Raw genomic sequence first — 71,522 nt, forward strand, 5'->3', positions numbered from 1 at the left:
GTAAATGAGGAATGTCTTAACAAACAGTGTATCCTGAAAATCCTAAATTTTTTTTAAAAAAAAAAGCTGTGAAGATCTGTAACTTTCCTGAGGGGAGGAAAAAGTTAAAAATGAAATCAGATTTCCCTGTTCCTCTTGTTACACGTTTGAATTCTGCACAGGCTTGAAGTTTTCAGTGAAGTTGGAGTCAATTTCATTAAATACCATCTTTTCTGTATGCTTTTCCATTTTGTGGAATTTCCAGGGATGACTGACAGGACACTTGTGAATTACAGGAAATAGTTTTCACTGAATCTGCTTTTCAATACTAATCTAAAACTCAGAGATTATTAATGCATTTTAATCAATACAGAAGTAGGCTGCAATGGCTTTCAAGAGATTTCCCTGAACTGAGAAATCAGTCTGATAATTTTGTTCATTTTGAATCATCTAGGACATTTTATTTGAAATGTTACCCTTCCTTTTTAATATTTGAGGCTTGTCTTGCTTCTCAACCCCACTTTTACATCTCTTAAGGTCCTTACTATGCCCTGTTGTAGTGAATCTTCATCTTTGGTCATGGATTGTGTCCCCTCTTCAGGCTATGTAACAGCTTGTGCCAAAAATGTCTTGCTGCGATATTTCAGTCATGCAATGTCTCTTCTTCCTAGTAGAATTTTAACATCCACTGCAGTCTTGCAATCTTCACACTGAAGTTTTGACTGCCATGACCTCATCTTCCGCTGCCTAATTTTGTTTCCCTACTGCCCTTCACCTCCTTCGGCCAGTGTCTCATAAAGCCCAAGGTCCTTCTGTTTTCTAAGAGCAATTGCCTTGTTCCCCCCTTTGGTTAAATCTCTTTTTGAGTACTCAGTGGACAGTGAATATGTTACTCTTTAAGGAAAGTTCTTTCTCCCCTTAGTGACTGTCAGCCCTTGCACTGTCAGCTCTCTTTGTCAGAAACCAGCCCTCTGTGCTCTGCACCCGAAACATCTCGGGCTGCGCCAGAGATGCTCCTCGTTAGGCCAAAGCCCGCAGGGAGGGTGATGGGTGCCCCAAGGTGGTGGGTGCCACCAGAGCCCACGCAGTAGGGGAGCAGCAGCTCTCCCCAGGGCCCCGTCCCTCTCGCCCTACCTGCCCCCTCCATCATCCCCTCTCCTGCACTCAGCAGCCCCTGCCAGCTGGGGACAGCTTTCATCTCTTCTTGCATTTTTCCCCAAAGCAGCAGCAGCAGAAGGGGTTGTGCTATCTCAAAGCCTAGAACATCATCCTCTCTGGGGTGGGTATTCCCTGAACAGCTACTGTATGGAGGAAGGTAAAAGGATGCCAGCGCCTGTTTGGGACATCACAGGGGGTTGTTTTCCAGGCTAATGTACAGTTTCTCCTTCTCTTTACCACCCACACCTTAATTGTATTTCCATGATATTTCCCAGAAGAGAGCACACAGAGGCTTGTTTTGAAGCCAGTTGTTTGAACTTCTGCAGTTCTTTACCAGGCACAAATCCCACCAGCTCCCTCTGGAAAAGCTCCATCTTCTTCCTGTGCTACAGCTGGTTTCTTGTAACCAAGCCCCCAGGGAACCCAAACTTTTTCCCAATTAGAGCTGAACTGAAGACATAATGCTGGGTGAAAAACTGAATGTGTTTCGTGATTTTTTTTTTTTTTTGGTGCTACTTATGCTTCTTACTGTAATCTGAGCTGCCATTGTACCCTTTCTGCAAAAAATACTTTGGTGAATGGGATTTGTAAAGGGTGCTGCTTAAAAATATTTTTAAATGTCAGTACTTTGTGTGTGTGAGTGCTGCAGCTATGTCTATACCTTAGAATTTCCTCTGTGTACAAGGGCTTGCAGCACCTGGAGGGAATGGTGATGTTCTACCTGCCATTGTTGTTCAGATTCACCTTTCCTCCTCACAGGGCTCATCCAAATCTGCCCTCGGAGACCCTGGCCTCATCTAATGTAAAATAATGGCAAGCAAAAGCCAGTTAGGAAGGAGCAGGGATTTGGGTACTCCTATATCATCCTGGAAAATATCTTTGATCTTAAAGCCTGTGTTTGAATTGGTTTTGCAGGTTAGTGCACTTTTTTTCCCATCACCTAATTTGATTCTTTGCTTTCTTAGCTGAAATAAACTGTTTTAATGTAAAACATAGTATAACTATAATAGCACAGCATTTGCTAAAATAATAAAAGGATCCAGCCATGTAGGCTTTGTTCTTGCTACTGTTAATTGACTGGAGTGGATCACGCCATTTTGCAACAACTGCTGATTTCACCAGGGCTGTTCCAGCAGTGTTGCTCAGCCCTCTGTCTGGTCTGCCTGGATGCTTTTTCTTTCAAGAATTTTATATGTTTGGGGACACAGTTGGGAAATTACTGGGGAAAATATTGTTTTCATGTTGGTTGTTTTTACTCTAAGTGTTGACACATTCTGTCCCTCCAAATCTCAGTGATTAAATGAGGAGGCTTTTGACCCTGGAGATGACAAATAAATTTACTTGGTTTGCCAAACTAGAAATGGAGTGTCTTGTGACGAGAAAATGGTGATGAATTTTTTCCTGCCTCCCCTATCCTTGTTCTCCCTCTCTGTATCCATCCTGCTTCCCCACTTTTGTACGTGGCGGAGCCACTTTGTTCCCTTGATCTGTGGCCTTACATGTCAACATACAAGGCTGCAGGAGTGCTCTGCCTGGGTTTGTATACCCAGCCCCCAGTAAGCCTGGAGGTCACTGTGTGCTTTTAAGACTTGCTCCTACCTGGAGGAACAGGGTTCGAACTTTGAGCAAGACTCCAGGGTCTTGAGAGTCTCCAGCATCAAGCCCAGGGAAGGGAAACCATCAGCTTGTTTCTCCCAAACCACCAAATTGAGAAGGCGTTCACTCAGTGTCACTGCTGGTGAAAGGCAGATCTGAGCAACTCTGAAACAGCAAGGTCCTTTGGTACCTGCTCCCCTCCAATCATGCACCCTTCTGTTCTGCTTGCTCTCCTGTAGTGGGAGTAAGGCAGAAAACCCTGCCAAGCACAGCGCTTGCTCTTCAGAAACCCCAGAGGAGGAGGTAAAAGGACAGGAACCGGTCAGCCGGGACTGGCCTGCCCTCTTCCCAGAGAAATGCAGCTTGACTTCCAGCTGACCTTCAGGCTTTTACAAGCTTAAAGAGAGAGTTACAGAATTGTTAACAGCTATTTTATTACACTTACAGATTGTGTGAGTTGCGTTTTATTGGAACGCAGCACTTGGCAGGTTCTGCATTTGGCTGCAAGGGGAAGTTGAAGGTCTGTGGTTACTCCGACATGTTAACCCCCTGCTTCCAGCATCTCCCGCTGTGCTGAGCTAAGCCAAACGCTTGGGCACAGCTGCAACCTGTTTCATTACAGAGGTGCCACGCTGAAAAACGGTAATGTGAAGCCAGCAGTTTCTAACCATGGGGTTGAAGGTATTTAGGGACAGAGGAATACTTTTTGACCAGAGTGCCATATACTAAATGCTACGGCTTATTGCTCAGCTTTGAGGAGAGGTGATGCTGTTTTGGATCTTGCAGGATGAGGCTCCAAAGCTACTTTCTTCCAAATGTTTTTTGAATAAGAACTCTGCTCAGAGCAACACCCCCTTAGAAAGAAAACTTCTCCTTCCTTTTTCTTCTGTAGGCTTCATTCCACAATCTATTTCAATTTTTTTATCTGATGCTTGCAGTGATAATTCACACAGTAATTCCTTAAACAGTGGTAAAAGGGCAGTACCAAAGGCATTCGGTGGAGTAAGAATCTGAAGTCTCGGTGGCAGAGTGTGGCAGTGCTCAGCCTCTGCTGCGTGAGGCCCTGGCTCCTGCTGGCACTTGCTGGGGGTGCTTTCATGGTGCAAAGGTGGTAAGAAAGGGCTACTGCAGGCTGAGTGACTCTCAGAAAGTCATTTTCACAAGATGCTTTGACTCATGGAGGAAAGCAGTTATGTGGGGATTCCTCATTTCTTGAAGAAAGGTTAATATGTGCTTTTGAAAGCTGTTTTTTGTTTTTTGGTTTGTTTTTTTTTTTTTTTTTTATTAGTATCCATTCTGGGTATAAGGTGGGACTGTCCACTTGGACCTTGTTTTCCTGGATGTTTCTTCTCATTTAGCATGTCTTGTTGCTCCATGACACCAGCTCTCCTCTGAATTTCTGTGTTAAGTGTCCCTTACTTCCTACAGAACTACATAAGATCATTTTATTTCAGGCCTTAGCAATTTGGGAGGCAGATAATTTGGAGAACAGGATGGGAATGCTGTGACTGCCCATTCTCTTTGCTCTGCTCTCTGCCCTGATTTTGCATCTATCTGTCTCCACAAAGGAATAGGCCCTGGCAGCTCCCACAAGAGGTGGGATGCTGTGGCCTGTTTTGCTAGTCCCAGTGTAAATTGAAGGGAAAACAAAATCCGTTGACCGGCCCATCTTGGCAGCACAACCATAATGTTGCAATGAGATGATTAAGAAGCCTAATTGATTGATTTTCATACAAGAACCAAGACTTGGCTCCTGTATGTTTGACTTCCCAAATCTGCTTGGACACAGGCTGGTGTCTGTCAAAATACCTCCTCTGTACCACAAACCCATGTCTAGCATTAAGGAAACATATTCATGGGTGTGACCTGGGTGGAAATCCTGTCTGTTACTCGTTCATTCATGGGTCAAATGTAGTCATGTAATAGCAGCTGAAAGCATCACAAGGTTCTTCTGTGGCTTTGGGTTGTGCCAACAGTTGACCAGTGCTCAAGCTAAGTCAAAACTCACTTAAACTTGGGAGGAATTATGGAATAATCCTCATAATTTTAGGTGAAAATAGGAAAGAGTTGCTTCTGAGCCCCAAAAAAGATTTGGGACATTTCAGAAACTAGGAAATGGTCTTCACTCTGCACAGTCTCTTATAAAACAAGGTGCAGTGACCACCACTGAATATACTGGGAAAAGAAGGAGGAAGCTACTGTGATAAGCAGGTATCTTATCTTGATTATTATTCAGTTTGGACCTCTACCTGCAAAAATTTAGCTTCTTAGATGAATTCGCTTTTCTAAACTTCCCTCTATCATTTTCTCCTCCAAGTGAACAGCGGGAGCATGTACCCGTCATGAATTTTGGGATAGATTTCCTAATTTAAGAATGCTGATCCCACATGTCTATGTAACTTTATCTAAGTTACCCATCAGTGAAATCTCAACAAACTCCTTTCACTTTCCTATTCCACGCCTATCCCCCAGCAATCCCTCCTTCTGAGAACGCAGCACTTCTGAAGTCCCAGGTCCTGTAGCAGGGGTACCAAAGCAGCAGTGTTGGGTAGCATGGAGAAGTGAAGATGCCCATTAGAAAATATTTTCAGTTGTATGTTCAAGTCAGGAAAAAAAAAAAAAGTTTCTGGAAACATCAAAAAATGTGGGGACTTGACAGAAGTTTCTTGACTTAAATATGCAGGGGTGCTTCTTTAATGTTGATATGACACTGAGACATAAACTTGAGCTACTTATTCCTGTTTCTTCAGCAATGATTTTAAAGCATCAACTGATATTTACAGTTTGGAAATGACCCTTTTTTGGTAAGCTTGACAGTTAGCCACCTGTCCACATGTGGGCTAGGGAGGCTTTGGTCTTAATCCGGTTCTCCTGAGATTGCAGAATTTTGGTGGTCTCAAGTAGGTCAAAACATGAATTGTCTGAAGAACTGACTGTAAAGAAACAAGGGGACGTAGTTAACATCTCTTTCATAATGTTCAACACAGGAAGGACCAACCTTACTACCTTTTTCAGAGGTATTGCAAATAGTATGTGTTCAACTGAATAAGAAAAATAGCTAAAATAACAGATGAAAATGTTTACCTGCCTCCTTTTGAATGTTAGTGTTTTTACTGCCTAACACACATACTAACATCTAACAAAACCGATGGTGTGCATGCTTAGGAAAAGAACATTTCTCTGAAACATTTGGCTTCTCTTACTCATATGCAGGACCCTACTTAAAGGAGAGAGCAGCTCACCTAGGTGAATCTCAGCTCTTTTTCTGACAAGACAATATTGTAGTGAGAAGAGCTGCTCTCTAGAATTGGTGCAGTCAGCCCAATTTCTGTTGTGAGAAAAGCTGCACTGGCAGCCAGAAGCAATACACTTGTTCAGAAGTGGATGTAGGGTGTTTGTTGTGTTTGTTGTGGCTCTTGTGCTCCTCCTCCTCCTCCTCTTCACCTGCTCTAAGACTCTATCTCATTTAGCCCTTCCAGATCATGAGAAAACTGGTCCAACTGAGCTGAGTTTATAGGGAATCCCATCACAGCCGTACAATCCCTCCAGCCAGAGCCATCTGCTGCTGCTTCTCCAGCTGCATCAGTTTAATGAGAAGTAGCATCTCTGCCCTCTTTTTGCAATCTAATAAGAGAGCAGGACATAGTTGGGCTGGGAAAGGGTCTGGGAACCTTCAGCCCCAGCACCTGTGAGTGAATAGGGGCAGCCAGGGGGAGTTTCAGATGGCTAACAGATGGGACTGGGGCACGGTCTGTGGGGCAGGAATGATGAAACACTGTGCTGCTGGATCTGAGACTTTCTCTGACCTGTAGCTGTGGGGGCCAGGCCCACATGGTCACCCCAAACATGCCATGCTTCAGCCTGGGTGCTGGGCTGGGTTACCAAAGGATGAAATCCACCTTTTTCTGCTGGTGAGGGTGAGGAGAACACCATCCTCCAGTGTGGAGAGTAGTGCTGGGGAAATTTCTGTAGGAGCAGATTGTAAGAGCTGGGCAAGGAGAGGACAGATGGAGACAGGTCCATCATTCCAAAGACCCAGATAGGATGAAAGTAGAGGCCTCCAAAGGGAAAAGCTATGAAGTTGGAGGTTTGAAACAACATCACTAATGAGAGAGGAAATGCTGCTCTGCAAAGAGAAAGCAGTCACTGGTCTGGTGGTTGTACCCGCTCCTTAGTAGGGAAGATTGACTAGACTGTTTCCTGAACTCAAAATGAGCACTAAACGTCATTGTTGTGGAAGGAAACACCACACACCTCAATCTCTGTGAAATTTGTGGCTATTACACTGAAGAAGAAACAAAGGATGGGAGCCCCTCCACTGCTTTCAGAGGGGTTACTGGTTCTATCAGTGATGAAGACAGAGGGAAGGAGTGCTGTGGCTGGACATGTTTCTGCAGGCTGCCATACCAGGAAAATCAGGTGGACCAGGTTGCCTTTCAGCAATTAGCAGTGTCATCCAAAGCACAGAGCATGGTGATGATGGAGGGCTATAATCATCTGCATGTCTGCTGGGAAAGGATGAAGGAGATGCAGAGTGCCGAGAAATTCCAGTGCTTGTTGCTGTAATGAGTTTCATATATATATGCGTATATTTCTACCTGTATGAATGAGATGGAAAATGAATTATTTCCCCACTTCTTTATATATATAAAAAGTAATCAAAAAAGAAATTCTAGGTTTGAGTCTAACCAGTAGATCAAAACAGGTTGACCGTGAAGATAAAAGGTAATGTACGTACTGTTCAGGAATACAAAGTGAGAGAAGAGCAAACTAAAGACAAAAGATTTGAGTAAAATCAGAATTAGTACGTAATTTTAGGGAGGAAGCCTGAAGGAAAAAGGAGTTAAGCAGAACCAGTAATTCCTTTAAGTAATAATAATTTTTAAAGTGCTAAGAATACTAAAAGAATTGGCTCCAGCATGGACAAACAAAAGAAAAAGCAGTAAGAGATGGCACTTTCATAAGGTAGGAGTGTACAAAAAGTGAAAACTAGGTTTCTGGAAAAACATGGAATGAAACTCATCAGTGAAAAGAACAAATGTACACATTCAGTCAGGATTGCCCGATGCAGGAACACGGCTGGGGAGCAGCCTGCAGAAAGTACATTGCAGATTGTCTGAGAGTCCATCCTGTATATTACGAGCTGAATGTGGTCACTGGTGTTGTATCTGTCAAACATGGGCTGGCTAGTGATGCTGGTCTTCCTAAACTCCCTCTCTAGCTAATAGTCTCCCCTTACAAAGAAATTTGGACTGCCTTAGCTAGCCAACTATTCAGGAACATCCTTTGGAGTAGCCTGTATGCTTGCAAGAGGGAGATTAGCTTCTTCATTATGAAGAGCTTTTCAGCATATGTCCTGGTGTGTTGCTGTTGCAGAAAAGCAACAAATTCAGAGGTGTAAACCACATTCCAGTCTGCAAGATAGACAAAGTCGGTCAAAGAGGGCCTGAGGTGTGGCGTGATGCTTGTATTTGTAGACTGCAGTTTGGAAAGAGTCTGGAGGAGAACAAGGACAATGATCTCCAAAACATGACCTGCCAGAGAGACCTGGAAAAACAGGGGTAGCTTAGCCTGGGGAAGCCTAGGGGGGCGAGAGGGGAACACTCAATATGCAAATCTTCAAATATATAGAGGGCTGTTGCAAGAAGAAAAATATATTCTGTGTCCTTGGCAGATAGTACAAGGAATAAGCCGCTTAGCCTGCACCACGGAAGACTTGGGTTACTGTTTATAATAAGATACAAGAAGTGAAGGGCTGCCCTGGAAAGCTGTGGGACCCCTGCACTGGGTGCCAGTGAAGACCACGTGGGGCAAGTATCTGCTGTAGGGAGACATGATCCTGCTCTCGACAAGGAGAATAGCTTTGATGATCTTTTAAGATCCTTCCTAGCCCTATTTATTTACGTAGGTGTTTTGTTTTTTTGGTTTGTTTGTTTGTTTGTTTGTTTTAATCAGACATTACTTTTATTTTCCCTTGGTTCTGAAGTGATAATCTATGCCAGGATAGTTTAATGCTGCCTGCAGCTCTTTCCTTGTCATTCTGGATGATTATAAGTGAAATTCCAGCATCTGTAGAACTTGATGACTTCAATTTTGGATGCTGAAAAAGTCTTGCATGTTATTTTATGTACTGGAACAGGAATCCAATGTGGGGTAGGACAGCTCTTTGTGTAATTAGATGCTTTCTGAAGCTGGATTGAGAAATACAGTTAATTTCTGCTCCTTTCCTTTATTCTTAAGGGGTGAAACTAGATGGTACCTGATGATTTCCACATGGATATGCCTTGTATTTCATAATGCTTTTCGGTTAAAGGCACTGTGCAAGAGAAAACCAGAAGAAGAGAAGATCTTGAATATTGAGGTCTTCTGGACTCCTGAAGTATAACACTCCATCCACAGTACACTGCTTTCTGCTGAGGGAAAATAATCTGTTGAAGTAAGTGTGATTTTTTCCAATGGGGATACTTTCATGAGTGTTGCTGCTGGGTGTGCAAATTCACCAACTCATTCTGACTGTAGGTGTTGCATGGCTTTTACCAACAACTTGCTCTGCTTTCCACGTCTGCCACATTCAGACCTGGTTTGTAACCATCATTCTTTGGTAATACATAAGAGCATTTCTGTGGCAAATGAGAGATTAGTGCTATTAAATTCCCCTGAAGAATCTCAGTCTTAAGGTTGGAAGAAATAAGAAGCTTGAGAGCAAGTTATTGTGCTTTCTGAATCAGCTGTAGGATTGTTCTTGGTAGTGGTCCAGTGAAGTTTAATATCATGATAAGAGTCATGGGGGCTGGTGACAGAATTACATGTTTCACAATTTATAGAGAATCAATTGCCATTTATTTCACTTCCTTCAGAGTTGGCATGTGTGTTTCTATTCAGGATTGTCACCCACACCACAGCTGAGAAGACACAGGTCTTTTAATCAAATATCATGAGAATTAATCATTTTGACTGGTTTTTGTACTGAGCTTTGGGGATCTTCTGGAAGAAACATGCTTTATTGCATACCACCACATTTCTAAGCAGTCTGTGCTGAGGGATTCTGAGACAGCTGTGAGGTTTTAAGCATTAAGGTAGGACCCTGGCACAGTTTCCATTTCCAGATTTCTGACAACCCCTTCTTTCAACACAAATGAAGTAAGTAAATCTCTGACACAAATGTGGTGTAGAGGACTGCTCCAGATGTGCCAGCAAAGAGGGAAGGATCATGTTTTTTGAAAAAGCCATGTCATTTGTGCTTTCCTAATTACATCACTGAAATCAGAAAGGAAAAAAATCAATTAGCCACAGTGAGATATTTCTAATCCAAGCATTCCTGCAGGATGGTCAGGGATGGAGTAGGCCATGGGGAGATTTGTTTTCTGGGCACAGTGAAAAATCCTGAGCTTGGCATGCTGGAAATAATGATCTGTTTCTGGAGCAAGGTACCAGGTTTTAGGAATGAATGTATGAGTGATGTTGCAGAATTGCCAAAAAGGATGCAGAGGCCCCCTTTCAGCAGCGAGAGGGATCCTGACTGCACTGTCCCGCACAGGGGGTGTCCCTGAAGGCTCCTGCCCTCCCGCCAAACATCTGCTCCTCAGATTTCAAGTGTACCTCCACCTCTTTGTGCTCTCTCTGCACCTACCCCTCACCTCCAGTTCTTCCCAGCACCTCCGCAGTGCCAGCTGGACTCCTCGGCTTGTCAACTTGCAAACCAGTACAGAGGACAGCAATGACAATTTTTCACATGTGGGTGTTTGGCAGTGCCAGTGCCTGTCAGTCAGCATGTCCTTAGACTTCATTACTGCATCCCTTTTTCCTGGCACATCACACCTTGTTCCTTCACTGCGGTGCCGGGGCCAGTTTTTCTCACTGCAGGGTTTGCACTCCGATCCACTCGGTGCTTTTCGCTCTGGTGGCTCATTTCTTGTCCTTCCTCTCTGCTAGCTTTATGGGTTCCTCTACATTTTGGCCTGTTTTCATTCTACTTTTCCTTGTTCAGCTGCTTAGTACATCTTGCTGTTGCTACTTTCTAGCTTCATGTGTAAAAACAAGGGAAAATATTGTGAGCAAGAGAGGCAAAAGTAAGTTCAGGTTTTTGGGGAGACGCCTGAAGAGCACGTCAGTAGGGATGATCTTGAGCTCCCTTGGTGCTGACCGTACGTGAAGAGCAGAGATTTACATGGGAGCCCACCCGCACAGGGAAGGGCATGGGTAGATATTCTCAGGTCCTCGCTATTTGCCAGTGATGCAGTATTTTCATCGCTCCCCCTCAGACCCTCTTCTGAGGCTGGGGAGGATAACCCAGCCTCAGCCTGAGCACAAGGCTGGCACTGGGGAAAGAGCAGCCCCAGAACCACGCTAAGCCCTGGAGCCCTGCTGCCGCCCAGCATGCCCGCGCTGGCCGGGGTGTCTCACAACCCCCGTGTGACAGGGAAGCAGCACGGAACCATATCAGCTTTGCATGACAGAGCTTCACAGCCAGCACAAGATTCCCAGCATACATTTTCAGTATGTTTCTCTGGAGGCAGAGAATGAAAGGGTAGGGTGAAGGTGCAAAGGTAGCAACTTCTTCTCTAGAAGGCCAGGGGAAATGAAGTATTTGGATAATAAATCACTTAATCTAGGGGATAATATGTAGAGAGGTCTGCTAACTCCCTGCGAGTGGTGGGAGGAGGAGGCTTGCAGTGCTCCAGGGGAGGGCTCACCTGGCAGGACACCCAGCCTCCTGCTCACAGCCCCTGAGCATCTTCAGCTGGCGCTGGTGTTGTTCTCATCTTCGCGAGTGACCGTCCCTTTTCCTTCTCCCCTATTTCTGTCTCTCCCTCATTCTCCTGCTGATCTCCCCTTTTGCTTAATAGTACAAAAATGTCGTCTAGTGCATGTAAGTGTGTCTGAGTGCCATTTCTGCCGCAGCAAGGGGGGCAGGCAGAGAAATCCTGTGCCAGGCTCCTCAGGGCTGAATCGAGTGGCACCTCCTGCTACAGGAAATATAAGTGTTTCAGCCGGCATTTGCATCATGAATTAACAGATGTTGTTTTAACCTGAGGGTTTCAGGAAGGGCAAAGAGACTGGGTCAAATGAAATGATGCTGGCTTGACATGGCACACGGGGCAGAGCTGGTGGCAGCACTCCCCTCTGCCACCCCTGCTTTGAAAACAGCAGCGCACAAGGTCCTCCTTCTTTTGGCACAGAGATTGAGTCCAGCTTTATTTATGGGAATGAAATTCAGACAAATATAACCGGTATTTATTTAGAAATGCAAGTATCTAGGGCTAACAACAGGGATACTAATTAATTCAGATTGTTGTGTCTGATTATGGTTATGCTAATAGCCAGTTGCTAAGTGTTCAGCAGAAGTTTCCCTTAATTGGGCTTCTAACACTGGCCTTCTGTTATTCCCAGGATTAGGAAAGATGAGTTTAAAACCTGCAACTGGGAGGGAAAAGAAGATTCTTCTGTGCATTATCAGTCTTCCTGTCAGGCTCTCCAAGCAGAACTAGCGACACATTTAGTATGAGGCTGAATGTGTCTTTAAAGAGATTGATATAGTTTCGTTTCATTAGGACTCTGATAGTGACAATAAAAGTGAGAACTAGATTATGATTGAATCTATTGAAAAAGGAGACGGACATAGACGTGCCGCTTGGAGCACGTGGTCGTGCCGGGGCAGGGGTGTGCGGCAGACGGGGCTGCAGCAGGCGCAGGCGGCACGGTGCTACCATCAGTACCAAAGGTGATGAAGATAAGACAAAGCAGTTGGCCAGCATGTTCACAGCCTATGACAGACAGGTATATTTGCTGAAGGCCATAATTCAGCCTCTTTGTTGCTTTTGGTAAGTAGGAGCTTCATCCTCACAGCACAGCTCACTTTGGCTCTCAGACTGCAACAGAGCCATGCTCACTACCTCCTCTTTATGATTTTGTTGTGTCTATAAACAATAAGCATGAGTGTGTGACAGTGGTGAGCACAAACAAGTAGAAGAGCAGCACGTTGGAGGTATGGCAGAGGAAGGTGATGGCAGCCTGGAGGAGGCAAGCACCAGTCATGTTCTGCAGCGCAGAGGTGTGAAGCTGGAGGCTGCGGGCAAGGCTTGTCACTGGCTGTAGGGCAGCACTGGCTCCAGGGCTCTGGTCAGCACTCCCCTGCTCCCCACCTCCAGCGTGTTTAACTCTCATGTCTCTCTACTGCCTTGCAATCCTTTACCTGGGGGGGCGGCCTCAGTTTAATGTCCTGCTCTGCTATATAATATTCTGTATTACAAAGGATGCTCTGGGAATAATCAGGACTGCTTTCTTACTCTGGGGCTTCTTAATTTTCTTTTTAGCCCTGTGTAACTCACGTGTCTTGCATTCTTCCCTTTAGTGGTTATGAAATAGGGGCCATACTTCCCCTTTCCAGGATTATCCACTCTCTCAACTCATCTCCCTGGTCCCCTCACTGCCTCTCAGCCCTGGACTGTGAGGAATTTGAGTTTCTGTTCCACTTGGTATTACTTTCGCCAACACTCTGCTTCCCTCCACCCATCCTTTCCTCTGCCTGATCTGCCTTTGATCTTGCAGTGCTCCTACAGATGAATCCCAGTGACATCTTAAGATGTTACTGGTATGAGCTGTGTATCCTTCTCTGTCTGAGATTATCCTCTGGGTGGCAGGACAGTGCTTAAACCTGTTCCTGGGGTGCTTTAGTGCCAGGCTGTCTGTGGCAGAGATGGGTGATCCCTTCTGCAGTCCCTGCCACAAGGGTGAGAGCCCCCAGGGAGAGCTAGCAGAAAACTGAGGATATGACCACCTTCACCCAGAGATGGTGGGTTTGGGTCTTCAGATGCTGCCCTGCCCAGCAGCTGGGGCATTCAGCACCTCCAGCCTGTCACATATCTGCCAAAGCTCGCTGCAGCTCCTTTTGCACTGTTATTTCTGTTTCTTACAATTTTTCCAACTCCCAGTTATCAGAATTACAAGCTGTCTCTGATACAGTTACTGATCCTGCCCTAGAACCAGAGGAGGGAAGCCTCCATCCTCTCACTTCATGGCCTCCCTGGCCAGCCCCGAGCACACCACCACATGCTGCTAGAATTTAAGCTAGTCCACAGCCTTTACTGACTCATAGCTCCTCATGTTCCCTGTCTCACAAATACTCTTATCCCTTCTGCTTTTCATGGTAAGGTAAGAATGAAAGTTTTATTCTTATTGTACATCTGTGCTTAGAGGTCCTGCTGAATTCTTTTTCAAACAGCAAACAGCAGCTTTCTGGGGCTGAATTATTAAGGTCTTATTAAGATACATATCCATCTTAAAGCTGCTGGTCCTTGCTCTAAGGTCTAGCTCTGCCTTTGGCCTTTTCTATTGTATTTGCAAATGCCTGTCAGAACTGGAGCTTGGTGTAAACTGGCAGAGTGCAGCCTACTTAAGTAGCTGAGACTCCAGTCTATTATAATGTGTATAGGCTTTCCTGACTTTCATTGACTGCCTTGTCTCTGGCATTTGGCTCTGAAATATGCAGCTCAGAAAACAGAGTTTGAGCAATAAATATTGACTAATACTGAGTAACATATCACTAGAAAGTTTCTTTATCTGCATCAAAAGCTTTCAGAGCTGCCATTGTAGAGGGCCTGCTGACAATAATTATTTGCAAGAGCCGAGAACAGCCTCACGTAGCCCCCAGCCCGGCAGAGCAGCCCCTGCAGAGTGTCCTGGGGTTTGACTGCTGAGTGTAAGTCCTTCAAGGAATTGCTGTCTGTGGTCAGGCCTCATGGACAGTCTGTCTTGCATGTACAAATACAAGCCTGAGATGCTTCATTAGAAAGGCAGTAGGCTCTTTTTTTCACAAGAGGCTGTGGTTTGACAGGCCCACATGACAGTTTCACTAGATGTCCTATATCCAAATTACAGCTTTCTGTAACAAATGTTACTTGAACTGTGTGTTCTGTCCTGCTACAGTGATATTAAATTTCCAGGTCTTTTTGGCTGTGTCATGACTCCAGAGATACCTCTCCTCTCCCATGTTCATGCTATGCTGTGTCAGGACATAACTAATGGTCTCTCATGCTTGGGATCTAAAGTGAATTCCTAATAGTTGCCATCCCTTATCTCTAGACACCTGATAACTCAGATCTGATAGGTGGTGCTTGACTTCTTAGGTACAGTTTATGAATTCTGACATTTAACACCTTTACATGGATTTTTCACAAGGTGATGGCTGAATCCTGGACGTTAACTCCTGCGTGCAGGATGCGGCTAGGGGTAAGGAGTTGATGTGAGCCCCAGCGTATCACCGAGTCCTGCACCCCTCTAAGCTATTCTGGCAATGGATTCCTCACCGCCACGCCTGCAGGCAGCTGCCTCCCCCCGTTCAAAAAGCAGCTGTCCCTCTTACCTAGCGCCTTTTAGGCCTGTTTTTGCACGGGACGAGTTCCGAGGCTCCGGCGCCTCCCTGCTAGGGTTGGCTTTGCCAGCAGAGGGCAAGACGTGCCCGCGGTGAGCCCGCAGCCGCCGCCCGGAGCCGGGGCTGCCGCTGCCTCACCGGCCTCCTGGCTCCGATTCGACCCCGACTGCATTAATCCAAAAGAGGGTTCAATAAACCCGGCACGGTGCTGGCGGCTCACTGATTCCTCCCCCCGCCTCCGCCAGCTACCGAGGCTGCGAGGAGCTCTCTGTGCTTAAGGAGTCAAAGGCGAAAATGCAGTTGTGTCTCCTTTCCAGACCCTGCCAAAAGCTGGCGTGAACGCAGCTCTAGCATCAGCGGGGGTGCAAGGCCAGGCACGGTGTTAGAGATACAGCAACACCCATACCGTGCCCAGGCAGAGTGAGAAGGGAAAGTGCAGGGCAGCACAAGCTCCTCTCCAGCATCCTCTGTCCCCTCCAGCAGAGCCTGCTCCCTGCCTCCTTGCAGGCCGGGGAGGCTGTGGAGGCGAGGGGCTGGGATGGCAGAGAGCGGGTTGTGCGGAGAAGGGATGAAAGTGAAGGGGTTGGAGCTGAATTGGTTGTTCTGCCACAGGGCAGGACAACATTTGTCCTTACGTGAGTGATCTGGTGCTCAGCGTGTGACTTCCAGTGCACAGTGAGAATAAACATACCCAAGATGCTACAGACAGGGGGGGGGTCTTGTACAGAAAGGAAAAGGAGGACTCTGTGGCCCCGAGATCAGTCAGATCTGGAGTAGCTGTCCCAAACGCATCAACTCCAGTGCTGCTGAGCTACCAACACATGAGGTAGACCTAGCCTGGGAGCATCTGGGCTGCAGCCGGGAGATGCGCAGGGCTGCGGCGGGAGCTGGGCTGGGCTGCAGCGGGGCAAGCCAGGCCCTGGCTGTCTCCTTCATGTGTGTCTCACTTTGTATTGAATGATGTTAAGCAGAGCTGGAGCTGGCGCCTCGGCCTCATTACCTTCAATTACAATAATTGTTGCCTCTCTCCAGTGTTTTGCATTTCTCCCTGGGGGAATCTCTCTGCTGCTTCTTTTCCAGCCTTGCTCCAGCTTCCCCATATCGATTGGATCGTTCTGGCCCCGGTCCTAGCAGCGATGCCTCCAGGAGGATAAATGCAAATCGTCCTATTGATTGGGAGGAGCAGGAGTGCTGCTCGTTTTGGGGAGAGAGGATTAGTTTTAAATGAAAAACAGTAAACTGATAAGCATGGCAGGAAACGCTTCACTTTCTAGGCTCCTTAAAAAAGTGTCTATCACATCCTGTATCTGGGGGGGATGCAGACTGGTGCCACCTGGATGCTATATAACATGTGCATGGAGAGGCAGACACTGGCCTTGTTTCTTATTTATTTTATGTGAACAGGTACCACTGAGCACCTCTGGAACACAGCTCCCCTCCTCCAGTTTGCAGGTAACCGAGTTTCACTGGGGACTTGCTAATTGCTGCTGAAAGTGAGCAGGCATGTAGCGTGCAGGCCCCCATCCACCTATTTGAACTGCCCCAGTTGTGGGGGATAAAGCTCCTGGGAGTTATTCACCTGTGGGAACCTGCTCGGCAGCTTGTCCGTCACAGGGGAGCGGCTGGGGAACGAGCCAGGCTTTGGGCTCTGCACAGTCTTACCTGGTGAAATGGCTACTTGATTCAGTAAATCTATGGCCAGATCCTGAATAGGGAAGACAAAGAAATTGCATAGAGTTCTATTATGTTCCCTGCCCTCTTGGGCTTTATTCTAAGCATAGTTATGCTAGCTTAAGCCTTTTTATTTTATTTTTTTAAAAAGGCAATAATTGGTGTAAATAAAGATAATTCAGTAGAATTAGTTTGTGTATATCATACCTGAAATTCTAGCAAATAACTGGGAAAAGAAAGTTATTTGTTGGCTAGTGTTGAGCAATTAACAAAAAAAAATTACTATGATTAATATTGCTCCAAAGATGCTTTAAACAGTCCCAATGGTTTTAACTTCATATAATTTCCAAATGAGAAAGTCCTAGCCAAATCATAATCACATGGTGCAGAAAAGTATGGATATGGTGCACAAACATTGCTTTTGACACTGATTTGAAATGACTGCAGTGTAGCAGTACTAACCTTTCCTTGCTGGTGAAATCAGCATCTTATGTGACAGTACTGGCAAATGCCAGCATGCACATGCAAATCCAGCAGTATGCAAATCCTCAGCTCCCTGAGGAATGTGGGTTTCCCCAGGACAGGCCTGCTGTGATGCCTTGACTATAAGGTGAATGTAGGATGAGTTTCCAAATTGCAGCTGTTATGCATTTCTATTTTTGCCTACATTTTTGGGGGGGTGGGTGGGTGGGGCAGGTGTGTGTGTATTGGTGGAAATGTTCAAACAAGCGGAGAATACTGCGTTAACACGGTTGTTGTTTGATAGAGGTATGTGGAAGGGTTGCATCCAAACATTTGGGGGAAATGGTGGTGAGTTGCCAGTATGCCAGGCAAGTTTGTAGACAGGTGAGAAATTAATTATAATGTTCAAAGCTTCCAGATGAAGAAATTACTTTTCACTGCAAAGCATTTTTCTAGGGTTTAAATCAGGGGCACCTGCAGGCTGAGGTTTTAACTTAATTTAGTCAAATTTGCAGGCATGATGCTGCTGGTGGCACATAAATGGTAGGCAGGAGCAGGAGGGACAGGCATTGATGACAATTTGTGTGAAAAAGAGAAAGGGAATATATGAAAGAATAAATACAAAGGGAGGAGGTTGAATTTTCTGAAGCTGGATTCCAAGAGCCAGAGAGGAGCTTTTCTCTGGTTCAATGTTAAATACTCAGAAAGTGCTGCCAGGTTGACCTCTGTCTTGGCTTGCCTTATTTTCCTCCTTGATCTAGGAAAAATCTAAACCCCTCATGCCAGTCGTCCTATCATGCCTGTGCTGGGGCTCTCAAGCACGTGGAACTTCTGGAGAAGGTGCTGGATGCAGTTTGGGATTTCATCGGAGGGATTTCACCAGCTGACATTGGGAGGGAGACTCTTGTATGGCTGCACTGCTCACATGCTCGTGGTGGAAAACTGTGAGCCTTTTCTTGAATGTGATTGTAGGGGAAAGCAGGCCCTGCGCTGAGCAGCTGCTTGCCTGGTAGGAGAAGGCTTGTTCTGGAATAGTTCAAGACCTTGGATGCTTGTTTGAATTGGTCTTTAGGAAGGACTCATCAGTTCTTAAGTCCTCCTGGCAGAAACTTGGCACTGCGCCTATTGGCCTGTGAAATTAAGTAAAAGAACCAGACCAGCATTTGAGTGGCCTGCAAAGTCTCTTTGAACAGATCACTTGGTTGGCAATTTCATTTTCTTAAAGACAAAATTTTGCATCTGTGACACAGTTTTGAGTGATGCAGAGGGGAACGTGCTCCTGTGAGATGCTTCACAAAGCAATCCCTTTCCCTGAGGTGCCCAGAGGCTGATTTTGCAACCAGGTCCTTCATTTGTGTTGGTTTCAAAGTGCTTCCCAGTATCTGGTGGGAGGGAGCAGCCCTGTGTGCTGTGGGGCTGCATAGTCGGTTCAAGTGGAGGCTCCAGGCTGCTCTCCCATGGCTGCTGGAGACACGTCATGCAGCCTCGGGCTCCTGACGCTTTCCTTGATAGTTCCTTATAGACATTATCCCACATTCCTTCTGGTTGCAGAACATGTTGTTATTATTGCTTTGTGCTGGGTCTGTCTCCTGTCCCTTTTTTACAGCCCAATCTGGTCCTGTTTGCTCTTGCCTCTAAAACAAAAGCAAATTAGCGCTGCAGAAGCTGAATTATTTTGTTTATGTTATGGTCTGTCACAACCCCACACAATCCTTGTGCATCTCCCTGAGCAGAGAACCAGCGAGTGAGGAGACACAGTAAGTCAGTCAAACCCTCCTGACACCCTGGCTTGATCTGCAAGTTCCCCGAAGGGGTCTTTAAATTAGTTGCTCGAGGGGGGGAACTAAGGCAGGGGAGTGATCCCCGCCACCCCTTTGTCACTTGTGGTACTTCAAGCACGCCTGTAGCATACAGAATTAGCATTTTTTTACAAAATTGTACCTCACAACTCGAACTAGACAGCTATCAATTAAATTTTCTGCTCAAAATTGATCTCGAGCACATTGCCTTCTAGTTAGTCTGTCCATGCTCCCTTGGCCAGGATGTTTATAATACTCAGGGAGTCTCTCATGTTACTTAGTGCAGTAATGTGGCTCCACGAATAAAAGCCATTTCCAGTCTGTCGGTATCACATGTAACAAATGAGATCTGCTAAATGCTCTTGTCATCAGTGGTAGGAACAGGAGAAACAGAATTACACATGTTGCTCTAATGATTCTAAGTTATAATGAATTATATTTTCGTATGTTTGCAAATGAGTGTCTGATAGCCGGTGCCAGAGTGGGAGATATGGCTTGGCTGATCTCGCTGTTTTTGTAATTTCTAAACAGAAACAAGAATTAGAAAATTACTTTGTGGTGGAGTGCAAATATGTATAACATAAGTGTAAAGACTGCGGTGCAGCATACGTGTATCTCTCTTATACATATGCAAATTGCAAGACTCACAGTAAAACCATTATAACGTGTGATGGCATCAGCGCTAATTAGCTCGAGATCCAGTCTGTTCCTCTCTGCCAAAGTAAACTGGAGTTATCTCAATCTCAGATTTCATATTTCCTCCTTTCTCTTTCAGAGAAGGAATGCCTCTGTCACAAGGTATTATGTCCTGAACTGAAAATGTCTTTAAAGACCCACAAAATATTTCAAATTAAAATTCTGAAGTAATTTTTGCTATTAACTTATTATCTACACACCATCCAACAGCTTTAATACTAGCGGCGGACCCAAATATTTAAAGCATTTTGCCCATAAATGGGAAACAGTCGGTGTGCAAGTGCTGTAGAAATCAAGGCTTATAAAATGTAATGAGAACAGAAAGGATAAAACTAAGTTAGCAAAGAGAAATTTTAACTATGGGGCACATTGTTTTCAGGACCAAGACGTGAAGGAAAACTGTCCAAACTAAACATGACCCACAGGAACTGTGTCAGAGCCGGGTGGTGGAACATCATCTCCTGCTTCCATCCCCAACAGCCGTTTTTTCGGAAGGAAATGTGGGAAGAATAGCGTTACCGCGGGGGGGTGTTTGCTAACGGCTCTGACCCACGGGTCCGTGGAAGTGACAGCAGCGTGGAAGACCCCGTGGGGCTGAGCGGGAGGCGCAGAAACCCACCCGAGCCGCACGGTGCACCCCCGGCCGTGGGAGTGACGTGGGACCGGGGGGGCTGGAGCCCGCCGCCGGGTTCCAGCCGAGCTGCTGTTAGCTCCACGGCGTGCCCCAGCGTGGGTTCTTCATTACCTTGGTTAAAAAAAAAAAAAAAAAAAAAAAAAGAAACAAAAAAAAACAAACAACAAACAAAAACAAACAAAATAAACAACAACCCCCCCCCCCCCCCAAAAAAAAAAAAAAACAACCAAAACCCAACAACTCGGCTTGCAGTGAAACTTCTGGCATCCCGGGTGTTGCAACACTTTTCGCACCCTCGCCCAGCCCTGAGCGTCAGGACCCGGCGGCGAGGGGCTGGCAGCGGCCGCGAGCCCGCGGGGGCCCGGGGGGGCGGCAGGGCCCGGGGCAGCGGCGGGGCTCGGCCGCGCTTCGGTTTGCCGCTGCCTTTCATCGCGCAGCGAGGGGTTTGTAACGCTCTTTATTCACCAACCGCGGCTCCGCCGAGCTTGCAGCCAGAGCCGCTCCGTTTGCTTAGGAAACTCGGCGCCGCTGCCTCCGTCAGGGGATGGATTGTGTTGAGAGATCCCGGCGGAGCCCCGAGCAGCGAGTGAGGGAGCTCCGTGCCGCCAGCCATCGCTGTCTCGGCGGAGCCCCGGGCCGGGGACCCGCACCCGGTGCCCGTCACTGGATTAAGCGGGGCTAACGGCCCGCGGGGCTCACGGCCCGCCCCGAGCCGCCGCCGCCCGGGGGCGCCGCGGGCGGGAGCGCACGTCGCGCCGGGGGGCGGGGAGGGGGCGGGGAGACACGCCCACCCCGAGCGGAGCGGCCAATGGGGCGGGGCAGGGCAGGGGGCGGGGCGCGGCGGCCCGGCGCCGGCCGTATTTACGGGGCGGGAGGCGCCGCCGCCGTGTCAGTGGGGCAGCGCGCGCCGGGGTGCAGCCGCCGCGCCCGGGGACGGGACGGGAGGGGAAGGCGAAGGCAGGGAGCCGCGGCCGTCCCCCCTGCCCGCCGCAGCGGTGGCCGCGCAACGGCTCTGCCCGCGGGCGAGCGGCTCCTCGGCGTTCCGGCGGGGCGGGGGCGGGGGCGGTGGCTCGGCCGTGCCTGCGCTGCGGGCTGTGGCGAGCGGCGCCGCGCCGCGGGTCGGGCTGGGCGGGTAAATGGATCGCCATTCCAGCTACATCTTCATCTGGCTGCAACTGGAGCTGTGCGCCATGGCCGTCCTGCTCACCAGAGGTGAGGCCGCGGCGGGTTGGGGGGGGAGGAAGCGGGGGGCGCGGGGTGTGCGGGCAGCCGGTGCCCGAGGGGAGCGGGGCGGCCGCGGGGAGCCGGGCCCGGGGGAGCCGTCGGGGCGGCGGCGGTGTCAGCGCGGCGGGGCCGGTGCCGGGGCCGGCGCTGCCTCGGTAGCCCCCTCGCCGACCCCTTTGTTGGCGGGAGCCGCCGGGGCTGCGCCCCCCGCCCCGTCCCTCCCCTCCCACCGGTCGCCGGTGTCTGTCAGCCCGAGCGCGGCGGCCCGGCCCCGAGCGAGCCCGCGGCGCCGAGGGGCGGCCGCGCCCTGCCCTGCCCTGTCACCAGCCCGCCGGGCAGCGGGGGCTGCCCGCCCGCCCGCCCAGCGCCCTCCCGAGGCAGCGGCGACCCGCTGGCTGCGCCTCATCGCCGTGCTCCGGGGAGGAGGTTAAAGGATAGGTTAGCGCCGTGATGATGTGCGACGGTATTTATTTATTTTGGAAGGAAGGCTGTAATTAACCCTAAATAACAGCCCTTGCAGCGTGCAGGGGGGAGCCTGCTGGCCCCATCAAAGCGGGCAGAACAGGGAGTGACTGAGTGATGTGAAGTCGCAGATACTGAAACTATGTGCCTGATAATGATATAATTAGGGGATCACAGACTTCTGGCTGCTGTTGACTTCAAAAGCTTTAAGAGAAGCCTGCAGTCTCTCCTGTAGCCATCTTGACTAAAAGCAGACATTTTTCTTTAATAGCTACATACAGTAACAAGAAAGTGGTGGGAACAGAAGGGCATTGTTCACTGTTTCAAAATACTAAATACCCTTTCTGGCCTTTTGCGTAGCACAGGAAGAAACTTTATGAATTGACAGAAATACAGTTTTAATACAAAGTCCATTCTGTTTTTCTGCAAACGTGGCTTTAATTAAAAAGCAGTTGAATTGACCTGATGACTAGCCTGTCAGATTTTTGTTTGTAAGATTTCTTAAGTCAATAAAATGTAGAATTTTGAGCGTGATTGTATAAACAGTTAAAATGGAAGTATGTGTGTTGTTTCACTTTCTTCCCGTGCTGTGCTGAGACTCATGAAAGGGCTGTCAGCTCTGGTGCTGTCCCTTGTTTGCATCTTATTTTTAACTCTCCTACAGTGAGAAAATGATGAAAATGATTTTTTCAGAGAGGGTAGGGGGAAGACCTCGCATAGAATGCTTAGGAAATGATTGAGTCTTTTTTCCACAGCACGCTGGATGACAGTGTGTGTGAATTAATGAAAAATTAGGTTACTTGGTCTAAAAGCCCAAGGGAATTGGTCTGGAGACAGTGAGACACTCCATCATTTGGCTTCTATTAAGCAGAGTTATTAAAGAGCAGCGGGAACTTCAAGGCCTGGAGCCTGCGGTAGCATTTTGAAGAAAGTCTTAAGGTAGGCTGAAGAGGGAAAGCTAACTTGGTTGGGTTGATCTTTAACATATTTCAGAATAGTTTTTAGGTATGAGGTGGTAGGAAGCGCCATAAGAAGGGATGGCAGCAAGGAAGCCTGTAGATTGATTTTTGAAGTGCAGACTATAGAAGGGAGACATCTGATAACTCAGTTGACTTTGAAAGCCTTGGTGCCACTATGACGGCAAGTACAGCAGGCGCACAAGAAGTAGTTTTGAGCCTGCTTCTCTGAGGATGGTTCCAAAATCTGTCCTCTTCCCAAACCTTGGATCGATGGCATGCCAAATTGTGTTTGAGTTGCAACTTGCCTAGAAAGAGTAACTTTTCCCTTCAGCACAGGACACACATAATTTGTACCAGAGCAGTTTGGAGAGCACAAAATGAAGAGTTTTATGAAGGGAACTGTTTTATCGCTTCCTTCAGAAATTTTTGAGGTTTCCTGAGAGATTTTTCATAGAGCTGGTAGAGGATTTTCAGTCTAAGTGTTTCCCCTTTTGACCGCATGTTGGATTGCATGCAGAATTGGGGAGGGGCAAGGGGGAGCTTTTAGCCTCGCAGTTTCACCCCATTTATTAACTTTACGTTTGAGTCGAGAGACATTGACTCTGGCAAACAGATTAATTATAAACTGCACTGTTTCTGTTTTATAATACTGATAAAAAAGCCTTCTTTCATGAACAGCTACTTAAAGAATTTTTCTCTTTCTGGAGAAATTACAAATAGTTGCCCAGTTTCACACAGTAAAAACCTTTCCTGACTGTGAGACTTAGATGGTAATGGTTTTAGCTAATAGCTTTATAAGGTGTTAGTTAAACTTTTTAAATTTTGGTACGGTATTGAGAGGTAATAAGCAATTCAGCAGTTCTGATTTTTTTTTTATTTGTCACACAAATATTTAAACCTAGTATTTTTGTTGTGCACTTATGTCCAGTTAAAAGAAGTGTTACCTTCATAAAATAGAATACTGTTCCTGTAGTAATGGCTTAAAACATAGATGTGACTTCCTTATAGGATTGAAAGTGTGTATTGCTTTTAAAACTGCAATTTCATTTTAAATGTCGTTTAATGCAACTGCTGACAGTGAGTGGAAGTAGCTATAAAATGGTCTTGTTAGTTATTTACCTTGAAAAAACAGCCACTGTGACCTTCCTCACTCCTCCTCCCTGCCCTTCCCCCAATCCCTGTTTTAGTGAAATGTTCTTGACTTAATTCAAAGGGTTATAGTACTAGTAATTAAAACAAGTGCCCCAAGGCATTTGCAAGGATTAAGGTTGCAGCAAGGTAGGCACTGTACAGTGGGAAGGAAACAACCCCTGCTCTCATGGATTTACAGTCTAGAGGAGTACCCCAAAACTGACACCGAGTTTGGTTGTGCGATACTTGTGTCTAATAAGAGCACTTAGTGAGGTGCCCTTGGAGGACCAAATTCTTACCTTTTCTGCACAATTTTTATTTTTTAGGTGAAATCAGATGCTACTGTGATGCTGCACACTGTGTTGCAACCGGCTACATGTGCAAATCTGAGCTTAGCGCCTGCTTTTCCAGACTGCTTGATCCTCAGAATACACATTCCCCACTTACTCATGGCTGCTTGGACTCTATTGCAAGCACAGCTGATATCTGCCAAGCCAAACAAGCACAAAACCACTCTGGCACCACCACCATGTCCACATTGGAATGCTGTCATGAAGATATGTGCAATTACAGAGGACTACATGATGTTTTGTCACCTTCCAGGGGCGATACTTCAGGTAGGGCAAGGAAGCTTCAGTGAAATCTCTCATCTGGTCATCAGGCTGGTGACAGTCAAAACTTTGTATGTCTGCTATTGATTTAGTTATTAATGTAAGTAGAGACATCAGAGGGAGAAGTGGGTGGCTGGATGCTGAGGAGCTTTTTTTTTTTGTCAGTGTTAGAGGTCTATCTTGCCAGCTTGACGTTGTTTCTAAAAAGCGATGGCAGTGGCATTCCTAGTTGAACCACCTATTGGGGTAAGAAATTCCATGTTATAAACAGCCTGAGAAACTCATCTTTTTCTTTATAGTGTTTTCTGTAGATGCTGCAGAGTGTGTAGCTGTGGCTCCTTAAATTTTTCAGTGTGGTGTTTAAGGGAGTTGCTTACATATAAACTAGTTGTTGATACTTGAAATAAGCTTCACATCTTTCCCCTTTGCAGGACAAGGGAGCAGATATCAACATGACAGCAGCAGGAATCTCATCACCAAGGTGCAGGAATTGACCTCTTCAAAAGAGTTATGGTTCAGGGCAGCTGTAATTGCTGTTCCTATAGCTGGTGGGCTAATCTTGGTGCTCCTTATCATGCTGGCCTTGCGGATGCTCAGGAGTGAAAATAAGAGACTTCAAGATCAACGACAGCAAATGCTCTCCCGTTTGCACTATAGTTTTCATGGACATCATTCGAAAAAAGGGCAGGTGGCAAAATTGGACTTGGAATGCATGGTGCCTGTGACTGGTCACGAGAACTGCTGCATGACCTGTGATAAAATGAGACATTCAGACCTCAGCAATGATAAAATTCTTTCACTAGTCCACTGGGGAATGTACAGCGGACATGGGAAGCTGGAATTTGTATGACCAATTATTTTTTAATCTGAGCTAAACTTACTCTCTGAACTCTTGAAGGCCTTTGGGTTCTGCTGGACAGGAGCACTTTATCTTAAAAACTCTCATAAATCATCTTTGAGAAACAAAGGATCTCTGCAAACAGAATCTTGGATATTTCTTCTGAAGGATTCCAAAAGCTGTCTTATTTGCACAGAGTAAAATACACTCAAATGTATTGTTTGCTTTAAAGTTATGAAAGCAAAAATTAGAAGTTGTAAACACTGTCACCAGGGTTATCTGAACTGTAGGGAGCTGAGAACTGAGTTATAATAAACTGTATGCAAGCTCCTATGTTTCCTGACTTATTGTAAAGATTTTTTTAAAATATATATATTTTGTCTGAAACTTGCTTGTGACTTTTGTTTTGGAAAAATTTTTTGGGGGGTGGTGGTGGGAAACGAATCAAGGTAGTATGCATGGTAATGCTGTGCATAACAATTGGATTCTGAAGACAGTCTGAGGGAAATTAGGTGGTTATTTCAGAACGAAGGTGGCAGCTTTACTGTTTAATACTTCAGGTAGCAGTGAAGCCACATCCTCAATTCTTGGCTATTGCAATTTTGCTCATAACCTCAGTGAATTCTTCTGCAGCTTTGTGTGATAACTATTTCTTTCTCTCTCTTAATAAAGTGCTGCTTCTCTCTGTGCAAAACATGTCAGAAAGTGCCTGCTAATCCCTTATAGCTGGTTTTCCTCCCATGCCTCAGTTCCTGTTTTCTGTGATCCATTTTTGTACCTTTTACTCTCAATTATTTTTTCGAGGTGGGGGGAAAGGGGAGGGAAACCCCAAAACCACAGTGCCTATTCTGCTGTGTATATATTTTTTTTTCCTGCTGATAACCCCTCCAGGCACAGTGAAAAACATCTGCCTTGCTCTTTTATAGTGTAACTCAGTATCACATGCTGCTACTTTTGTGTGGGACTGAAGAATCAACAGTGTACTCCCTTTTAATCTCTGGCTCCTCCTTTATGCTGTTCTTGCATAGATGGCTTTTCTTCCTTGACAGTATTTGTGGTGTACTTAGTTGTTTCTTACTCCTTCAGCTAGTTGGATTTACTTGATCATTTAATTTATTCAATGCCCAGCTGCTAAAAAAAAAAACACCACCACCACCATCCCCCCCCAAAAAAAAACCAAACCTCTTGATTATCCAAGGAGTTTATTGTATTTATTTTTCTTGGTTTATTAGGCTTTGTGGCAGTAATTAAAGTAGACTTGCTTAAAAGGTAGATGCCACATCATGGTGAAAGAAGGGTCCAAAATACTGCTGCAGGAGATAAAACTTGGCAAGAGTCTAGTACTCATCTGTGTTTTAGATAGCTTTAGAAATGCTTTTGCCTCCTGTTCTGGCTGTAAAGTTGAGCCCCTACTCTTGCCACCAGTGAAAAGAGGGGATGACACAAACCAGGTTGCAACAACCTTACAGCAGTGCTCTGGTATCGTATACTGGTTACTACAGGAGATTGCTTTGGGATATGCAGCCTGAAATGCAAAGGGATGCAAGCAAGGGCAACACACCCCTCTGGGTCACAAGCTGCTGTTCCTGAAAGTACATTTAAATGATGTGGTAAGCTTGTTGCAGATAGGATGGTCACTGGGCTGTGCAAACAGAGGTATTGATATTGCAAACTTACCCATACAGTTAAACACTCATACTGGCAGAGTGCAGTGAGAGCCTTGGGAATGGCAAGGTCCCACCATGCTCACGTATGCAAAATTCCAAGTGTCACTTAGAAGGATTAGTCTCATCTATATACCTCAAGCTGGTGACTGTTCTAACTTCCTCTAAGTGCCTGGAGAGTTGCTTTTAAGGCCGAGAACTATATTCTCTGATTTCTACCTTTTTCTGCCGCTAAAGTTTAAGAAACTACGTGGCTGCAACTGCTGCTGGAATCTGGCCTGTGGTCTTCTGGCTGACCTTTCGAAGTGCTGCTTTCCTATAAGAGCTCTGCCCTTCCTTTGCACTGATCTGAAAGTCTAGGGTAGTTCTCTGCTCTGCCAAGTGTATTATTTTGTGGAATGACTGGCTTGGAACTTGGTGCTAAAAGACTAAACCTGAAATACTGTCTGTCAGGCATAGCTGCACTAATAGTCATGATGACTAGACAAGTTAGAAGATCTGATGGCTAAACCTTTCAAGCGATTTCTCCAGAAATCTGAGGGAGCATGCTGTATAGTCATTTAAGCATCCTGTGACCTTCACCACTCATTTGCTGCTGATTTGAATACATAAAGGCCTATTGATGCTTGCCATTAAAAGGCTAGTAAGGACTGGGATGCTCTAATTGGCTCCTTGCTGTGGAGATGTTTCAAAGAGATTGTTTGCCTTCCCCTGCAGTCCTGGGAGCAGGGCCATGGAGTCGCTGGGGATGGCTCTTGGGTTAGCAGCTGCCATCTCCTGGGGCTGTTCTGTTACCTGGTGCAATATGTATAGTTTAGGTGTGGTAGCTGATACAGCCTAGAAGTTTCCGGTCTGTGAGTCTTCGAAGGATGAAATCTGGATTTCCAATTTATTTTTGAAGCCCATATATTCAGGAAACTGTGTTATGTGTCTTGTCTGGCAGCAGCTATGTGAGTTATGGAACAAGCCCCAAATCTTTTCACTGAAACTGCTGACTGCAGAGTCTGAAGGGTGTTGGAGCAAGCAGTTGCCATCTGCATTGATAGTATTTCTGTAGTGGCTGCTTCTGTTACCTGCAGACCTCAGCAACACCGGCTGTCCATTACACTTTTTTACAAAACCTGTATTCATGTGACAAAGAGGGACCTTAGTGATGTTCCATGGGCTTCCCAGCTGCTGGGTGCGGTACTGGCATGGAACAAGGCAGTCCTAGACACCCATAGCATGCGACCTAGCGAGGCAGGGAGTGAACATCAATAGCTGAAGAGCCTGGCTGGAGGCTGAAGAGGTGAGACGGTAAGGGATGGCTATCCTTTTAAAATGCATTTGACTTAAGAGCCTGGATTTGTCATTGTGCTACTCACTCTCAGATTTCCCCTGCAGACAATAACAAACACTCCTTTCTTTGAAACCCCTGCAAGCCCTGGGGTGTAAGAAGGACAACCCTCTCTATTTCTAACTGAAAAAGTCTCTCGGATTGGAATAAATGAAATCAAGCATCCGAGATGTAATTTAGCATCCCCTGTGCCTCTCTCCCTGATTCTTTCCTCAAAACAATAATGGCTGTGGCTTTTCTTATGTCTCTGCTTCTCCTGGCTTTGAGAGCTGCTGGGTTGGTATGTCTCCCCTTAACTCCTGCTGAACTGATTCTATTAAAACCCCCTTACTCCACAGGGGGCTTGACCTTTTTCTGAAATACCAAACGCGTCTGCTTTGGAAATCACAAACTTCTCCTCCTCTAAAGAGCTTGTAAATCTGGTTTCAATATTGGGTGATTACAGGCTGTGCAGAGAGCTTGAAAGTAAGCAGCCACTTCTGGTAGCAAAGTGCTGGAGCTGGGCTGCCTCAGCTGAGCTGTGACTCTCATTTTTCACCCCAGTGTGTGTTTAGTGTAAAGCCACTGACGCCAGCAGATTCACCCCGGATTAGTGGTTGGGTGACTGGCCAGGCTCTGGTCTCAGGACGGCTTACCTTCTCTTATCAAGATCCTGGAATCCAGTTTTTGTTGTTGTACAACCACTTGCTCTGCTGTAAATCCAGCGATCTCATTGCAAGTGGGTGCTGCCCTGGAGCGCAAACACCCAGGAAAGCCTGGGGAAAGAGCAAGGATTTTCCTCAGGTGTAATGGATGCATCTGCACCTTACCTTGCTTCTGTCATGATTGTTAAGGTATGAACAGGGAAAACATACTGCCAGGCTCCCTGGGTGGGATGGTATATGACTGTTAGCTACTGGTCAGTGGGGTTCCACAGCGAATAAATGAAAGCAAAATTTGGCCTTCTCATTGAAAAGGAGGGGGATAAGAAGATTATCTCCCAAGTAAAAAAGATCTATGGTCAAAATAGACCTCTATAATAAGGCACAAATTGAGTGAATAAAAGAAGAAGGTCTCTGAAAGAGGCAAAGTTGTCTTTATTTCTTTTTTCAGATGGTTTCCCATGTGAAGATCAATGCAAGCATGTTTGGGTTTTTTCCAGTGGTTGGTCCCTTTGCAGGAAAAAGCCTCTTTTCTTGTTTTGGTTCTAGGAGTTACTCGGGGAAATGGTATTTTGGATCAGTCACTGTATTTTATTTCTGAAAAAAGAAAAAAAAAAAAAAAAAGGTTGTGGAGAGGTGCTGTAAAATTATGGTTATCTCTTGGGAGGGGCCCAGTGTCTCCAACATTATGAATTCTGGCTCCCTCTAAATAAACAACCAACCTTGTTTTCTTTGCTTCACCTCTAACCCTTGTCTGCAGCCTTTGCAATCCCAGGGAGTGAATCCTGAAGTAAAACAAACTGCAAGGGAAGGAAGCCAGGAGGGAGCCGCAGTGCCTGCAGATTAACAGAGCCTTCTGCTCTCCATCCAACCTTGACAAAAGGATTCAATCCTGAACTGACCTTCAGGGGGAAAAGCAAAACAAAACCCACCTTGACTTGAACTTTCAAGACCGTAGGAGTAACGCTTGGTTTGATGCATCCTAAAGAAAACAGGGAGTTAGAAATGCCAAACACCTGTCTCACAAACCCAAATCTTAGTAAGTTATCAGTAAACCTGAGCCCCAAATCAAATGGCTTTGAAAAATTCAGGATTTGCTCATCATTGTTTCCAAGTCATCCATTGCTTCTAAAAGGGCCTAAAAATGTGCTTTTTCTTCCCCAGTGTGATTCTCTAAGCAAATATATAACATCCAGTTAAGCAAATAGTGACTTCTGTTGAAACATCAATATTTAGATGCAACTTTTCACTGAATATTTTGTTTTAGAAGCAGGTCCTGTCCCACAGCCCAGCTCTGCTCTGTTCCCTGCAGGCAGGAGGGAAAAGACCAAGTTAGCTCTGACGTCGCAAAAAAAGACACTGGTGTGAATTTAGGGTGAGACTTTTTTTTTTAAGAAGTTTCTATTAAAACTGGAATGTTAAAGTATTTTTCTCTTTCTAGTTATCACACTATTATAATACATCAATGGCTGTGCAGCTGGGAAAAGCCAGTGAAAGGTATTATTTCCCTTCCCTCGTCTATCGGCTGCATTTAAAAAACATTGACTTGTGACAGCTTGTTAAGAACAGAGCCTTTTCTTTAATTGTTTTTTTACCTATTAGATTAAATTTTCAGGATAGTGTCTGTGGAGCAGTGGAGGGATGAGTGCTTGCCTTTCATTTAATTACAATTTAACTTTTAAAAGGAGGGCCACCAAAAAAAGGTAAAAGTGGCATCATGATGAACTTCTAGTGTCTGTCTGCGACAGAGGCTCCAGATGGTGGGGGACCATCAGCCAGGCAGTGTCGGTGGGGGTAGCCAGTGTGGCCGCCATGTGCTGGGCTGGTCTCTGCTTTTGGGGTGGTTTCATCCTAACAGCCTGTGAGCTGCAGAGGTAAATCCCCTTCCTGTCACTTGGGAGGAAAATATTGGTGCAGTAAATCTCCCCCTGTCACTTGGCTGTGACAAGGGATGAACAGTGCAGGCTCAGGGTCCTGCCCAGTCTGGGTGGTGGGGATGCATGTATTAGTGTGCAAATCAGGGCTTGTGTCAAGCAGGTTGCTTTGAAATGCTCAATTTGTTTAGTTCTGCCTGTGAAGTAGCTATTCCATCAGTGGAAGAAGATTTATTAACCAATTTTTTATGGTTATCAACAATGGCTCAGCTCCAGCAGGGTCCCTAGCATTTTTATGAAGTGCAGTGGGTTCCAGAGGCAAAGGTGTTTTATATTGTTCTGGTATTTTAACCCAGTGAACTAAGGCCTCTATCCTGCAAATACTTAAGGATGTGCATAATTCACTCTGGTCCCAGGGTGGGTGTTTTGTCACGGTGGCTGGCAAGGTTTTGCTGAGCTCCGTGCTGGGCACCTGCAGTCACAGTGGGCCCATTGCCAGGGGGGGCTGCAGCAGGTTCCGGGGGGGGGTCCCTCCTGCCATGGCATTTGCTTTGTTAAAGCCTGGTGGGATGTGTTGAGACTTAATGCCTCCCGCGAAGCCAGCATTCAATCACACTGCTGGTTGGTGCTCTCCCTGCAGTGCTGGCCCGGCTGTCCTGGCTGGGGGTGGCGATGGGGGACCGAAGGCCCAGGCTGGGCATAATTCAGTGTGCAAATTAGTGTAGACGTGTTCATCATGGGCAGCCTCCCACCCGGCCCAGGAGCTTTGTCCTGGGCTACAGCTGGTTGTTCCTGCAAATGGTGTGGGGAGGAGCACCCTGACAGCGGGAAGGAAAGGAGGACCATGCTCACCGGGTGCTGGGCTGGGGAGAGAGAGGGCACGTTTTAAAGGTTTTGAAGTCATACCTGGTTTAGCTTCTCAAACCCAAAGCAATGCCTCCCAGCAAGTCCACATCATCCCTGCCCTGTGCTTATGGGCACCTCACTAGCACTTGAGCCCCAGGCCAAGCCATGGCTTTACGTGACTGATTTCCAGCTGTGGGGTGATTCATTTCCATCCTCCCATCCTTCCAGGCAGGAGCCTGTGCTGTCTTCCAGGTGTGTTCACAGCACAAGCAAGAGCAACATAAAGCAGCAAATGCAGAAGCACGGATGCGTCTGCAGCAATTTTGCTGCTGCCAGGATTGCCTTTTTCCATTTCTCTCTGCATAAAGTTTCCATCACCCCCGGCCTTTTATTACTTTGCACACAAGAAGTCACAATATGATTGCTAAGCCTGCAGAAGACCAGCTTCTGAAGGATACCATGTGCCCAAAGCTGCGCTGTTCAGCTGTAATTCACCTCCTTCACACACACGCGTGATGATGAAGGTTTTAATTACATGAAAGTGTGCAGCGGTTTTCCCACAAAACCCTCTCCTCAGATCTCACTCTCTGACCACCTGGGCCCCCGCTCAGGCTGGCTGTGATCTCTCCTCAGCTCCTCATCTAGCAGCAGTGCTCCTCTTCGGCTCCCTCCCTCCCCTGGATGCCTTTCCCCGACCTCTCCCCGCAGGGCCGGAGGCGCAGGGGGCCCTGCCTGCGCTGGAGCAAACTCCCTGGCAACAGGTACCATTCCCAGCCTCCCTAGCTGTTATCTGTTATCAGTCTGCAATAACCTTTCCCTTATTTGTTTGGTTTTTTTTTTTTTTTTTTTTTCCCCTACAGGGACTGTAAAGGACAGCCACAACTATGTTTCTTCCAACCCAATTCCACCTGCCATCTCATCGGTGGGCGAGTGAACAGGAGCAAGGTTCCCCCACGATGGGCTCCCAGGTGGGCGAGGGGAGCTGGCCTCTGCTAGCCTCCACAGGTGAGCAGCCTCACGTTGGGACAGGACAGGTCCAAATGCCAGGGTCTTCCTGTTCATAAATAAAAAGTATAAAACCAACCCTCTTGAAAGTGATTTTTGTGTAGTTTTTCCATTAGAATCTGACAACTCTTTTCTGCATCCATGGATTACAAAAATAAATTATTCTTCTTTTTATTTTTAAGAAACGCCCCAAAGTTGGGACCTGCTTGGACTTTGTTTTATTTATCAGAATGCCAATGAAACTTGCCATAAGTTTTTGTTCTTAAAAACATCCTATACCAAAGCATTACATTTCTAATTGTGTTTATAGGCTAGAGTTAAAACTGCATTACAACAGCTTTTTGCTGCAGTATGGATTGGTTGTGGGGTTCTGTAATCTCTGCTTTCGTTACACGCTCTGTTATCTGTGTCCCGATTACTGCTGTGCTTTACTGACTGTGGACAGTTTTGCTTGTAGAAAGGTTGTCACCCTTTACCTCTTCAAAACAAACTTTGTCCCCTTATATCTGCTGGTGCCAATCAACACTCCTGTCTTGCTCCTGCAAGAGAGAGGGACCCCCCTCGGCCCCGGGGACTTCTGTAGTCCCAGGAGGCTCCAATCCATTCCGCAGTCCCCCTCTCTCTGTCCCTACTGGGTGAAGTGAAATGCTGGTGGTTCTGCTGACATCTGGCAGGTTCCAGGAGAGCTGCCTCCAGGAGGCTTTTTATGACACGCACCTTATCATAGGTTATGGCTGAACATACATGAGCACTCCTGGTGACCAGTGTAATCCACTCTTTACTGGCATAATTTGACTTTATTTTCTATTTACACAGGGAGGTTTGGGTGGAGTGTTATGTACATGGTATCAAAAAGTCGGCTCCACCTCGAGGCTGCATGGGCCCTGAGGGCTTCAGGAGCTCTTTGTACTCACATGCAGGAGGCATTTGACTTTCTCCTATCAGCGTCTTAGCAAGTAGATTGTGATGGCCCAGTAATCTTCAGTACGTGGCCAAATATTCAATGAAATTTCCTGTTTTTAAATGGCAATCAATGAGCCTGACGTAACAGTCCTGAGCAGAGCACCAAGTGGGTGCCCATTGAACGTGGCTAATCTCTTAGCAAAACAGTGGATCTCTTCTGACACTGGACCCTATCTACATAATAATATTCGATCATTCATGAACAATTTGCAAATTTCTAATGAGTAATGAAATACCCTGAGAGCTGTTTGCTTGCAAAAAGTTTCCAGAGTATTTCATCACATATGAGAAATTTGTAAGTTGCCAGTGTTGGGATTCCTGAGTTGTCTGCTCTTGAGGAAAGCACTTCTGCAGGACAAACGTCCTTGTGTCTTCTTAATCACAGCTGGAGGTGCTTTCAGTGGATTTTTGTCCCAGCATCATTTGATAGAAACATCCAACAGCAAGATTACGGGGATCTCCTACCTATATGATTCAGTGAAAATGAATCAGAAATACAAGTATAGTTTCCAATCTTTACTTACATATCTTATCCCACTGATTTCCTCCACAACCAGCCATTTTCTTCCTTTGAGCAAAAGTTGCACACCTGGACCTACAGATATTAACTGTTTTTTCCTTGATTGGGGGGATTTTTTTTTTTTACCAAACGACTTTCTAAAAAGATGGTGTGGTTGAATAGCAGTAATTGGAGAATATTTGCTATGAAACACTAGGTTTCAGAACAAGACAGTGGAGTCCTGCCAGAAAAAGTCACTGGGAGTTTTTGCCTGGGCCAAAGTGGAAGGATTCAGTACGAAAGGGAGATCAGAGCATGCAAAACCTATTTTCTTCCCTGAAAATAGTTACAGCTGCCCCTTGTGATTTGATGTGTAATGAGTGTGATATCATTATCAGGGTGCTATACAAAATTAACAGAAAAATCACAGAATGAACCCATCTCAGCACTGAGGTACAGCATGGATGAGTTGGCTTGCAGCCTTCAGTGCCCGTGCAGAGGATGAAGGACCAGCTTTGGTCGCAGAATGCGGATGGCTATGCTGGGCAAGGGTCTGATGAGACGGCTGCAGCCAGTTAGGAAGTGTATGGGATTCAATTCAGTTGCATACAGCTTTTCGGTGATGCTGTATTATACATATGTAACATCTGTGGATTGGGTGAGTTTGGACCTCATGGTGCTTAGTGCCTCATGGTCACTGCAGCAGACATCACCCTCCAAAGCTCACAGCTCCTGGAGAGGGGTGAAGCCATCGCCAGATCAGGCTGCGTGGTGGTGGGAGCCATTGGGTCCCCACTGTGGGCAGGTTTCTTGCAGCAAGATTTCATCTCCTTCAAGAGGCCAGATTGCAGAGGAGCACAGAGGTGAGCTTAAAACTGGAATTAAATGCCTAAGTGAAGGCTGCAGAGGCTGGCAGCCTGTGCTCAGGGCCAGCCTGGGTTGGGTTGCCTTGCTGGAGCACTGTCATCGTCACTGCCATTACTGTCACTAAATAGCCCTCTGGGTTTTTTGTAAGTGAAAGCTTAACCAAAGGTCTCCTATCTCTCAGGAAAGCAGCCTACTTGCTGAGCTTTGGGTTATACATATTTTAAAATACATAAAAATATGTTTATAAAACTTATAAATAAAATTGTCTGAGTCTTCTGACTGAGGCTGGAATTATGTAATTAGTTAATATAATTTATTTTGTAATTGTGTAATGTTTTTATATAATTAATAACATATTCAATAGAACCTGAGTTATCTGAGTGCCCTGTCTGAGTGACTGCATACTCATCCTTCGCTTGTCTCCCTGCTTCCTCTGGCCAATCTATATGTTCTCCAGGTAGGGAGAAGACTTCAGCTCCCAGGACTTTACAGCTTCATTCAAGACATGAGCTGCAGATTCTCACTAAATATATCTAAATGCAATGATACCTGCATATGCACAAGTGTGTGCATGGAACTAAGGGAATGTGGATATGTACAAATGTAAGTGCTTCCCAGGCAAGGATGTGGGACCAACCTTCAAGATGCCTGATATTCCTGACAGGAGATGTTTCTAAGGGTGCTGTGTTTCTGGGCCATGTCCTTAGAGATGTCATCCTTACAGATGATCTTTCCAGACCTGATGGGGAATTTTCCAGGGCACTGGGAAGTGATCTGCTTTGCATTGTGGCAATGCCTTCTGCCCAGAGCAAATCACCCCTCTTCTGTAGACATGGTATGGAAACTTTTCTCCAGAGACTGCACCAAACCAGAAATTACTCCTCTGAGTCTTCTTCCTTCTTTTCCCACCAGCCAAGGAATATTTCTTAAGAATACGAAAAAAGAATTAAAATGTTGCTCTAAAACTCTGTGGGGGAAACCCCTACTTGGCTAAAGGAGGAAACAGTAGAGACATAGCAACAATTATTGCTAAGCTTGTTTATGTTTGTTCTCCCCCAAACACGAAGAATGGGAGTAAATACAATTAGTCACCAGTCACTGATGGGGGAGTGGTGGCTGATGATTCACAGCCACACTCAGCTCTGTCCCTGGAAAGGTCAGTGCCAGTGCTCGGTGCAGGGGTCAGACCACAGCAGCTCCTGTACCTCACCTCCTTGGAGATGGTGGTCTCAGAGTCGGGGTGCTGCAGGGGACCAGGTGGTGGTCCTACCATCCTTCCTGCCCCAGATGTGCTATGGGATGCTCACTGGTAGGAAGGGATGGGATTGCTCCTCCATGGGACCTCTCTGCTCCCTCTGGGTGATGCTGAGCTTGTGTTTCAGTTCAGGCTTCACTGCATGGAGGATTGAGCCACTTCCTCACCTCTGTCTAAAAACTTGTAGCTGCAGATGGCACGAGTCTAGAGAGGCAATCAGGCACTCCAGAGGAAGGGATCTGAAGGAATCTTGCCAGTCTGATGTGTATAAAGAGAATTTTTAAGAACTTGTCCCAGTTGGTGACTGGGATGACTCCCAAGCAGATACGTCTTACCTGAGACTTTCCTGCCTAGTGAGTGTGCAATGTTATCACGCGAGCATCTTTTGAAACCTTTCTCTGATTTCCCTGCTTTGCCCCCTCAAGGCAAACAGATGGAAGTTTAATCCTCTTCCCTTAGTGTCTCTGGATTGCAAAGCCTTTGTCAAAATGGAGCCTGAGATCTTAAAACCTAATGCTTTTTCCTAGATATTGAGATAATTGCTATGGGCCGGATGCAAGGCGAATAAAGAAGCCAGGCTAGGCAAACGGGAAATGGCAGCAAGTGAGAACTAGATAATGGAAAAAGTAATTCAAAATTATTTTCTTCATGTCTCCATATACTGATCCGTTGCTAGGACAAATGGAAATGAGTTTAATAAATTCTTCTCTGCTCTGAAGGTTTGAGACTAGGTGAATTGAATTTCTGCCAATTTAGGGAAGAGTCTGGGCATTTCCTATCCAGCAAGATGAGAGAAAAGTGAAACAAAAGAAATGTTGAGTCTTTCCCTACTCCAGATATCTAATAGGTCAGGAAGTAGTACAGATGGACGTGGCAAAACCTGGTGTGACTCTCTTCCAGCTTGCTTCTTACTGAAAATTAGTCCAGGTATAAGGTGCACACAGCCAGGTCCAGAGGGGAAGCAAAGCTTAATTGCTTTGGGTTCGATTGTCTTTCGTAGGTGATGCCGTGGCTGCCCTGGCCTGGTGTTAGCAATGGCCCTCTCTGCAAGAGTTTTCTGAAGGAGCTGACATCCCTTCCAGGGACACCCTGAGGGTGCTGAGGTCCTTCTGCAATGGCTCTTGTGCTGGGGATGGCTTTGCCCTCAGAGACTGTTTGGAAAGCAGAGGCTCTTCAGAGTGTGCCTCTGTCAGTGTGTGCTCACACCTCTGTGGGTGTATGGAAACCAGAAAAAAAATAAAAGATGTGCAAAGGATTTTACTGTAAATAATAAAATCTGATGTACAGATTTTATTATTGTAAATCTATTATTTGCGTAGCTCTTGCTATCTGAAAAAAATGGATGACTATAGATGGATGTAAACTGATGCTTTCACCCAGACAGGAAGAACAGCAGTCCTGGAGATGTTTGGTCAGATATCTGCTGCTGCAGACCAGCTTTGTGGCATTGACTTAAGCAAGACAAGACTGATCTCCACATCTCAGGCTCTATGAGTGAGCATTTCCTTATGTGTCATGGCTGTGGTTTTATTTAACTCTCACTATACATTAGTCAATAACAGGAAGGCTCTTGTGACATTTTTAATTGGCAGCAAGAGATCACATGTTTGCAGAAAATGTTCTGTGTGAAACCACCTCTTGAGAGCAGTGCCTGTTCAGAGGGAGGGCAAGGGGACGGTTCTTTCATCTCTGTGTCCCCAGACAGGAGCTGCATACCACCTGCCCTTTGGTTTGGTGATAGAAACCTGACCCAGCAAGGCTGTCTGTCCCCATCAAGAAACCACGAGAGAAGTGGGAGCAGCTAATTCAAGTGCTTGGTGGTAATATTAGCAGGGAAGGTATTTTTGTTGGATGGAAAATGTATGGTTGTCCCTTTTAAATTGGATGTACAGTGTAAAGTACTATGGTGTGTCGCAGGAACAGCTTATGCACAGCTCCCAGGTAGCTGAGTCCAAACAGTGTAAAGGCAGAGATCAAACATAACTTTTCCTGTATTGACATAATGCACAGTGCAGATTTAGTCAACCATAGCACAAAAAAAAAAAAAATTAGAAGGCAAACTACACAAACAATCAATGATGCTAATTACAGTTCTCAGTTAGGAAGATAATAGCAATGCAAGAGAGAGTAAATACTTATTAGCTCTAAGGAGCATCCTGCTATCTGCATGAAAAATAAACACATTTATCTAGGCATCACCTTAATGGCTCAGGCTACGAAGAGGCAGTGTGCTTACTTCATCCAGATGCTGGCATGATTTATCATGTCTGATGGAAAACAAAAGTAGTTCCATGATGCTAATGAATGTAAAGTTGGTCTGAATGGCCAACTGGACCTCGATATTCACCTCAGCTGGTGCCAGAACACCAGCCTGTTACCTTACAGCTATGGCAGGTGTTAAGTATTACTTAGCAATATGCTATAGATTATATATGTAATATGGTACATTATACAACCCCTCCTCCCTCTTGGCCATCTGTAACCCTTTTGAAGATCTCATTAGCCTTAATGCAAAGTCAATGGGCATTTAGCTTAAATGTAGGTAGGATGTGCCGAGGGCCTCTGGAGCCAAGATGGCACAGGATTTAAGTTTCTTCATTGAGATCCACCCAACAGTTTTGCTGAAAGCTATTGTGGTTTCATGTTTGGAGGTGCTAAAAATCCCAGTGGTTACAGAGTGGGTGGCAAGTGCTCAACTTCTCTGGACGTCAGGCCAGGCATGTCCTCCTCACTGGCCATCTCTCTTCAACCAATTCCAAACGATTCCCCAATTTATCACCACTAAAGGCTTCTGTCCTGTCTCAGAGGCTCTCCATTAATGGCATAATGAACTGATACAACGCAAAGTCAAAAGATTCAGAGCTAGTGTGCAATAAACATAAACATATGTTTAGCATTGGGTTATAAACTACTGTAGCCAAAGTGGGCAAGTGTTATAAACTTCAAACACGAAACAGATGCAAGTTAATTAGAGGCATGAAAGTGATGACAATAGAAGTGAACTGTAGCAAGGAAATGAAATGTTAGTTTAGGCAGAAGTTGCTGCAGTTCTGCCTTACGCTGAAAATGTCTTTAGTCTCTGCTGAAGATGGGAAAGCATAGACATATTTTATCGGGACAGCAAGGCATGTTACCCATATGCCAGAAATGTAAGTCACTGGTATGAGTGAATGCTCACAGGAAACTCAATCTCACAGGCTTTTGAAAGCTGGGAATTAGCTTGCCATGAGGTCAGCTGTGACTGAAGCCAGACTACAACATATGTAAAAGTCCAGTGGCCTGTGTCAGTGCACACAGTGACCAGTGTGGCCATGGGGAAGCAGATGTCCCACTAGCATGGGCATCGCCTGGGAGAGGGGGACTGGGTTCCCCAGGCACTGTTCAGATCTGCCCCAGGGCTCAGGTTTGCCCCTTCCCTCCGACTCCCCAGCTCTTGTTTCCAGCCAGGAGAGTCCTCCAGCCCTGGCCAGAGGCTGATAGGTGCCCAGTTGGTGGCATGAGCCCCAGTAAGGAGGCAGAGGTGCTTCACCAAGACTAGACAATCCCTGAGACTACAGGGCTGTCTGTGGTCCCAGGAAATGCAGTCTGTCCCTGCCTTTCTCTTGCCTTTGCTCCTCCTGGTCACTGTAGGTGGTAGATTTAGTGACTCTCTTCTTGTCAACAACTCTTCTTCCTAGATGCTTATACTCTGCCCATCTGTCCAACATCTGAATAGCCCTAAAAGTAGTGGTTTGGAGCAGTCAGTGCTATTTTATTAGGGTCTTGTGAGCTGGTGCACTCCAGGGCCATGCAGCTTTCCGCCACTTGCATGGAGATTGTACAAGAAGAGGGGCATCTGCTGTTGGAGGAAAAAGAAATACCCAGATAAATGCCTAAATAACAGGAGCTCTGAGGTAGCTACAGAAGGCTTGGGTATGTTTGTATCCTTAGTCTCAGATGAACAAGTGTGAGTGTGCCTCTTAGTCCTCTGAAAGGCTGCGCTCCAGCACAGACAGACTGTCTTTGTCCTCCTGGAGTGCTGCTCTGATGTTCTGCCCTCCAACATTTGCTACACCTCTGCCTCAGACAGACTTGGGAGCCAAAAGGGCTACCCACAAAGAAGATGATGGTTTAAAATAGCTCCCCTGACAAAAACAGCATTGCTGTTCAGCTGCTCCTCCTTTCCTACAGCCCTTACCCATCAGCACTGGTGCTGCTGGATGCCGAGCCTCTGCACCCCTGGCTCCCGGGGCCAGCAGACTGCTGGGGCACTGCACCCTGCTACTCAGCCCACCAGCATCGCCGTATACCTCTGGTGCCTTGTCCTGCCATCACACAGCCGATGGAGCAGAGAAGCTCACCCTGGCACTTGCCAGCCCTACCCAGTCCAGCTCCATGCCCTGGCAACCCCCTGTGCATGCCAGGGCCTCGGAGAGGTACTTGAGGGATTAGCAGCAGTAAAAGTCCTCCTTTAAATGAGAATTTCAGGTTGGGGCCTGAAACTGTAGCAGTTTGGAAAGCACCCAGTGGCTGTGCTGTCAGGGAGTGCTCCCAAGCAGTAAAATAAAACCGTTGCCTAATTATACTTTCACCAAGGGGCACTATAATGCTATGATATTAACTCCTTGCACATGGCTTGCCAACAGTACTTGTACCACCAGGAGATAAACAGGTAACGGTATCACGGTGCTGCCATCCAGACGATAGACAGTTGCATGGAACGAAGGTGAAATTACAGGTACATTTACTCATTCTATCCCAAATCACATGTGACCGGGGCAAGAATCATACCCAAGTGTTATCCACCTCTCCCTTCACAGGGAGAAAAATCTGTAATTGGGAGCGAAGAGACCACGGTAGAGCAAGGCAAGTAAAAAAATGGGTCTTCCCACCATTTGTGGAAACTGAAATTAAAACAAACAGAAAAAAAAAAAATAGCAGCAGCCCAGGAAAGTTTGTAATTACTCTACAATCAGCTATTCATTTAATGAAATCACACACTGTTACAGTGCTAATAGGAGGCTCTCGGCTGGTGGAGAGGTACAGATCTTAAAGTGCAGAAGCTGAGATGTTGTTGATATTTTTATTTGGGGGATGCTTTTCACCTTTAACTATTTTAGATAAGATTATTAAAAAAACAAAACAAAAAAAAACAAGAAGAAAACCAGGTTCCTGGAAATGACTGCATCATGGGGAAGGCTGGGGAGGTGTGCTGATGGGCGTTTTTGTCCACACCAAGATGTTTTTTGGGGCTGGGTACTGTGGTTCCTGTGGTGCCCTGTCAGGAGATGGGCAGGGGCATGCTGCAGCACCAGGGTTAGCTCTGCAGCATGGACACGGGCTGGCCGCCGTGACACCCTCCTCCCCACGCGGGCTTGCTCTGGGTGGACACGCCATGCCAGAGAGGGTGGAAAGGGCGTGGGTGAGTAGGGAGAGGGAGCAGGGCCTCGTCTCAAAACTCAGACTTGCAAGAATTTTTGATGCTGTGAGCAAATGATATAGGTTGGTTACATCCTTCAAATCTTGGGGAAAAAGAAGTAGTTTTGTTAGAGCTTCCAGGTCTGCATATGTTAGATAAAAGAGTGCAGCAATGTCACCTGTGATGAAGCACTGGCATGCAGATAAGTGTTAAATGAAGCTCCCTACACTAGGAAGGGTTACTCACACGGGCAAGGGAAAGGACTGGAAATATTCTGCCACAACGGTGCAAGGTCATATTTCATTTCCGTAGTGTTTTCTCTCCCCAGGAGGCAGCCGGCAACCAAAGCAAAGCTCCAGCCTCTGAAGAATTCCCTTATTAAAGATTATCCAGCTCTGTTGCTGCTCCAAGACGTCTCTTAGGAACTGCTCAATTCACACAGTAGGTATTTTGCTTTGTGTACATGTGGGGTTTTTTTATTATTTTTTTTTTAATTGAAAAATATCTTTCCCCTTCCTCCCATCCCTCCAGGTCAGGATAGATGCTTTTTGACATAAAAAGGGGTTTTTGGCATGTTGAATTAAACCTTCCTGACTTTGACGAAAAGCGACTGCAGGGCCAAGATAATTAACTGGGCTGATTTGGTGACTTATCTCCCTAGTTCATTCTCAGCAGTACTGCCTGCTACAGAGCTTTGATAACTGATGCTGGACACCCCACAAAGTAAGAGACTTTAATCACTTTTCAGGACGTTTTTCTATCAACCTCTTATCTGCAGTTTGATAGGTCCTGTTGCTTTGGAAAAATATGCAGACTTCCTGACAGGTCTGAATTTGGTCTATAAGAAGCATGGGTGGCCCCGAGGCTGCTCATCCCTCAGCTGCCCCACAAGCAGTGCCAGCACTCGTGTTGCTCGCTCAGCCCACCCTCAGCTCTCTAGAGTTGACAAAAATGCACAGGTCTATATAGAGTCTGCCCAAGCTCAGGGAGAGCAACTGTCCTCATGGAGGATGCTGTGGGACTGAACTTAAGAAAATGTATTGGGAAAGACAGTAAAATCACCTGCCCTTTAGACAGTAACATTACCTAGCCTTGATATTAGTGAATTTGCTATAATGGTGACTAAGCGGTGTGTTTTAAAAAATACAGAAGTTTTTTGATCTGGAAAAATATGAAAAGAGCAATTTTAAATCGCTTCAATTTCTTTGTATGACAATCTGAAAACATAAATTGCCAAAGTCCCCATGACTGGATTTAAAAGCAGCCTGACTATGAAGAAGCCATTTTATCTCCAGCTCATTCTTAAGAGTGTCTTTGGTAGGGAAACACTCTTCTGAGCAGCCTCTCCCTCCACGGGCATCTCTGGAGCCCCCACTGCCTCCTGCCAGGTGCTCAAAGGTGGCCCAGAGCACTTAGGGATCTTTCCCAGTCTAGTCAAGTTTATACATGCAGGGACAAGGCTCAGCAATGGGATTAAGTGACACACTGTTTAACTTTTAGTTACTTGTTCAAAGTGAAAATCTGGACTTCTGCAAAGCTTTTCAAGCTGTCCTGCATGACATCCTTGTCTCTAAATTGGAGAGATATGGATCTAATGGATGGACCACTCGGTGGATAAGGAATTGTCTGAACAGTTGCACTCAAAGGTCAATGGCTCGATGTCCAAGTGAAGAGCAGTGATGAGTGGCGTTCCTCGGGGGTCGGTATTGGGACCAGTGCTGTTTAACATCTTTGTCGGTGACATGGACAGTGGGATTGAGTGCACCCTCAGCAAGTTTGCCAATTACACCAAACTACGTGGTGCAGTCAACATGCTGGAGGGAAGGGATGTCATCCAGAGGGACCTTGACAGGCTTGAGAGGTGGGCCCCTGCAAACCTCATGAAGTTCAACAAAGCCAAGTGCAAGGTCCCGCACTTAGGTTGAGTCAATCTTATGCACAAAGACAGGCTGGATGAAGAGTGGATCGAGAGCAACTCTGCAAAGAAGGACTTGGGGGTATGAGTGGATGGAAAACTGAACATGAGCCATCACTGTGCACTCTCAGCCCAGAAAGCCAACCGTATCCTGGGCTGCACCAAGAGAAGTGTGACCAGCAGGTTGAGGGAGGGGATTCTCCCCCTCTACTCTGCACTTGTGAGACCCCCACCTCCAGTGCTGTGTCCAGCTCTGGGGTACCCCAACATAAGAAGGACAGGGACCTCTTGTAATGAGTTCAGAGGAGGCCGTGAAGATTATGAGGGGGCTGAAGCACCTCTCCTATGAGAACAGGCTGAGAGAGTTGGAGTTGTTCAGCCTGAAGAAGAGAAAAGTCTGGGGAGACCTTACAGCAGCTTTCCAGTACTTAAAGGGGGCTACAGGAAAGATGAGGAGAGACTCTTTATGAGGGAGTATAGTGGTAGGATGAGGGGTAGTGGTTTTAATCTGAAAGAGGGTAGATTTAGATTCAATATAAGGAAGAAGTTCTTCATTGTGAGGGTGGTGAGGCATTGGCACAGGTTGCCCACAGAAGCTGTGGCTGCCCCCTCCCTGGAAGTGTTCAAGACCATGTTGAACGGGGCTTTGAGCAACATGATCTAGTGGAAGGTGTCCCTGCCCATGGCAGGGGGATTTAGAACTAGATGATCTTTAAGGTCCTTTCCAACCCAAACCTTTCTATGATTTTATGAAAAGGGCTTAAAAAACCCAGTCCTTATTAGTATGAATCACTGCTGAAGGACGTTCTGGTCTAGTTGCCTTTTACATCTTGCATTTCCCCATGCCTTTGGTGCACATTTCTAAGTAATGTTTGCCTCCAAGATCTCTGTTTCTGCAAAGAAAGAACATCACAGAGTTGGATGTCATCATCTCTTGCTTGCCAGTGGGGTTTCCATGCTTACCTGGAGGGAATTGCCTCCAGGACTGCAGGACTTAGCTTATCATACAGGTTTGTGTTCCCTTCCCTTCTCCCCTTTGAGTAACAACAGGGGCATCAGCTGTATCATGACTTCTGCCACTTGGCTACTGGCCCTTCGGGCATCACATCTTTCCACAGCTACTTCTAGGCTGTCATCAAATGGATCACAGTGACTTCTGAGCCAGACTGGACTTACACAGCTAAAGCAGAAAGGCTCCACAGCTCAGTGCCATTTCTATCCAGGGGTAGACCTGCACCAACTTTGGCCTAACATGAATGCCAAGAGCTGAATTTGGATCTGCTGGCCAAGGCTTTGATGTAATGTTTACTGTGTAATAAAGCTTCTCTGGTATAAACCAAGTGAAAGTATCCTGCCTGGCTGAGTTTAACACGACATATTCTCTGCACAAGCTGTGTTAAGATTTGACTTAGAGTCCAGCAGCTCTTAATGTCTCTCCTAAGCTTTCCTGTTGAACGTTTGCATCATTTCAGGAGAACATTAGAAATGATTTAACTGAAACAGCTTTGAGAGATTCGAAGGCTCCAAAGATCAGCTGACTTTTACAGGGAAAAGAGAGTATTTAAAACCAATGTAAGGGTTACTCTGAAGGTTCATTCTTTACTTGAAGACAGCTTAGGAATGATTTAACAGTGTTAACTTCAGAAAGAAATATCCTGAAGTCCTCTAGGAGACATATTCTTGCAAGATTGCCAGCTAGTTTATAACTGAGATTCCTCATGCTCTGTGGGGGTAATTACTGCAGCTGAGTTGGAAAGGCTTTGGTATTAAAACAGCAGTCAATGAGCTACTGAACACAGGCTCAAATCCACAAGGAGATTCTCAAAGCCTGGGCTGATTAGAGCAGAATAAATCTTGGACTGGATTTCTTGTCCTTGCCTTAACGTCTCGCACTAAGGGGGATATGGTATGAAATGGGGTAGGCTGGCGTGAGTGGGTCATGTATTTTATCTGAGAAATGAGCTTTCCTTTTCCTGGGATGTTTCATGGACGAGTCACTTAAAGTGAAAGCCAGAGGCAAGGAATTCAGCACCAAGTTGTGTAATATCAGGTAGCAAGATAAAAAAAGAAAGAAAAAAAAGAAAAATCTTTCTTTCTCAGCCAGCCATGAATTTATTTAAGCAGATATAATGTCCTCAAAGCCACAGGAGCCAAGTGACTTCTTACTATCAATGCTTCTTGGGCACTTGCTTACCTTCAGCAAATCCAAAACAAAATCCACAGGCTTTAGGACCTGTCGGTGCTTCTGTTGTCTGGGTGGGTGCATGGGAAGGTGCTTTATCTCACACTCCTCTGCAGGGTGTTGCCCAGCTCCATCCTTCCTGCCCTGCAGGACAAGGGTCTGGGAGTGCTCGCAGGCTCCTGGACTGCTGGGGTGGCCATGAGTCTTGAAAGGAGCTTTGCAAGGGGCTGCGGCAACACTCTGCTCCTGCTCTCAGGTGAATCCTGCTGCAGGGACTTTGCCAGTCCTTACTGACATCAGAGCCTGGCATCCCTGCCATGGGCACAGAGGTATTTTCTCCCTCCTCTTGATTCAGAGGAGCTGCAGGGGGTGAAAAGGAAAGGGAGAAGCTGTGGCAGGAGCAAACGCTGACATCCCAGCTGTGCTCAGGGGCCACCTCTGATTCACAGGCTGGCTCCAACTCACATCATTTGGGTCACCTTCACACTGCCTCTGCCACTGACCTTGGCAGCCACTGCTGTGAGCAGCGAGGTCCCTGTGCCTCCTGTGTACCAGCTACCTGGCTCTGCACCGTGGGCAGCCCTGTGGTATGTGGATAAATAAAGCACCGTTTCATGAGCCGTGACCTGCTGGGTGGTTCTGTGGTTCTAAACATATTTTGTCTTGCACATGAAAGAAAGCGTGGTCTCTTGGGGATGTATACAGCTCCATCACTGTGGCAACTGAACACTACACCAGGTTCTTGAACTTCTTTATCCTCATTGACCTGTCGTAAGGAGAGAAGTGCTATTATCCCTCCTTTTAGGAGGGGACTATGGGGATAACACAGCAAAGCCAGGAGTTGAGCTGCAGGGTTTGGGGATCCTGGGTGTAGCTGGGTGAGTTCAATGACATTGTTTTAGTAAATGTGTTTCCATTAGAAGCTGCACCCACGAGTTATTGAGTTGCATGTTGGGATTTGAACTCAGAATGGTCCAAACATAGAGATGTGAGTCACAAGACTTTTTTTTTTTTTTTTTTTTTCAAATGCTGCTGCAGTGATGGGTGCTGGTACATGGGCAATTCAATACCTATTTAGAGAAATCAGAAAGGACACAGTTAGCACTCGTGGCCCTTTTTTTCCTCACTTCAATTTGTTCCAGTGCATTGATTAGCCCGAGTGTGTTTTGTTTATCTGGTATAGAAACGACAAAAAGATATTTTTACAGGTAATGGACAGATATATTTTAGCAAGCATATTCTGAAGGAAACAGTTAAAAGAATCAATTTCCCTCCTTTGTTTAAGTTTAGAGAGACACCTGGGAAATGGTTGTTAGGGAGGAAAGATTAAATACTATCACTGTGGGCATGGGGAAGCAGGAAGGATTTACAGCCCAATGTGTCCTTAGAGCCCATTTCAGGGTCCTCACTCCTACTTTCCATCCCTTGACTAAAGAAAAGGCACATCCCAGGTTTGAAGGTGCTGGCCATGTTGCCGGCAAAGCCCTGCAGACCCTGGCTACCTGGAGCCAGACCAGCAGGTACCAATAGCAGGGCTCTAATGGTGTTAAGAAACTTCCTTGAATTTTTGGCTGTTGAATAGCTCATTCCCTTGTTCTTACTGTGGGATCGGGAAGCAAGTCATAACAAATATGTGTGTTTGAACCACTTGTTTTCAAAAGCTGGAGCAATTATGATGACTTTAACTTGTTGGCTAGTGGATCCCAGGGCAATCCTTATAGAAAGGAAATGGATTTTTCCCTCCTAGGCTTCTGGAAAAGCTGGGAGTGCAGTGCCTGCCAGAATACCTGCCATTTTTGTTCTTCTGTTATAAGATTTGGCAAGATCTTGTAGTGTTAGGTCAGGTTTGGGACCTTACAGCTGGAGTGAGAGTCTAGTCCTTCCCTTTAACTGCAGTCAGAGCCAGTGGGGAGCATTTGGACAGAAGAGCTTTTTAATTCCTTGTATCAGAAGGTTTTGGATGGCCGTGTGCCAATTTTGACTAAATTCTACTCAGGGAAATATCTCAGATCTAGCCTGGACAAAAGTCATTCTGCAGAAATGCTGTTGATGGGGTGGGTCTGATATCTCCCTGGTGGGACGGGGCTTCAGCCCTGGTCCTTCATGCAGGGGTTGCTGGAGGTGCCTTTCTACAGCTCTGCTGTTGAAGCTGTTCCTCCCTTGATAACCAATAAAAGTTTCACAGAGAAGGAAACTTGCCCATATCATATCTCAGGGCTTACCATGATTCTGATGAAATGTCTGAGTGATAGGAGCCCTTCTATGAGCACTTTTTTACAGGCGCATGTAGAGGTTTGGGCCTTTTCCTTTTTCTTTCAAAAATATTTCCCAAGGTCTCAGTTATGCTCTGATGCTGCATGAGAACATTTTTTAACTCTTAAAATTGTTTACTGAACAGGAAAACCATTTCTTACCCAGTTCCAACTCTGCCTGGAGCTCTGTGGAGGCATTGCCTGTGCCTCCCAGGACGGCTTCACCTTCTGGAAACAGTGCCTGTGAAACTCTCTTTGTCTTTTTTGTCCTTTTTGTTCTTTTTTTTAAAAAAAAAAACAAAAAAAACTTTAGACTTGTCATCCTGCTTTGTGAGCTGCAAGCATGATGTTTCCTATCATTTTAAGAGACTGCTCATTGAAAGATATAAAAGCATAAACAAAAAGTTCATGTTTGTTGGCACAGTTTTTAAATGCAGACATCTGGGTTAGAGATGTGAGAAAATTGTAAAGAATTTGGGAAGGTTCAAAGGCTCATGTTATTAAAGTTTTAATAATCTCCTTTTCTGCCTAGCCCCAGCCCCCTGCTAGTCTTTGAATCTTGAAGGAAAATGCCGTCTGAACAAGATTATAGTTAATTAGGGTAGGATCTTCTCTTTGAAAGCCTGTAGGAAGCTGTCCTGCCTTTTTATTTTTCAGACTAGAATGAGCCGTGTGTAGGAGGAGATACATGGCAAAAAGCACTTGAGTGTAATGTTTTAATTTAAAGACTCCAGGGGCTCTGTTAAGTTTCTATAACACAGACGATGGTATTTTCACAATCACTTTGTTATGTAATCCCTGGAGAAATAATTCACCTGAGGTGAAATTCACACCTCATAGAGGGGCTGGGGAGGGCTGGCAATAAACACGCACACTTACACACTCATGTGCCTATAGACACATGAGCCTATAGACAAAAGTGCATAAAGCTCATCGCACAACTCCTCCAGGAAGCTGGGGTGAGTGGATGGGGCCGAATGAGTTCCAATCCCCACTGCCCTCCTGCAATCAGGTGACAAGGAGGAGAGGGAGAGGATGAAGCCTTTGCTTTGGTGGCTGTGCATGTCTCGCCCCAGGGCTGACTCCCTTGGGGTGCTCAGGGAGTGCAGTGGGCAAGGTCATTTGCTGTCTCCGACCAGCGGCCCCACAGCGCCGTGGTGCTGTGCACTTCTTGTTGCGTGAACTAATCTGTGACCCCACCTTACTCCTGAAGTTTTACACATGTCCTGTGTGGTGTCTGCCTGGCAGTGCCAGCAGAAAGCCCATGGCACCTGCTTGCAGCTGTTGTGCTTTCACAGTGACCATGCAGGCAGACTGCAAATATGGCCTATCTGCACCCATCTCACCCATCCCCTGCACTGCTGGCTCGTGTTGCTCAGCTGGCTCTTGTGGCACTTACTCCAAAGAGCGTAACCCTCTTCTCCTGCAAGTACATGCACAGATGCTGCTGCACAGCCCCGGCTGGTGTGCAGCAGCATGGCTTCTTCCTCTGCAAGAAGGTCCTGAGTCTCAGGAGAACAAAGATAACAGGCTGGACCCTGCATCATGTTACTCTGTCTGCAAGAACTACAGGCGAGAGTGTACAGACAACCTGTTGTTGGCCCTGTGTATGTAAGGGCTCTACGGGTCAGCATTCCCAGTCAACCCAAACTGGGCCTGGACGCTCTAAGTGGTTCTTCACGGCCTCAGCCTCAGCCATTTCCAAGTGGCAGGAGGGTTGGGGATGATGATTTGTTTTATAAAAGGAAATGTATCTTTTTTTCTAAGTTTTCTATAAAAAATAAAGCCAGTTATATTTCTGGTCTATTTTGTTTTAGTGCTTACAAGATGTCCTGAGGGAGCTATTTTTTTTTAGAAAAATGGGGCGTTAAGGATCATAATTTCCCTAACATAACAATTCTATATTTATTTCACTTTCTTTTTCTTTACACTCCTTGGTTTATAATAGCGGTGCTTTTCCCCATCTCCTCCTGTCTCTCTAGTCTGCTAACAACCCAATTAGTGAGTGCCCAGAGCATGAAGCATTCCTGGCCTTGCTGCTGTTCCAGCCAGTCATTAACTAGGTGGAGAAGGTCTAACAAACACTGGAAAAAAAAGTGAATTTGTTTTTTAGAAGTTAGTTGAGTTTTACAGCATTGAAATAGAAAAGGTAGTAAAAGAGGGGAAGGGGGGAGTAAACACATTGCCAAAATACTAAGTCAATTAGCTTAGTTGAAGGGCCAGGATTTTCTGATGTAGCCCGGAGTCTGGAACTGCTCTCACCAGTAAAACACTTCCAGAAGGTCCAAAGAGCAGTTATGCTGTTTTTTTTTTTTTCTTTTCTTTTTTTTTTTTTTTTCCCAAAGGATTTTGGTATTCAGGCCTAAAACCCTGATCTTAACAAAGATATTCTTTTGTCTTTCTTGATATCATTGTATCTGGGATGCTTTATATTCCATTATTGGGAATTTGTTCCGTGCCTTGTTTGCTCCAAAATGCTTTACTGACTATGAAAACAAAGTTCCTCAGCCTTCAGAGCCTGAAATCAAAGGCTTAAAAGTCTCACAACCAGTATCCCAGGTCAGTCTTCTGAGCCTTTATTCGGGTGCCCAAATACAGTTCTTTGATGTGAGGCCACCAACAGTACTTGACCTCTGCAGCACAGACACATCATTTAGCAGGAAACGGTGCCAGATGAGTGGCAGTCAAGTGACGGGAGAGAGCAGTCCATGACTCTCAACATCGGTAGGCAATACTGTCCCTGGAGACACATGAGCATGCAGTACTGCTGAGAACACGGCAACTGATCTGTGCAGTACCTAGCTCATTGGACATGGACAAGGGAGGCTGTTTTTAGGAACATACATTGTGGAAACACCAATCAAGCTGGTCAGGATCCCATTGCACTGGGCCTTTACAGGCTCAGCAGCAGAAGTGGACCATCATCCAGTTTTTACCTCATTATCACACAGGTCTGAAGGGAAACTTCCTAAGAAATTCAGGGTTAGAGCCAGTCATTACTTAACATACACTACCACAAAGAGTCCAGGTTTGCTAAATTCACGCTTTTCAAAGGAGATGTTGGATCACTCTCCCTAAGCATAAGCCCTCCCATCCCTGAGGTATATTCCTGCCTGAACCTCCCAAAGCAGCAAAGCCCTCAAGTGCCCTGCCTTCAGCTATCCGACCTCTGAATGAGCGATGGCATGGAGCCCAGAAGTAGAAAGACCTGTTTGCACTGATTATCCTAGGTGTCATTAGCAGGATTCTTTACAAACAACTCCCTCCTTTGAAGGGCAGACATCCCTTGCCTGTGGAGAAAGACTGCAAGCAATGGCTTCCAGATTTATCCTTCCTTTACAATGACCTCTCCAGTATGTGGCACCTCTTTGAGTTGAGTGCTCTCAGAAAAGAAAGCTGAATTTTCTGCTGGTGTGTTGGCCTGTCCCATTGTCCTTTGTGTAGTATATCTTCCACCTTTCTCCCACCTCCCCCCTCTCCACCCCCCCTCCCACACACACACCCGGTTTTCATGAGACTGTCTGTGAAATAAAACTGAAAAAAAATCCATTGTCAGAAGGATTCTGTGACCCAAAGGTGCTAATCACCTTCTAAGTGCATGCTTGGAGCCATGTGGGGTAGCTATTGGGAGAGTCTTTAGCTGAAATTTGTATTTGGAAATTCTAATATGAAGAAGCTGAAGAAATACAATGGTGGGAAGTGCATCTGCCAGGCATCGCCCTTTTGAAAAGTGCTAGTACCGGGTGGTTGCTGTTCAGAGAAACAGAGGTGGGTGTGAAGTTTTGCAGCCTTCATCTTTGCCTTTGGAATGAGATTATCCCCTGAGAAGGATACAGCATAACATTAAATTCCTCTTTGTAAATGAATAGTGTCTCTTTAAGTCTTGCTGAAGAGGCTATAGACATGGACATATATGGACATTTTTTTTTTTTATTGTCTCTTATTACCTCTTGGGTTATGTGGTGAATGCGATGAAACTTCTACAGAAGAAAGCCCAACGTTAGCACACAGTAGGGCGAGAGAAGCAAGTAAACATACGCACATCATCCTTGCTAATTTAGAGTATCTAAATTTATTTAGATAATCTAGAGTTATTTCCAAATGCAGGAAAATTCATCCCAATTTTTCCTTTTCTGTGTAACTTTTGCACTATAATGGAATGAGAAGTGTATCTTATTTTCCCATTGTGGACTGTACTTTGGTCAGTGGGTAAGAGATTGGCCTGTTATTCATACAACATAGAACAATGCTGGTGTTAAAATTTGTGTAGTAGCAATCACTTGAGTCACATCTACGCAAGTTTCTGCATTAGTTCAAGTGTGCTGTGTGCATTTCTGGGACTAATATGACCGCAGTTTTAAAAATGTGCTCTGTGCTACTAATGTTTCTTCTCTACAGCTTGGAAATGTAAGCAGGCTCTGTTGGTTTAAGGACGTTTTTGTAACACACTTTAGCTAACTAAGATGGAACAAAGCCTTAGGCATAACTGCAAAATAGGTACGCCATCTCAGTAGTTATCAATATTATTCTATTAAATTAAGGAAGGTGCTGTTGCCTTGTATCACACAGAGATAACTTAGGACAGGATTTGGTTATTTCTTTGTAATATTTGGAACTGAAGTAGAGGAAAATCTGTATATGGTAAAGAATTTTTGAAAGAGTGCTTTTTTGGGGGGAGGGGGGTAAATACAGGTTAGTTTTTAATGGCACCTGGAATGTAAAAATAATGAAATATGGACCAAAGAAGATATTAAAATTTTGCACATTTCATAGCAGTTATTTCTTTAATATATCCTGTTTGTTTCTGTCATATAACAAGAAACTCAGTCCTTTAACTTGCTAACTTGTATGTGAGAAACATAATAAACCCAAGAAAATTTACCTTCATCAAATGCATGAAAGGCAGGTGAAAAAGATAGAAAATGTTCTTAGAGTGGTCATTAAAAATTGCTAGCTGATGAAACTTTGCAGAAGAAATGTATTTGACAGAGTTCCATAATTCAATAATAAAGACTTTTCAACATTATTACTCAAAGAAAATTAAAATGGGGATGCTGAAGAGTGTTCAAGACCTAGATTACAGTTTGAAGGCAGACTATATTAAAGAAAGGAAATAATTAACCATGAAAGGCACCAAGTGGTTTAATAATTGTTATTCCAAGAAGGAAAGTATCAGTATGAATGGGACCGGAAGGGAAAGTTGGGTAAACATAACTGGGGTTTAAGCTGTGTAATGAGCTGATGGGGCTGCACACAGGAAAGATCCATTCATTAACTGATTTGCTAGGTAAAAGAGAGGTAATGTCAGCAAAAGATTGAAGTAAACCATCGCAGAACAGGAATCTGGGATTAAATGTTCCCCTTACAGCATTTTTTTTTTTGAATGTAGCATGCTTGTTCACCTCAGCCAGCTGTCCCCCACTGACAATTTGGTGTGGATGGGCCTGTCCTGCCCTGGCCCCCCACTCACCTCAGCTCTGTTCCCCAGGTGGCTGCAGGAGCTGCTGGCAGTGGTGATCTTGGTCCATGACACCTCCAAAGTAGGCTGAAACTCGGTGGCTGGAGAGTGCCCCTTTACAATTTAGGCTTACAACTGCTGTAGCAGGCAGTCATGAAAAAGGTAATCGAATTTCCTGAACTTATAATGTACCTCTGAGAAAGTAACTGTGGGGAAAAAAAAAAAAAAAAAAGAGGAATATGTGAAATGTCACTTCACAAAGCATTATGATGAGTGCAGTTTCTGACCATGAGTAGAGGATGAAAGAACAAGTGGGCTTTCATCTTTTCTGCTTGTAAATAAAATGAAAGAATGAGAACAAGAGAAAAAAGTGATTAGACTGAGTTTATAGAGAAGACCATTTGAGAGCCTTCCTTAGTTCATACCCATTTTGCTGCTTTGCATTAGACCCACAACACTCAATTAAACTAAAGGACAACAGCCATAAAATTAACAAGGGAAACACTTCACTACAAAACTGATACTCATCCTCATGGAGTTTACTGCTCTAAGGAATTGCTGAGGTGCTGAGCTTTCAGGATACATGGGCAGATTAGGTTTTCCAGGGGACACTCAAGCTATCCAGGATGGAGATATTTGGATCTGGACAGTCAGGGTGGAAATGAATAAGGAATATGAGCAGCCATGTATGAGAGGTGAAAGGAGTGACTTGTTATCAGCTGGCAGCAGAGTCTCCTGCTGCTTCCCCCTGGCTGCCCCTCCCCAGGAATCCTGCCTTCATCTGGGGGCACCTGCTCCAGATCCTGCTGAGACAAGATTTGGCACTACCTGGAGTTTTGGTTTCTCCAGCAGGAAAATTAATCTTTTCCTCTCAGTAATGAGAATGCAAAACATGAATGGGAAAAACTAACACCTGTAAGTGGAGACCTGCTTTATTTAAACCATCTCCTTCCAAGTCTGTGTCTGTTTCTTCAAACCAGATTGCATAACCAGTAGGGAAGTGGGAACCTCAGAGTCTTTGGATGCAACATGAAGCTGCTTCCTTGCAAAGAGCATTAGCTCTTTAATTCTTTTAGTCTCTGTTTATCTACATTTTTGGTATTTCACATCAGCTTTGAATTAACTCCAAGACTCAGCTGAAACTGTTATATCTGCCTAGTCTATGGTACAGGCAAGTGCTACTCTAAGGAAGGAAATTATTTTGTTCAAAGGGGGACCAAAATTAGCCATAGCTTGAAATGACTTTAGATAAATTTCTAACAAAATTTAGTAATTTAATTTTACTACCTGGAAACTGGCTGGGAAGGAACAGATTTCTCTGTGAGATTCCTGGTAATTAACCAGCTTTTTTTAGGGAGGTTTTTCTGCTTCTGAATCTGGCTAACAGGGAGGCGCAGAGCTGCATGAAAATTTAGAAAGACCATGGAGCAGATGGAATGTTTCCAAACCTCTGCAACATTTCCTATTCTATTGAATTTTCAGTTCCATTTTTCTAAATGTCTTATTTTATCTGAAGAATCTCTCATCATGGTGCTGGGCTTTCCAATAGGTCCTGAAACTGTTTGACAGATGGGCTAAATGCCAGGTCTTTAGAAAAGACTCCAGGATCTTGGCTTTGTGTAACTGAATGCTGCATAAAGTCCTTCATTGTCTTCAGCCAGCATAGCTGAGCAGTTGCACTTCACCCTGTATCTCACCTCATGCCAGCCCAGGCAGCCCCAAGGAGCCTCTGCTCACCAGCTGAGATGGTTCAGGGGTAAGGATTTACTGAAAAAGCGAAGGGGCTTAGTGATAGAGCTGCATGTCAGAGGAGTTTCTTTAGCATCGTTTGTGGGTTGTTTTCAGAAAGCAGTTCCAAGCTCTCTTATTTCAGCAGGCTTCTCTGTTCCCTTCCTTTGGCTACCTCCATTTTCCCTGTTTTACTTTTTGCTGCTCCTTTTTGTTGCTTTTAGTAAGGAACGGGTCTCCTGGTTTCAAGTTTAGGATTGGTTTAATGGTATGTTGATCAGCCGCCCATTGGTAAAACTCTAGTCCAGGGTTCAGCTGCACAAATGAGTGTGCACTCTGTTGGCTTCAGCAGCTCTACTCTGATTTCAGCAGCTGAGGACCTCCTTCAAATTCCATTGAACAAAATCTAACACATGCAAAGTTTTTTTTGTTTTGTGTTTTTTTTTTTTTTTTTTTTTTTTTTTAAATAAAACACAAAATCCCTTGCTGGCAAAGTGCATTTGTTCTAACCAGCACTGGAAAAATGCAGTTATTGTGGACTTGGTCTCATAGTAACAGCAACAATAAGGCTGTGGTAAGGGCTTTGGATTCACTGGTGATGTTGGAAACACAAGGAGCACATCCCATGCTCGAAGGAGCGCTCTATCTCCTTCAGCACCCTGATCCAGCAGCATCGCTGGCGAGGACTCGCTACCCTCAGTAGAGGTGGCTGGTAGAGCTACGAGATGCAGATGTGTATGACCAGCCCGGACGAGGGTGAGGAGCTCTGGCCTGCGAGCAGATGGAGATAGCACCAAACAATGGGACTGGCAGTGGTGGCCGCTCCTCGCAGAGGCTCTCACAATGCAGCCCTGCTGCCCCAGCGCTGCGTATTGTTCTCCTTCGGTCGAGGCCCCTATTCAATTAGCGTGCAAGAATCTTTTCCTCTGCTCCGTTGCCGACTTGACGCTATCACATTGGTCCTCGGGTAACCACAGTGGTTTGACGTAGCGCTGCTCCGGTTGCGAGCTGTGCTGCACATTTATGCGGGCTTGCTTGGAAAGGGCCTGCGGACATCTGGTCTGAATCTCCCTCCCATTCACATCCACGTCCCCTGTCACTTCCCAAGGGACCATAAATAACTCGTGGGGTTGATACTGCATGCAAGGCTGGACTTTGGGGACGGGTTTGTCCCTTCCCTCATGTGACTGGTGGGGAGGGCAGCGAGCGTGCTCCTCCGGCGAGGCGTGGGCAGTGGAGGGCAGCCAGGCGAGTGCATTGTTCCTCTCTGCAGGGCTTTGCTAGATATGTCTTCTTCCTTTCAACCCTGGTGGCAGGAGGAACAACCCATGATTTCTTGTGCAGACATGTAGTGTCAGATGTGGGGACTGCTGTTGCTGCTTCAGGCCCAGTTCACCCAGCAGGGTCCTGATTGATGTCTGTGGAAGCCAGTGCTTCTCCATACAGGTTTCAGCATGGGAGAGGCTCTGTGGGACTTAGATAGACAGAACAGATACAGGGTTTGTATTTCTTGAACCGATCCATCACAGTTCTAATTGCTTCTCAGTCAGTGACATGTTGTCACATTTGTTAAAGGAAACCTAGAGGACGAGGTGTTAACTCTTCTCCCCCTACTCTTTGTGGTTTTGTGGGAAGACTGAAGGAAAGTTAGGTCATAGAAACACGTTGTCTAACATTTGTATTAGGATACATTGTTTCTGTTGTGATGTTGTCAGCCCTGTGGCTGAAGGATCTCACATTTCCTGGATGTGAAATTGCATCTGAACACTACAAAACCTGGCTAGTCACCTCTTCCCTTTTCCTTCTGTCCCGACTCCCATGGGTCCCAGTAAAAGCTGATGAGAAAGAGATGGCATGAACCAGGAGCCCTTCTAACAAAGGAGAAAGAGGCCACTGGAGCCAGGCACAGGTGGTGTGCTGGTGACAGCAAAACCTGCACCAGCAAGGAGAAACACACTGGATGCTGGGCAGGGGGAGGATAAGAGCCAGCAGGAAGGCAGGGGAGAGAGTGGAGCACCACCTCTGATTTTGTGTTTCCCCTCCAGGAGTGGGGATTTGGTGTACCTGACAACAGCACTGAACAAGAAGGGCTACTGAAAATTATCAGATTTGTTGTCCTTTCTCCCTTCCAAAGGTGATTTCAGCCCTCCTGAGACTTCATCTTAAGTGCCAACTGCTCAAAATCATTGCTCTGCTCCATTACATAGACTACTCATGAGGTCTGCTATGGATGACGTTTTTTTGATGTTAGGGCACTTCTATCTGCTTTGCCTGTTTCTGCTGGTCAAATAATGCTTTCCTCTTCCACAGGTAAAATTGTGAGGTATAGGTCCAAATTCCACTGGTCTTGAGGGAGACCTCCCTGCTTGGCAAGGTTTGCAGTCAGGCTCACGGAACGTGAGATGTCTTCCTTATAGAGTGCTGGACACTGCGGGTGCAGGGATTCCCTCACCCCCTGTTCCCCACCAGCTTCTCTGTGGCTTGGGAATAAGGAAATGTTTGGGAAAATTCGAGGAAATATTCAGAAAGTTCTGTGCAGAGAGATGGAGGCTCAGGGCTTTATAGTGAATAAAGTGCAGTTCATCTGAGCTCCAGTTCTGGCTAAGAAGAAACTGTGCTGTTGTGAAGAGTGTGGTCAGGCTAGGTCAGATTAATGTCATTCAGAAGCAGCATGGGGATGCTATACCCTCAGTGTCTGGCATGTGGATAAATGGTGTCACCAGTTTAATCTTCATAATAAGTACACATTTGTTCTCAAAAAAGATCAGTGGCTGGCTGGAGACATGGCAACAGCCCATGACACTGCCATATAGGAGCCTTGGGTTTGGGGGAGGTGAAGGGGAATGTTGCCTCTAGGAAATTAAAAATTATAACTACAGCCTACTTAGCAAATGTCTGACTACGCCCTTGTAACTGCACCACAGTGCATCACAGGGGAAGAGTTCTTATTTAAATGTCAAATAACAACTTTTTTCCCTGATGGGTTTTATAGGTGAATGGAAAAAGTCTGGCAGCTAGAGGATTTTTTTTTTTTGTTGAATCCTTTTTGTTGTTGTTGTTGAAACCATTTTGTTTTAATGGGAATATACTGTGCTCAGTGATACTTCTGAAAAAGCAGAAGGTGTTTCAGCTCCAGGCTGGCTTTATGTACATAGTTTCTCACCACAGAATAAGTCTGAAGAGGACGACACATCCAGGATATGATGAAAGAAGGGCAAGGAGCTGCACCTGGGTTTTTCTCAGTCTCTGTAGCTGCTCTGAGCTGTAGGTGTTCCTCTACGTGTGTATGCCTGGCTGACTGGGCAGTGTGTGCTGGTTTCTTCCTCTGCCCCTGATTGAAATGACAAAAGTTTTGTTTTTCTCAGGAACCACAACACTGCTGAGACTTAAAACATGCCACCAGTCAGGAGAAAAGCTCCCTGGCTGGCTCTCCATGTGGTCTTTGACAGTGGCTTTCCAGTCAGGGTAATTATGAAGTCCTTATATTTTTCCATGTATTTTCATACATGGAATGGTTGAGCATCCCTTGGAAGTCCTGAGTCAGTTTGTCAGCTTAGCAGGGGATGATCTACAAATTTCAGCCCAGAAGAGACTTACAGCTACTTTAACTTATGATATGGGAATAACTAATGGTTATGACCTCTAGAAATGTAAGGAAAGGCTCAGTTTAGTTGATGAGTAGATTATGCAGCTGTATCTACATATAAGTGAAACAAGACAAAGCTGGAATTAATGTGTGAGCCATTAGGTACAGCTTCCCCCACTCCTGTTTATCTTTGTCTGGTTTTAGACTTACCACTGAGAGATTCATAAAAAATGTGCAGTATGCTTCCTGAAGAAGATAAGCTTCCCTAGGCCTCCTTTCTATTTAATTGCTCTTCAGTGAAAATGGACTAGCTGAGCAAAGACAACAAGGCACAACTAAAGCTTCTGTGGATCTCCTTGTTAAGATCTGTTTTCTAGTATTTCTGTTTGCAACTATCTGTGTTTAGCTAAAGAAGTGGCACAGTGTGGGTACAGCGGTGCAAACTCCGAAGCGGGCAGAATGAATATGGATTTGTTTACCTTCACTCATCTCAGCATTCTCAGAGAGACATACCAGGGTTTCTAACTGGTGACTTGTTTTGTGCACATATGAAAATTAGGAGGCAATGAGAGTTCAAATCATGGAGCAGGGCAAGACTGTAATATATTGTGACACTGCATGCATCACCTTTATATTCCTTTGGATTGCTGTGGATACCTGCCACAGAAAACTTTATAAGTTCCTTCTTAAAATTAAAATCTATCTCCTCTGGAAGACTGCTCTAGCACTCTGCTCTGCTGGATGAATGGATAAACTTGTTATGCCTCTCTTAATCTACTCATGTCAAGTGTTGTCTTTTGGTTTATAAATTTCTCCCCGAATTCTTATTTATGCCAGTCATCTATTTTCACAGCCTCTGTGTTGCTAGATTATACAACTGTTTCTCATCTCCTCTTGTGAGATGCTCTTCAGTTTTCCCCTCATCCTGGTAGCCTTCCCCTTCGGCATGAATTAATCTAGAGCAAATCTCAGGCACTCTAGGGTAGGTCTATCCCAGAAGACGAAACAGAGCAAGGGATTATGCCAGAGAAATGTGCAATGATTTACTGTCAACATGATTTTTGCCTGTATTAATTAGCACTCTCCCAGCCAAAACCTGGGCTTGGTTTTGGAGCTAACAAAGGCCAGGCATCATTTCTAAAAAACAGTTTGAGCTTAAGTCTTTTGAGAAGGTGGGAGAGTTTAGAGGTTTAGACATGCTCTGTGCCATGCTGCTTGGCCTCCAAACCAGAGAGCAGTCCCTGGCATGTTTTATTTTAATAGCACACACATAGCCTTGGTAAGAAAAACTGGGCATGGCCTTCTTGATGAGGTCCTGCCAATGCCTGTCACTTATTGATTTCATTAATATTTTCCTTCCTGTAGTGGAAATACTTTACTTCATTCTTGGTGACATTTACCTTTTCCAGTGGTCAAGCCACACTGCTGGCTTGTCATCACGTACATAGTTAGCGCAAGTTCCTACTCAGGATTTCTTAAGTGCACATCCTTTTACCTTATAAAGTAAAATTTCCCTCCATGTCTATTGTTTCTGAAGACTATTTAGCTCTTCTTAGGTAAAATTCTGCTGCTTGTCAGTATGGACAAGGCTCCCCAAACTCAGTCATCAGAAAGTTTCATTAGATACTCTTTTGTGCTGAAGTTGTTAAAGAAATATATAGGATTGATACTGACTCTTGCAAAACTCAGCTAGTGATTTTCTTCATTTCAGTTCAACCCATTGTCACCTCCCCTCTAGCCAATTCCTTAACTACTTTGCAATTCTTATCTTAATCCCCACTTTCTCTACTTGAACTAATAGTTTCCATCTGGTATGGTATCAAATGCTTTATTCTATTTCAGATAAATGACATCTTCCCATACTTCTTTTGTCTGTAAAATCAGATAAGAGTGTTCTGGTAGACAGGGAGAAGCTCCCTTTGTTAGGCTTATGTTGCATTTTGTTCCAGTTTTAGTTTGTTTCTGTGTTTTCAGTTGTTTCTTCCCTCAAAATACTTCCAAACCAGAGATTTAATCCATGGAGCCTGGAAGACATTTATAGTGCACATACTTTTTTTTGTAGCCTGCAAGGGGACAGCTTTTCAACCCAAGTTGTCTTGAATTAGAGGCAATGAAAATCTGCCACCCAAGTAACACCTCAGCACTACTAAGGCCATGATGTTGATTTCCATATACCTGAAACATATCTCATTGCTTCTATTGATCCTACAATCTCATTGCTGAATGAATGTTGGTATGTGTTTCCAGCTTGACAGTTCTTCCCGGGGACACATGAAGAGCCCGTTGTCCTGTGAGTCAACATCAAAAACTGGCGATACTAGGCCCAGAACACCACCTGCTAATCACTTCTGTATCTCATTATACTTTCTAAGTCGGGCAGTGAAAATTAGACTGTTATACCTGAATTTCCCTTGGATTGTCCATGGAGCAGACATTAGCTAATGAGAGGAGCAGGAGATGTGGAGGCACACATATGGGCCAGCAAACCACCAGCACAAACTGACCGGTGAGTTTTCTGTGCTGACTTTTCTGCTGCCACATCTTTCAGTTGACTAGTATAAATAAACATGAGTTGGCCTCTAATTTATTTCCTTGGATCAAGTTCAGTGTCATGACAAAGCACGGTGAGTATACAGGTTTGGTGCTGACTGGGATATGTCTGCCTGCACTACCATCCTAGCTTCAGGTACAATGTATGCATCTGCTTTTGGCACACAGGATGTAAAAATTATTGTGGTTCTAAATACATGATCTAACAAATGTCACTGCAAATTAAAGTAACCACAGTGGAAAATATACAAACCTATTCCATGATTATTACGTGCCTCTAACATCTATCTCCAGCAGTGAAGAGAAGATTCCCTGTGGGTAGATGAAGTTTACACTCAAGAGTTAAGAACAGTAATTAAAACTGTGTAAGTACAGTCATTATTTTCAATTTCTGAACTGAGGTGACATGTGCTGCCAGGTGACATGTGCTGCCAGTAACAAATAAACTAATACTACTTCGGTTACATCTCTGTTTTCTCTCCTCCGAACAGATCGGGGTACAAAAGGAGTGCTAAGCCAGCCTCAGTTGTACTATTTATTTTCTTTTCTGCTGTTTTGCTTCTTTTCATTTTTAATTATGAAAGTAGGACTCCTTCCAGCTGAGGGTCTGTGCACCAGGAGAGAGAGTGGGAATGTCCCCACTGCTCAATCTGCAAAAGTCAACAAAGGAAAACAAGTTTGTGGGTGTAATACAGTAATGTCCCTTTGTGAGATTTCTAAAAGGGTCCACTCCTCTTTTGAAACCTTTTAGGGGCTCTCAGGCTGAAAAGGGACTGTGAACCCGAGCTCAAGAGTAAGGCTTTGTTCAAAGTGCTTGCAGCTCCTTTCTGTGTGCTTATTTATTTATACAATCTCCCTTATCTTTTCTTGTGTGCCTTGCCATTTCCTTAAGCTCACATCTCTGCTTCTTGACCTATTCAACTTCTTTCTTTCATGACGTCAGTGCATTTTCACATTCTCTTTCATTCCATCCCAGAATAAAACCCAAGTTTTCTCCTGAACGCTTTCTGGGTTATTTGTGTGTGTGTGTGTGTGTGTGTGTGGTGTTTTGGTTTCAAGAATAAAAGAAGATCCGTGACCTGAATGGTTTTGATAGTTCATGCTGCTTCACTGGGGAGTGGGGCTGGGAACCTCCATCAAAAGACCTGCTCCCCAGAGCAGCCTCCTGCTCTGGCTAGCCCTGGGCTACCCCTCATCTGACACTGTGAGTGTTATGTGGATATCCACTGTGTGGATATATGTGGTGTTGCACACATGTGAGCACATTTGTCATACATACCTAAGTCTCAGATGTGGGGCAGGAGATGCTCTGAGCCAGCCCCTCACCTTGCAGCACCCACATCTCAGGTGTCTGTGGAGCACCAGTGACCTTCTCCAGGCTGGGGCAGTGGACCAGGAGGGATGCTGTGGTCCCATACTTCATCTGAAGTGTCTGAAAGAGCTGCAGCCTGTGCCCATTGAGTGACCACAGGCGCAGATGTACCTGTTACATGGCCCTGATGGACTGGTCGCCTGCTCCCAGGCACGCAGGCTGGTGCATGGACGCTGATGCTCTTGAGTGAGGCTTTGTTTGTAAGGCACTCAGGGGAGCCAGGACAACTGCTAGGCATTTTATTTACATGTTTTAATGTTACTGAAATCTGAAAGACATACACACATCTTGATTTTCATTATTTAAATGCACCTTGAGTGACAGCAAGATTTTGATTTCTCACCTCATACCATGTGCTTCATAGTGTGCAGCAAATTCCTGACTGTCCTTCAAGATGGCATGCAGATCCCACCCCCCAAATAAAGTACAGCAGAATGAGTATTTTAGTACTTAATTTTTCTTTTAGCAATTTAGGCCTGCCATGCAAACTGTTTGCTTTGATCTATTGGAAAAAAAATACTGATAAAATAAATTAAAGGAAAAGTCTTGACTTAAGTTTAAAAACAGCTTCCTTCTCATTAGGCTTTCCATGGGAACCATGTATCATATTTATTTAAGTGTCGAAGAAAATATTTAGCCTATCCTCAGAGGTTAAATAATCAGCTGATAAGATTTGTAGCTAAAGTATGTTTAAATGTACTCATTAAACATAGTATGTGTTAGGTAATTTTTCAAAAGCTCTGCTTCTACATGTAAACCATTAGGAAGTGGAAAGGAAAAAGTCAAAAGGAACCAAAGCATTCCTTGTGAACAAATACAGTTGTGCATTGTATAGACTGCAGCTAGCAAGAGTCAAAAAGTCAGAATAACAAGACCCAGAAGAAAGCTATAATAATACAATTTATTCTTCAGCACCAACCAAGAGAACTAACCCCAGCATTTTGCTCTAAAAAAAGGACTACATATTTTAGCTCACCTTGTAATTTATGTCTATAATAATTGGAGAGGGAAGGTTGAATGTAACTTATAAAAGGCTCAAAGCCTGTGGAAAAAAACTTGTCTTGGGGAACTGAATTTGCTTTCCAGCTCTGGCAGAAAGTATTTTTTCATCGGATTGGTTTTACTGGTACACAAAATGACTATATTAGGTTTGGGTAAAAGTAAAAAGTTATTTTTATTTAATAAATAAAAAGAGGACCTTTTAGAAACAGAATGTTTAGAGTTTGTTTTCTATAATCTTTTTTCCCTGATTTGAAGTTCCACTTTAAGCAGAAGCCAAAAATGTCAATCATTTTATCCGAAAGCATCAAACAAAAAGATGTCTTTTTGCTTAAACAAACCTTTTCCTTTGAAGACTCCTACCCCGGTCTTTGCAATGATGTGAATGACATCTCTGGGCAAACAAATTAGAGAGTGAAATTATGCCTTTTTTATACAGACTGCAAACTTGAGAACTGAACTCATGAGAGGGAGTAGGTGCCATCTGGGGCATCTCTGTTAAAGATTAGATTCTGCTGCTTTTAGTCACAAACAGTCTTGTTCTTTGGGTAATCCCACTCATTCCTTTGGTACTGTGCCTGATGGCGGATGGTAACTTGCAGTGGGACCAGTCAAGGGTTAGGATGCTGCTCCATATGTGTGCGGCAGGATTTGGTGATAGAGCATTGTAGTAAGAATTAAGGGATCAATGCTGCATAAAGGAAACAAGCCCTTGATTTGCTGTTTGTGTTCCAGTTCAGGAGTTATTGTGGAGTTGCCTCTTTCTCTATTTCAGGGTGGAAATGAGAGAGGAAGATCCAAGCTTTCTCTTTGGGAAGTACCTGAGACTTATTCCAGAGCCTTTTTCTTTCTTCCTCCTTATCTTTGTCATGCAAACAGCTGTATTTATTGTGTCACCAAAGCCCAAATGCCCTTTATCACATTATAGTGCATTTCTAGTCTTATGGTGAGAATACGCATGTGCAACAGATAATGAGTGTGAAGTCTTACTGCCGGACACACTATGTCTAACCACATGATGAGGCACGGAAGCAAATTCCTTTCTCTCACCTTTTCATGGAAGCAAATTCCTCTCGCCTCTCACCTCCCACATGCACTGCGAAATACCTACTTTTGTGTTATTGCTTTATGAATGCATGACTGTTACAGGGTCAGGGGCTTTAGGAAAAAAAGGATGATATGGAGTGAGCTGTGGGCTTGGTGCAGTGTAAATAGACAGCCCCAGGCTGCTGGCACATGGGCACTACTGGAGCAAGGCTCCTCCAATAGTATCTAGGAGGAATTAATTCTTCTCTCCTAACTAAATTGTAACTCTATCCAGAGTGGGATGGGACATGCAGGCAGTGTGGGGTGATCATTATTGGACCTCTGTAATGCCCTCTGTCTGTTTTGTTCACTTCAGGAGGGAGGAGGTAGTCATGGATCACCTTTGTCCATGAGCCTGGCAAGATATCATCCTCTAGCAAAGCACAGTTCAATGACCTCTTTTATTGCATGGCTGTGGAGGTGCATGTGGACATTTTGCTAAGAGCAAAAGCATTTCTTCTACTCTTCTGTTTTGTTTGCTTTTGAAAATCATTATCTGTCACCCTTGGTGACCTTTTTTCAACATTGCAGCACTGTTGTGATGTTACTCAGAGAATTATTTGGAAAACCTGGAGGGAGAAGTGCTGCCTGTGCCTGTGCTCCGACACAGCTGCTCCTCATGGCTTTCACCACCACTTTTAGGCCCTGTGCAGAGAAAGAGAGCTAATGGGGAGGTTTCATAATATTTTACAGCACAACAATCAATCATGGTAAACTGGCTGTTGCGTGAACCGCTTCCTCACCCAGCCTTTAATTGACCTTCAGACCTACTCTGAATTGCAGGTCATAAATGCTTAAGTACCCTGGCAGCTCTTGGGCATGTGGAGGGCCCTCAACATACCCAAGACAGAATAACATGGAAATATATATACACAACATGCATACATATGCATAAATAAATAACATTTTAAATGCCAAGCGTAGATCACAGGTTTGCAAAACTGTGGTTAAAACTGGGTCAGTTGATGTGAAAGGGGCTATGCCTTTCTAATACTAATCTGATTGGCATGTGTTGCCCAAGGAAATGTGCTCAGCTCAGTAGTTGAATAACTGGGATTTGTCTCTGCACACAATTTTGTCTTTTCATTAGAAGATTAGAAGCTTTTTTTAACCATAATCTGTACACTTTTCAGTGCAGTCATGCTACTAGGTTTTTTGTCAAAAGCACCTCAACAGAAAGCAGAAACATTGCAAAAACGTCCTGTTTTGTTGAACACAATTTTTCATTGTTAAAAAGGCTAGAGAAAAATCTCCACACAGCCTTAAACTGTGCATAGACTATGACATGGTGTAAGACATTTAAATGTTAATTCACTGACACCATTCCACGGATTGTAGTTTCATGGACGCCTACCACAGAGAAAGAAAACTATTTAGGATTATTTTCTGTCCAAGCTCTTTGGACAGACCTAGTGTGATACCTGAACACATGCTTAACATCTTGGCACAGGAGCTGTGCCACTGACTGTAGTTTAGGCTTAAGTGTGTGCTGGAAAGCAGAGATTAGAGTGACTGAACTCAGAACTGCAGCCATGAAAAGACCCCTGTATTTGCAGTCAAAATTTGAATGTAGCACAGGGGCTAAAACGATACTACTAAGAAGAGTTTTTATTTTCTTTTTTTTTTTTTTTTTTTTTTTTAACCTGGCTTGTGAGGTGAAAATGCTGCCATCACTGGCCTGCATGACAAAGTCAATCTCCTAAATCTGCAAATTCCACTGTACAGTTCAGAGAAAGAGAAGTGTTAAACCAGAAATTACAGTGAAGATCCCCCCTCCCTTTCCCCCACTTTCTCCTCTGTTCCTTTTGACATCTGAGAGGAGCGACCACAACTGCATACCATTTATAGATTTGCCTGATTAAAACCAGTTTTCCCTATAGGTCACATCATGTAGAAGACACAAGGTTTTTGTCAAGAGATCCGCTACTGGCAGAAACTGTTTTGCTGCTATTGCTAGTAAGAAATTAGTAACTATATCCATGTCCTGTTTTATGCCAGCTTTATAATTATACTATTTCAGTGGTAAGCCAGACATTTGGGCCAAGGGTAATTTAGAAATTCTAGATCTCTATTCAGTTTTGCTTTTTATGTTCATCTTTACTGCAGCTACGTCTTCTTGCAACATATAATCTTCCTGCTTTTTCCTTTCTTACTATGGTTTCTGTGACCTACTATCATAATATAACAAACTGCATTTTATTCAGCACAGCTCTGTGAAACCATGGGAAACAATTACTGGCTTTAAACAGCATTATTTTCTTGTTCTTTATGTTTCTGTCCTCAGATCATTATACATAACTCACACTGTGTTGTGTGACTGGCAGGGCAGGATTTGGCCCTTCAGTTCAGAAATGCTTTCATTTTCCTGTCATTTCTGTCATTTCAAGAGCTCTGTGGAGCCTAATTGACTTTCTTGAATGCAGTTTTTTATAACCTACGAGACTGTGGTTGGCTGGGTTATCCTTTTGGTGTGGTAATGGTCTCTGCAGTCTTTACTCGGACTGTGATTACACAAAGTATATATTTGTCTTTTTTCAGCTTATATATGCTGTGAATGTCCTGAGCTAATAGTATCTTTGAGATGTGGTTTTTGGAGCACTAGTGTGTCCATTATGTAGTGTTTGCTTTCTACAATGAGACATAGAGCCAAAAATAAAATTTGTCCATTTCCTTCTGCACAAGCTTTCCCCTCTTCACTCTTTATCATGTTCTTCTTGTTCCTTTGACTATTCTGCAAGGTTTTATTTTTCACTTTTATGTTCTTTGGACCTCTGGAAAATAGACTGAAAAGCCTCAGTTTCAGTTGAGGGCATTCCAAACCATATGGATTTCAGCTGAACCATTTTTCCAGTTGCCTATGATAAACTGAAGATCTGTTCATTGCTGAGGAGATTTCTTTGTAGCCTACCTGGAAGACCCAGATCCCCCCAGCTCCAATGTGTCACCACAGCCAAACACCAAAACCACTTTCCCATGCTGAATAATGATTTTGTTGACGGATTTCCCAAATAACTACCTTGTGCCTTCTCATTTTCGGCCATATTTCTGTTTCTGTTGGGCATGTATAGTCCTGATGGAGTATGTAGAGCACTGTACATACAGTCAAGCATGTATAGTATTCCAGGGCAATAAGAAAGAGAAAATGCAAAGTCAAGTGAGGTGACTTGCATCCCCAGCCCTCTGCAGAAAGCCACAGCTCGGGCACACACCTCCTTGTACCACTGCTCACCGTCAGGGCAGGTGGTGCCTCCTCTGCAGGCAGATGTTTCATATTTCAGGAATCTCAACGTTATGGCTTTTTTGACTGTCTTTTCACCTCCAGTTTTAGTTTTAGTTCCAGATAAAATATAACTAACCATTTTAATAAGTTATTTAGTGCCACGGAGTGGGTGTCTCTGTGTGTCTGGGTGTGCATGCCCATGCCTGTGCATGGGTGTGTAACTGTAGGATTTGTATCAGGAGCGTGCTTGGCACATGGGCATGGAATAAATCTTGAAGTAATTTTCACCACAGAAATTGGTGAATGAATTACTTCCTTTTTTTTTTTCTGTGGCTAAATGTATATGCAAAGCATATTTGACAAACCAGTCTTGAAATACACCTCCTAGTAAACATGGCAGATTTTCTGTCTGCCTCTTCTCCCTCCTGTCATGCAAATGGTCCTAGCATTTCCATGCCTCACAGCATAGGGGCACATAAAGCAGAGATTACTGGGAATAAAATCTTTTGCAATTTTCTGTTGCACCCTCTCTATCACAGCCCCCAACCACTCCTGATTACTGCTTCCTTTATTCTTTCAAGCAAAAGGGTTAATAGTTACTTGTCCTTTCTGAAAATTAACCTGTTCTCTGAAACTTGGTAGCTTTTCCCTGTGTTCCATATTCATCTGAGCTACCAGATAACCACATGGTGAATCATGTCCCCACAAGAGGGACTCTATGGAGAGCTGGGCATCAGCCCCTGGACTGTCCTTGTTGTGGAAGGAGATGCATTGAGACATGCAGGAGAGGTCTCCTTTGCAGGGCTCCTGCAGAGCCTGCCCCAGGAAGGCCTGTGTTTGCTAGGAATGTTTGCTTGGGAGAGATCAGCACCCCAGCTCCAGGGAATCTTTTTCAAATTATCTGGGATATTGTCTCTGGGTGGAACTTTTGGGGTGTTGTCTATCTCCAGGTTATTGCTTCAACTTATATATTTCACTCTTCAGTCTCCTAGATAATAGACAATAAAGTGTACTGTGCACTTTCTGCTGCCTACAGGTTTCCATTTGCAGCATTCTCCTTTGGTTCCTAAGTACCTGGTGTCAGCATTTTGGCATGTATCCCCTCCCAAGAGGTGGGCTGATGGAGGGGAACCAAACCACTGCTTTTTCAGCTATGTATTTCTCAGTTTACATGCCCTGCCTTCATATCAGCCTCAAATTATTTATTCAGGCCTCAGCTTAGTTTCTTGATGACTGATTTCTTTTTCCAGAATAATTCCAGTGCTTTAGATAATAACAAGAACCGATACACAGAAAAGCTTTTTCTCTTTCATACGTTCAGGATGGTTTGATAGTGGACAGTTTGTTTTACTTTTGCTTATATATGTCTGCAGAGACCTGTTAACATGAGGGGTGTTCTGGCAGAGGTAAGCAGGAGAGGTATCCAACCCTTTGGTTCCATGGCATTTTAGGATAAGTTTGGTTTATTGGGGGGAAAAACCATTACATGAATGATACATATGCATTGAGTCAATGGGAAGACAGAAACAAATAAAGATTTGACTCCTCTGTTACTGTTTGAAATTATTTTCTCATGGAGGAATTTCTGTCAGAGACAGAATAAGTAAAGAATATCTATCTGAACATTTGTTTACTTTTAGTGTCATTTAAGCTGTTATCGTTTGGACTAGTTTTATCCCTTTCAGAGCTGGAGCTCTGTTCTAGCATCAGCAAAAATAATAGGTTGTAAAATGCAAAAGCTGTGTTATATGTGTTAGCCTGAGGGCTGGGGATATAGTGTGTTCCAATGAAACACTTAACTTCTAGATTTTTCACCACTTCTAGGGAATCTGATGAGGCTGAGTTGGAAAACTGGCTGAGCCATTAACTGATATCCAAACTCAGATGACATGTAACAGGGAGACTGATGCTTTCAATATGTACTTTCTCGTTTCTCATTAGTTTTTTTTTCTGTTGTTGTTGTTCTTTCTTATCATACTAATTTTTACAGAACTTCCCCACCCATCATAAAAGGCAAGCAGAGTTAAGCATCTGATTTGACCTGAGCAGCTCTGCTCTGCCTTTTCAACTCATGACTGATCAAACCAAATCTGCAATCTCTGGCACAGGACCTCAAAGGCTGGCCAGGGTCTGAGGATCTGCAGGAACTACTGTCAAGTGTTCACCCGACCTTTGTGATTGTATCCCTCCCCTTCTCATAAGGACATGTACCCTGAGATCAAAGACCCTTCAGCAGTTTTATGGGAAGTCAGCTGGAGGCACGGAGGCTGATTGGGAATACTGAAAAAGCTCTGGATGCTTTGTAGAGAACTGGTCATCTGCCTCCACAAAAATGTGTCTGTATGCGCTGATGAATCCTTCTCCCCCTCTTTGATTCTTTCCAGGATCCCTGCTTAATATAGGGCTGTATTTCAACAAAACTATGATAAGGTTTCTCTGACAGTATCATAAGGCTGTGATATGGAAAGAGCCAAATTAGGAGAAGGGATAAGAAAGTACATCACTGCTATAAGGGACAGCTGTGTTGCTGTGTTATCCCTGCTCACCCTCCCTGTGACACTTTCCAAAAGGGACTGGTGGTGCTTCTTCTTGTCTTGGAAAGCGCAGCCTACCACCCTGGTAGCAGGGTACCTTTCTGCTGCTACTTTTGCTCCTGAGTGTGACCAAGCCACTGGCAGATGTCCCATGGAAGTGGCTGTGGGGCCTGGAGGCTGGCGTCCTGGTGGGGCTGCACCCAGCACTGCTCCTTTCTTATCCTCTTCCCTCTGCTTCCAGGCCAGTGTGGAAACAGCTGTCTCCATCTGATGCAGACTTCAACTGGGACAAAGAGAAAAATAAAAGGGTTGGGAAATGCTGAGGTGGGCTCGATCAAGGGGAGGGAAAGGGAAAGCAGACCACAGCCTGTCCCAGCATGGAGTTTGGCTGCTCAGCCACAACATGGGCATCGCTCAACTTTGGGGACTGTTTCAGGATCTGCTTCAGGCAAACTGCAGCAGTTACAGATGGAGCCATAAATTGAGGCTGCTCCAAGCACAGCTGCTGCACACAGTATTCCTCCCATAATCCTCCCAGATGTCTTTCAGATCCCAGGAAACTCAATGAAAGGTTTTATGACTATTACTCCCAGTTATTTCACTATACAGGAAAAAAAAATTCCCAATCCCAAACCAAACGTACATCTGAGATTGTTTATTTTATAGGTATCACTGTATGGCTGAACTGCATTTTGCCTCACT

General features: G+C 45.0%; 1 protein-coding gene across 1 annotated transcript; it reads left to right on the forward strand.

Moving 5' to 3' along the window:
* The first annotated feature begins 21,253 nt into the window (after nucleotides 1-21,253).
* BAMBI (BMP and activin membrane bound inhibitor) lies at nucleotides 21,254-25,977 on the forward strand. The gene is made up of 3 exons (XM_042802222.1): nucleotides 21,254-21,577; nucleotides 24,468-24,758; nucleotides 25,184-25,977. Exons 1-3 carry the CDS (start codon nucleotides 21,502-21,504, stop codon nucleotides 25,600-25,602), a joined length of 786 nt encoding a protein of 261 aa, XP_042658156.1. The 5' UTR covers nucleotides 21,254-21,501; the 3' UTR covers nucleotides 25,603-25,977.
* Nucleotides 25,978-71,522: the final 45,545 nt, after the last annotated feature.

Source organism: Tyto alba, unplaced genomic scaffold (assembly GCF_018691265.1).
Source record: "Tyto alba isolate M040663 unplaced genomic scaffold, T.alba_DEE_v4.0 Super-Scaffold_38, whole genome shotgun sequence".
NCBI lineage: Eukaryota > Metazoa > Chordata > Aves > Strigiformes > Tytonidae > Tyto > Tyto alba.

Excerpts from the sequence above, each read along its gene's own strand:
- BAMBI (XM_042802222.1), top strand. The coding sequence starts at position 21,502 with ATGGATCGCCATTCCAGCTACATCTTCATCTGGCTGCAACTGGAGCTG. Across the intron at positions 21,578-24,467 it reads GGCCGTCCTGCTCACCAGAG|GTGAAATCAGATGCTACTGT; the intron begins GTGAGGCCGCGG and ends TTTATTTTTTAG. Across the intron at positions 24,759-25,183 it reads TTCCAGGGGCGATACTTCAG|GACAAGGGAGCAGATATCAA; the intron begins GTAGGGCAAGGA and ends TCCCCTTTGCAG.